The sequence below is a fragment of the Pangasianodon hypophthalmus genome, chromosome 25 (assembly GCF_027358585.1).
Source record: "Pangasianodon hypophthalmus isolate fPanHyp1 chromosome 25, fPanHyp1.pri, whole genome shotgun sequence".
Classification (NCBI taxonomy): Eukaryota; Metazoa; Chordata; class Actinopteri; order Siluriformes; family Pangasiidae; genus Pangasianodon; species Pangasianodon hypophthalmus.
The window spans coordinates 7008186-7080274 of NC_069734.1; the positions used below are offsets into that span (position 1 = coordinate 7008186).

General features: G+C 37.7%; 2 protein-coding genes across 5 annotated transcripts; one reads left to right on the forward strand and one right to left on the reverse strand.

The window, feature by feature from the left end:
* Positions 1-8332: 8332 nt before the first annotated feature.
* On the forward strand, positions 8333-59497 carry coro2ba (coronin, actin binding protein, 2Ba). 2 transcript variants are annotated; one of them, XM_026937442.3, is made up of 12 exons: positions 8333-8540; positions 36827-37027; positions 49856-49972; positions 50987-51136; positions 51578-51742; positions 52407-52523; positions 52946-53050; positions 53266-53362; positions 53540-53652; positions 56012-56102; positions 57213-57352; positions 58667-59497. In XM_026937442.3, the coding sequence occupies exons 1-12, from the start codon at positions 8526-8528 to the stop codon at positions 58835-58837; spliced, it is 1482 nt and encodes a 493-aa protein (XP_026793243.1). In that variant the 5' UTR covers positions 8333-8525; the 3' UTR covers positions 58838-59497. The 2 variants fall into 2 exon arrangements, with proteins under 2 accessions (XP_026793243.1, XP_026793244.1); XM_026937443.3 differs by lacking the exon at positions 8333-8540 and adding an exon at positions 34563-34713.
* A 3729-nt stretch (positions 59498-63226) lies between these two features.
* anp32a (acidic (leucine-rich) nuclear phosphoprotein 32 family, member A) lies at positions 63227-69037 on the reverse strand. Of its 3 annotated transcripts, none has more exons than XM_026937447.3 (7): positions 68862-69037; positions 66178-66327; positions 65952-66074; positions 65108-65306; positions 64841-64956; positions 64661-64715; positions 63227-64137 (listed from the first exon to the last, which is right to left on the reverse strand). In XM_026937447.3, the coding sequence occupies exons 1-7, from the start codon at positions 68913-68915 to the stop codon at positions 64073-64075; spliced, it is 762 nt and encodes a 253-aa protein (XP_026793248.1). In that variant the 5' UTR covers positions 68916-69037; the 3' UTR covers positions 63227-64072. The 3 variants fall into 3 exon arrangements, with proteins under 3 accessions (XP_026793248.1, XP_026793247.1, XP_034155649.1); XM_026937446.3 differs by having other exon boundaries at positions 64841-64959; positions 68862-69029; XM_034299758.2 differs by lacking the exon at positions 68862-69037 and adding an exon at positions 67800-67850 and having other exon boundaries at positions 64841-64959.
* Between the last annotated feature and the right edge of the window lie 3052 nt (positions 69038-72089).

Below are 72089 nucleotides of genomic sequence, written 5' to 3' on the forward strand. Positions count from 1 at the left end.
AAGAACTTTGAGTTCAACATTTCTAATCTCCATTACTTTTACACTGGATTTTTCATTAATGACACTGAACATGACCATTTTCCCTGATATTTGAGATTGCTGAATGTTTTTTAATCCTATTAAACACTATTTTGACTGCATTAGCAATGTCCCCTGCGACAGACAACCAATAATGTCCAACTTGCTCTTGTGATAGCTCAGTGAATGCAGTCTTGAATTAAAAAGGATTTTAGCGTGAATGTTTTGTGCTGCACACACTTGTACAACCTGATTTTAATAATGCGTCATCCAGCTGTTACAATCTGTTATGTCATTTTCCCCCAGTTTCCCCATGGGATGTTACATGAGCTCAGAAAAAACAGATGATTTAACCCCCTTCAGCCAAATATTTCAGTATTTATACTCAACAATTAATAGCAGCTTCCCCTTTGTGGACTCAACCAGACATACCTCATGTGTGACATACTGTACAGACTATAAACAGTGGCAATTCTCCTTAAAGGTATTTCAGTGTATCATTGCAGCTAGGGCACTTACTCCGAAATAATTTGTTTTACATCAAAGCATTGGTATTTTATAGTGCACAGCTTTAATAATGCTCGTAAGGACTTGGCGGGTATAATTTAGCTTGATGTAGCTGCTTACTGCAGTTAATGTAATAATTCAGCTAAAATGATAGACTTTCTAAGCTCTGTAACTAACATGCAGTATATCTTTTTGTCATATTTAAGTATTGCATTATAAAGGCTCTTAACTGCTTCCACATGTGTATTTAAACATTTGTTTAATCTGAGAATTTTCTCACTGTACAAGCAATACACAATATGCACACTCAATTTTAAGTCAGTATATTTTTATCATTTTTTTGTAATATATTTAGTCTCTGTTAAAAGTAGCACTGTGTTGATGTAGCCATCTTTTATTCCCCTCCTTCATCTGGATGTAGTAACTCATCGGGACAGCCAATGAGGATGTGCTGGGGTTTAAAGGTTAATTATTTTCTTACGGTAACAGTTTTATTTGAGGAATGCTACTCTGCGAGTCTTGCTCTGAGGAGGGAGAGAAGACAAAATGAGCAAAAGAAGGCGTGTGATATATATATAGTTCTTTCCTACTCGTTCTGGCATAAATCAGTCCAATTGCAGGTGTAATAATAAAACAGTAACAGAGTCTGTCCCAGCAGTGGAATGCTGGGAAAAGAGCTACTTGTGGGACTCGTACAGTCAAGCGTATAAATTTGCACCCATCATTGTGTTCGAATGGAATAAAGGAAGGTGTATCTCTATTTTACAATTTTATCTGCAAATAAAAAGGATTCCAAGACGTTATAAATGGGTGTATCTTTTGGCAAGACAGCAATCTAAAACATAATTTAATGGGGAAAAAATAAAGAATTTGTCACAACCCTCTCGCTTATAACAAATATTTCAAGAAGATGTTTTTCCAATCTTCATCTGTCCAGTTTTGGCTCACTGTAGCTTCAGATTCCTGTTCTTGGCTGACAGGAGAGGAACCTGATGTGGTCTTCTGCTTTTGTAGCTCACCCATCTCAAGGTTGTGTGATCTGAGATGCTTTTCTATTCACCACATTGATAAAGAGTGATTATTTGAGTTACTGTAGCCTTCCTGTCAGCTTAAACCAGTATGGCCATTTTCCTTTGACCTCTCTCATCAACCAGGCATGTATGCCTGCAGAACTGCCACTCACTGGATGGTTTTTGTTTTTCACACCATTCTGTTTAAACTCTAGAGACTGTTGTGTGTGAAAATCCCAGGAGATTTCCGGTGTGAATGTTGACTTAAGGGCTTCTGGAAAGTTGAGATACTTCACTGACACAAACTTACTGACAAACTGGAAACACCATTTTTTAATGATAGAGATGGAGAGATGATGTACAGTACTGTGCAAAAATCTTAGGCACCCTATTTTTTTAGTACAAACTTTGTTATAGATTTTTATTTTATGATTTCTACATTATTGATTCAGTAAAAAAAACATTTTAGAATTCCAAACATTAGTTTTTCAGCACTAAATTAAATGTTACAGAAAAATGTTTGTATGTCAGTAAAAACGCAGCATATTACATAAGAGACCATTTTTCAGACAAAAAAAAAACATAATGAAGGCTGCTGGGTTTTGCGAAGCAAGTGTGACAGTCAAAGTCTCCAGAAGAACTGTGGCTGGTTCTGTAATATGCTCCGTAAAACTTACCAGCTAATTTCATTATAAAACTCCACAAATTGTACCTGAGACTACTATTTAAAAAAAAAACAAAAAAAAAGCGAAGGATCGTCATACCAAATATTGACTTTGTTTCATTTATTACTGTTTACTGCTATTTATACTATTTTTTTAATGTAGAAACATTTAGTTTCATTATTTTGAAGGCATCTTTGCTCTACAGCATTTCTTTGCATGTGCTTAAGACTTTTGCACAGTACTGTATATAATAAAGAAATGAATAATAATAAGAAGAAGCTATGAAAATCATTTGAGAACTACAAACTCTGACAGCAAAAAGAGATATTTAGAGAGATTTAGATCCTACATCCATCTGAATGAATCATTCATTTTCTATTCCACTATATCTCTTTCTCTTTCCCTCCATCATGCACCTCACTTCATCTATTCCTCTCTTCTGTGCCAAACCCCCCCAACAGCTCCTTCTTTTCCCCGGCTGTTGAAGGAAGTGGTTTGTGTGCAGACAGTGTTTGGCTGGGACAGCGTCTTGCACACGGGAAACCGGAGAGCAGCACATTAAAAGTTCCATCAGAGTAACGCTTTCCGTGAGGAGGGATTTAGTGGTCGGTTGGTGCATGAATAGGAGGATTGCAGTGTGTATTGATGGAAGATGCTGACGGAAAGAGGTACAGGGATACAATGTGTTTTCTTTCTAATCATGCTCCAACAGCTAGAGATTACGACACTGACCCCTATTGGTGGAGGCCTATCCGTACAGGTGCTACAAGGGCTGACCTTTAATGTTCCTGGATGCTTGTATCTGAATCTCCAAAATGGCCTCATCATTTTTGATAAGCATTGTTAATTTGTTTCGAAATTTTACCCAGACACAGCTGTTTAAATGAGAACCATATAATTGGGCTGATAAAATGCCCGATGCAGAACGGATTGCTATCTATAATGATTTCTATAAAAACAATGTGCTTTTTTTCAGTAATGAGGCCTTTCAACTTCAAAAGTCTTTATCTCACATGTCAAAGTCTACTTTTTTTTTTAAAAATATACCAAAATTGTGTTCAAGCTTTTAACACTGAATGGACTATACAGAATTAATCTAAACACTCCAAGTACACTCCAAGTGCACATAAGATCAGGTAAAATTTCCTCAAATGCTGTGCGCAAGAGCCAGTCAGGCACCAAAAGTCAGAACAAGAATTCTCATCTTATCAATAAATTAATGATTCATAATATCTCAAAATACTTTCACTTTTATATTAAACCCTGTTTCAAACTCTTAGTTCCACTCTCTGCCAGTCAAACAGACCTGTAATGATTTCTAAGGCTTACATAACTTATTAATTTTTCAGTAATATTCAATAATGTGACTCCAGATTTCTAAACATGAAAGGTTGTGGCTTCTGTAGGAGATCCTCTGTTGTGGCTTATCAAGTCACATGGATTTATGTAAATTTTTCAGCTGAAGGCAGCTCATTGGGCCAGAGACTAGCTACAGGGCTAGACATTATGTCAGAAAGAGGGCATTTTATTTACCCTCTCCAGTCTAGTTGGTGAACTGATGACATGGCTTGTAAAGATGAATGAACAGTGCAATATTTTCAGAGCAATGGACAGAGCAATGAGTTTCAAAACCAAGGTGTCTCATCTATTCTGAGTCTATGGCGTTAGTCAAAATGTCAGAACGGGGTAACATGAAACACTGTTATAAAACAAAACGCATTTACTCCCAATTGTCTTATTTATAGTCATAAAATAATCAGAAATGGTTAAGTATTAAAATATAACTTAAGTCACCATTCAGTCATGTTAGTTGCTTATCAGGACCTTTGTAAGCAGGGAATTTTGATGAAACTGGACCTTCATGAATTTTATTCGAATACCCTGACTTATATTACAGCTCACAGGAAGATGGCGCCCTTCCTTTCTTTCATCTCCAGTTAAAGCAGATAATGCAGTATGTGTGCCTTGTTATTTAGGAGGTTATACTGTATGTCAACTCATAAGGTAAATACATTACACACGAGTTTGATATCAGTTGATAATCCTGTTGAGAGTTTATTACATTTATGTTTTTTTTTCTTTAATTTCTCATGGCATAGCCAAAATGAACCCTGAGCCACCCTGAATCCTGTAAAAGGTGCTCTCTCTGTTTGGAATGTTATACCACGGTTGAATTCTCAATTCTCAATTGGGTCAAAAAGTGTTGATTAATTTTCATTAATTTTTTAATGATAGCCTTGACAATAGTTCTGACTGCTAGGTTTACATTAACATGGTTGTTGTGATATCCACTATATGGCCAAAAGTATGTTGGAAAACCTGACCATCACACCCATATATCAGCCGTCTCCAAACTGTTGCCACAAAGATGGAAGCACACAATTGTCTAGAATGTCTTTGTACACTGTAGCATTAAGATTTCCCTTCAATGGAACTAACGTGCCTACGCCAAACCTGTTCCAGCATGGCAACACCCCTGTGCACAAAGCGAGGTGCATGAAAACATGGTTTGCTAAGGTTGAAGTGAAAGAACTCAAGTGTCCTGCACAGAGCCCTGACCTCAACCCCACTGAACACCTTTGGGATGAACTGGAACACTGACTGCACCCCAGGCCTCCTTGCCCAGTACCTGACCTCACTAATGCTCTTGTGGCTGAATGGACAAATCCCCACAGCCATGCTCCAAAATCTGGTGGAAAGCCTTCCTAAAAGTGTGGAGGTTATTATAACAACAAAGGGAGGACTAAATCTGGAATGGGATGTTTAACAAGAACATATGGGTGTGATTGGTCTCCACATACTTTTGGCCATATAGTGTTATGTTATTGTTTCTATGGTACAATACACAGATACTTGTATGGTGTCAAAAAATATGTGTAATTGGTGATATGGCTGAAGTTTAATGTAAGGAGACGTTTATTTAGCATTTTTCTAAGGACTCTACAGTGTCATTGCTTCGTAACACTTATAGGTAAATAGATACGTTTTCAGTCACAGGCCACGTCACAAAACTCAGCCGTTAATTATTTTCCTAACCCTGTTGTGTTTTATTCCTTCCAAAAATATGGGACTATCATGTTTCAATATACAAATACAGGCAGTATAACACCTGAGGAAAGGGGTGGGCTGTGTGTAGGTTTGGGGCTGTATCCAGTTTGGATATTCAATTACTCAGGATCTTGTGATGAGGGCAAAAGTGTAGACACATCAAACTATTTCTAATTAAACATAATAAAAACACAGCTTTTGAAATAAGGATTGGGTGCCTTTAAGGTTCCTTTACAATAATTACTACTACAGTACTAAAGAAGACCACTAGAGGGGGATGTATACTCATGCATATTTTCAGCACCACCATCAGTTGTCTGGCAAAACTCATTTTGGTATCAGTCATAACATATACAATAGAAAACAGTCTACATAACATAACATAAAAAGTTATCACTTGCATTATAAAACTAAGCATTTCTTTTTTCTCATTCTTGAATTAAAAAAATGCAGTGTGTCATGTTACTAAGTGTTACTATGCAGTGTGTCATGTAACTTCTATCCTGAAGACTTTCCTGGGTCAGAAAAAAATTACAGCTTTACCTCTGACTATTACAAAGCACTGACACTGGAGACTCCTTCCAAAAATGCTAAATAAACTTCTTCTCACAGAAAACAATACATCATATTAATGATGGCTCACACTTTAAATGTGTTTGTGTGGAGTCTTTATACAAGTCCTTGTATAAATTGTTTCTGTTACAAAGGTAATGTATTAGAATGAGAGCAATAATATAAACCTGTGATTTGCAGCTGCTCTACTGCCAGAGCTGCTGTTATAAAAATGAATCACCAGCTTCTGACCAACCTGGCACAGTGGTATATTTTTATACATTTACTACTCTCATCTAGCTTATATATCTCTGTGGAATTATGGTGAAGAACTCACTTCAATCCAGCTGCCTGACCACGGCTCAATCTTGATTAAAAGCCACATCTCAAGCATGATATGAGCCAAAGAGTAGAGTTTGTTCACTTTTGGATGAAAATTGAAATGCTGCAAAGTATTACATTTTTACTTGGTTGCATTGTGGGAATCTTTGGCACAGATTCCAAATACCCTGAAAGCCTTAAAGAAGCAATTTGTAATTTGTAGCTGCTTGTGCTGCCTGCTAGGCGATTTGGGAGTGCATTGAAAAAGTTGAATGATCAATCATTTGGAATATAACTGGAATAGAAGTCAGAATAGAAATTGTTCATGCAAATACTTCAATCAGAACACTGTCTGAGGCCAATGCGAACGAAATGTCTATCTGAATGAATGAAGTAGGTAATCCTTTTAATAATCCAAGCCATGTAAAGGTTTGTGTCCGATTACTTTCACTAACAGAATGAGCATGTGTGTTCTGTACATACGTGTTTGAGTCATGATATGCTCCTTGTGCGATAAAACAGTCCTGTAAGAAAACACAGGTCATTTTACACATTTTCATGTGTAAAAAATAAAAATTGCATATAAATTGTTATACAATTGTTATACAAGTAGATAATGTGCAATTTTTATTTTCCACATGAAATGAAGATTGTCTTCAGACTGCCCAGACTGTTAAAGATTCATATAAACACTTCATTCTGAATCTGCACGGAATGAAATCATTAAATTGGCGAAAATCTTTGCATGTAAACACAGCCAATGACAAACGTCTGACTTTCCCCCAACCAACCCCACCCTCTATGTTGAATCTATTGCTGCATTTGACTTAACTCAGAAGTCAGAACTTGGAATTTTTTGTCATTTTTGACCTCATTGTGTCCAAGCTACAAAGTGGGAAAAAAAACATTGACTCCTCCATGTTCAACTTTTGTTAGCATCAATCGAGCCAGCTGAGATGAGTGACATATATTTACCTCCTCAAGTCAACTGTATAGTCAGTGTTATAGATTTAACAAACTAATATGTCTTTATGTTGAATAATCTGAAGAATATACTAGTAAAGTAAAGGAGTGCTACTTTGTTTACAGTTTATGATATGAGAAGCCATGTTGATTTGACATCACATGCTTGGGCTTGAGGAGCTCGTCCTGCGTTTCTGTGTTGACGAGGCATTTAGTCTGAAGTCTGAAATTCAGAGTTATGAGTTTTAGCTGTATGCAGCATATTTCTGCCTCATGAAGGAAAATGAGTGGAGCTGTGCAGCTCTGTTCCACCTAAACTTGAGCTAATGCTGCATTCGACTAGAGGTCGTAACTCATAATTCCTGACATCCGACCAGGAAAAAACAAAACTTTCCTTAACTTGGAACTCATGATAGCCTCCTCAACTCCTCCGAGTCTGTACAAATTGCAAGTGACATTAATTCAACATGGCTGTGCAGAGCACCAGCAGTAAACGAAGTAGCACTTCTTAACTTATAATGAGTAATGCTTTATATACAACATACAGACATATTAGCTTGTTAAACCTATAATGCTAATTATACAGTTGGCTGTTTTGAGGAGGTAAATATACGTCACTCACCACAGTTAGCTGGCTAGCTTGTTGCTAATAAAAGATGAACATGGAGTCCTCCAAGTTTTTTTTATCCCACTTTGTATGTGGAATGCATGGAGATTGAAAATGACATCATTCCAACAGCAAAGAAACTAGCAAAGAAACTAGTCAGAGCCTTTGCAGGATGATATTTAAGGTATTCTTTAAATTTTATGATTATTATAGGCCTAGGGGATAGGAAAATATGACGTTTATAGTCACTTTTGTCTAACATTAAATTTGCAGTATATATAATTGACTATTATTTTATTGCCGTCGTTCTAAAGTGAAGAATAGACTTTGTGTTATACCATAGTGTACTGCAAAAGAATATTTTCATGCCAAAGTGAAAATGGAGACAGAGAGAAAAAGTGTGTGTGTGTGTGTGTGTATGTGTGTGTGTGTGTGTGTGTGAGAAAGAGAGGGAGAGAGAGAGAGTGTCTGGGTTTATCTCTCAGCCATAGCCGACTCATCAGTAAGCTTTACTACAGAGCTCACTAATCAGGCGGTACAGTGCAGGGGTGGAGAGAGAAGTCAGGAGAGAGAGGGTGAGATAGTGAGAGAGTGAGAGACAATGGGAGGAGGAGAAGGAGGAGGAGGAGGAGGAGGATGTTTTTCTGTAGTAGGAAGCAGGCAGGCTGAGCGTACTTCACTGCAGTGCCCTACAGAAGCAGCAGCACTGCTTCATCCTGCTCTCTCTGCCAGTCTGCTGCTGCTGCTCACTCGGCTGTAGAGCACACACACACACACACACACACACTCTGGTCTTCCTGGGATAGACACCGGCTACTCTCACCCTCTCTCTGCATGACTGTCACAAAGGTAAGAGTGGTGCAGAGGGGCGGGGAGCACTTTCGGACTGTGCTGCAGTGGGGTGATGCTGTCAGTGAGCTAATCTGTGTGTGTGTGTGTGTGTGTGTGTGTGTGTGTGTGTGTGGAAAGAGGAAGAGAGAGAGAGTGTGAGACTGTGTTTGGTGCACCATTTGAGTTGTCATAGGTGGAGCTGCTGATAGAGAGGCTGTGTGTCTGTCTATAGGAGCAGGTGTGTGTGTGTGTGTGTGTTACTACTTGTGTGACTATCTTACCTGCAGTCTGGGCTAATGTTTGTGCCATCAGTGTGTAGTTGGATTGTCTGTCTGTGACCTTTACACACACTGATTATGACAGAAGCACTTAATCCAGCACCATCCTGCATACTGACGTGTGTGTGTGTGTGTGTGTGTGTGTGTGTGTTCAAAATAAAGGGAAGGAATTGACAGGATGCAGGGCGCATCATTGTACATGTGGCACATTCTGAGACCAGATGGAGAGTTTCACTAGATCAAACTCAATTGTGCAATAGTGTGTGTGTGTGTGTGTGTGTGTATGTGTGTGTGTGTGTGTTGGGTGGGTGTGTATAAATTATGTGATGAAACTTACTTAATTTATGGAAAATTCTAATGTAGTAGGGCTGTGTGACAACAACTAAAATAATCATTACTAAAATCACAATAATTTAGTCAATTTAAAAATATAATATATTTATTGCAATTCATTACTTTATCATCTTAAATCAAAACAAAACAGCTGTTTCTTTTGCGATTTATATTGTAAGCCCGTATTCTTTCACAAGTAAAGGTCACATTATTAATTATAGTGTTAATCTTTTAAATACTGAAGACAAACATGATTAAAGTCCAAGCACACAATGAAATCCATATACAACTGTTATACAACCATATACAACTCACAGTATACAGTCAATATACAGTTAAATTAGATGAGTGTTAATGTACTTTATAACATACTATATAACGTATAGTACATTAACTCACATGTACTATAGGTATATGTGAGTTAATGTACTATATAACATATAAATATATTATATAAATGAACTAGCTCATTTTAGCTATGCTCACCAATATCACACTCAAGTATGTTTAATTAATTAAGGCAAAAATTATGATCATGATTAAACTGTGATTAATTGTCCAGCTGGTCAGCTGGTGTGGTCATGTTATCACAACTTCTAACCCTCTCTGATCCATAACATCATAACATATGCATCTGCACACAACATACCCATCATAACATACACATCTGCACACAACATACACATCATAACATACACATCTGCACACAACATACCCATCATAACATATACATCTGCACACAACATACTCATCATAACATACACATCTGCACACAACATACTCATCATAATATACACATCTGCACAGAACATACCCATCATAACATATATATCTGCACACAACATACTCATCATAACATATACATCTGCACATAACATACCCATCATAACATATACATCTGCACACAACATACTCATCATAACATATACATCTGCACACAACATACCCATCATAACATATACATCTGCACACAACATACTCATCATAACATACACATCTGCACACAACATACTCATCATAATATACACATCTGCACACAACATACCCATCATAACATACACATCTGCACACAACATACCCATCATAACATATACATCTGCACATAACATACCCATCATAACATATACATCTGCACACAACATACTCATCATAACATACACATCTGCACACAACATACCCATCATAACATATACATCTGCACACAACATACTCATCATAACATACACATCTGCACACAACATACTCATCATAATATACACATCTGCACACAACATACCCATCATAACATATACATCTGCACACAACATACTCATCATAACATATACATCTGCACATAACATACCCATCATAACATACACATCTGCACACAACATACCCATCATAATATACACATCTGCACATAACATACCCATCATAACATGCTCATCATAACACACATCTGCACACAACATACCCATCATAACATATACATCTGCACACAACATACTCATCATAACATACACATCTGCACACAACATACTCATCATAATATACACATCTGCACATAACATACCCATCATAACATGCTCATCATAACACACATCTGCACACAACATACCCATCATGACATATACATCTGCACACAACATACCCATCATAACACACACATCTGCACACAACATACTCATCATAACATACTCATCTGCACACAATATACTCATCATATCATATACATCTGCACACAACATACTCATCATAACATACACATCTGCACACAACATACTCATCATAACATACACATCTGCACACAACATACTCATCATAACATACTCATCTGCACACAACATACCCATCATAACATACACATCTGCACACAACATACTCATCATAACATACACATCTGCACACAACATACTCATCATAACACACACATCTGCACACAACATACCCATCATAACATACACATCTGCACACAACATACTCATCATAACATACACATCTGCACACAACATACCCATCATAACATACACATCTGCACACAACATGCCCATCATAATATACACATCTGCACATAACATACTCATCATAACATACGCATCTGCACACAACATACCCATCATAACATATACATCTGCACATAACATACTCATCATAACATATACATCTGCACATAACATACTCATCATAACATACACATCTGCACACAACATACTCATCATAATATACACATCTGCACATAACATACCCATCATAACATGCTCATCATAACACACATCTGCACACAACATACCCATCATAACATATACATCTGCACACAACATACCCATCATAACATACACATCTGCACACAACATACTCATCATAATATACACATCTGCACATAACATACCCATCATAACATGCTCATCATAACACACATCTGCACAGAACATACCCATCATAACATATACATCTGCACACAACATACCCATCATAACATACACATCTGCACATAACATACCCATCATAACATATACATCTGCACACAACATGCTCATCATAACATACGCATCTGCACACAACATACCCATCATAACATACACATCTGCACATAACATACCCATCATAACATATACATCTGCACACAACATGCTCATCATAACATACGCATCTGCACACAACATACTCATCATAACACACACATCTGCGCACAACATACCCATCATAACATACACATCTGCACAAAACATATACAACATAGCATACACATTATAACATAACATATACATCTACACAAAGTGTAATGAGTGGAACGATAAATGATAAATGATAAACTTTACTGTTACCGTGTTTTATAAACAGTGTGTGTGTGTCTGTGTGTGTGTGCCTGTCTATAATCCTGCATGTTCTGTAAATGAAAAGCATTTTGATTATTGTATAATATATAGCAGTGCAGTAGAGCCTCTGTGTGTGCGTGCGTGTGTGCATGCACACTGTTCTGCAGTGGATGTAGAGGACAGTATAACTGTGGGTGGTGCCACTAAATGATTTGGCACTGAAAAACACTATGACCTTGAAAAGTGTGCGTGTGTGTGTGTGTGTGTGTGTGTGTGTATGTGTGTGTTGCTGGTTGCTGACAAGGCTGAAACGCAGTGGGAGGCAGACTGAGATTGCATAGTAATGAGCAATAACTGGCTTAGCTTACTGTCTATCTGCAGACACACACACACACACACACACACACAAAGCAATGTTTGTCATCTCCTTGCTTTTTTTAGCATTGTTACTATTACTACTGTTTATTGTTGTTAATAACTGTGCTACTATTTCCTTTGATGCTTTTCCAAAACAGTAACTACATCTGGTCATGTTAATAAGGCTCATTAACTTTCAGTTGAATTGTACTGAATCGAATTGAAGTGAACTGAAGAGACAGGATATCTCTGACACTGGGGCAGAAACAGTCTGTGGTCCAGATGGTTGTGTGTGGAACAGGCTGCATCTCTCAGTCTCTCACAGTACACAGTTTATAACTCTCCAGCTTTCTATAGCAGACAACAAAGCTTGGGCCTGCAGCATCTTTAGCCATTAAGTTAAAGGGACACTCTGGCCAAAATAAAAAATGTAACCGTCGTTAACTCACGGCTTACAGTGATGATGCAGCAGGACTGTAGCAAGATTTCCAGGTTTGAATATGGAGGAAACCCCCTTTTGATTACATATCTTGGAGGTGAATGCAAAATTTGAAAAACTACCATGGTTATGGTGGATATTTGGGTGGAAGGGGTATAGTGAGAGAAGGGGGAATGAGGGGCAGTGCTCACATGTTAATAATATGTTCAGGGAAGCCGCATAGCTAGCTGGCTCCTGCTAATAAACAATCACTTGCTCTGTAAGTAAATTATTGTGAAGGAGTGAGACAGAGTTACTGTTACACAATGACATCTAACCATAGACTACATGTTCGAACCAGAATATACAGAAGAAGAGCAACAGGAGGCAAGGAGAGAGCAACTGTATGTCTTTCAAAAGTACGCTGAGCCAAATAACTGAAGTTAGCAACAGCACAAGTAGCTAATATAATGTTAGCTAGCAATGTTACATAATTATTTACCTTTGTGATAACTAACTTACTAGCCATCTTACTAGTTACACGGGTAAAGACAACCATTCGCTAGCAGATATTAGCCAGTTCTTCTACCTCAGTTTAGCTTATTTTGCACTGGGCATGGAGCTTCTCTGCCCTCTGTTTTGTACAAAATACTGATAGAATTGTTGTTTTTTTTAGCAGATTTTTTCAGAAGACCCGGTGACTCTGCTTTCAAGTCTCTTTTATAGTCCCCCAGCTGGAAGTGCTTCCTGCATGGCAGTGTAGAGACCTGCAATGACTGGACATAAATGTATATACATATCTCATAGAAACTCTAAGTGTTTATACTAGAGAGAAATGAACGAAAGTTGCTTGATGCTTACAACTTTGTTGTTTTTGTATGTGTTACGGTTGTTTTATGATCACACCATCAGGGACATTGTTACACTGAAAGCCATGGTGCTGCCCAAACAGATGCTACACATTCTTTGGTAAGCTGAATAAAGTTAGATAGCTAAATGTCCATTATAGGCAACTCCTCAGTAAGAACATGGTTGATGTAGAGCTACATAGGTTTAATGAAGCAATAAAACTAGGTAGTTAGTTAACTAGCAAGCTATGCTAGTTAAATTCTTAGTTAGCAAGCCAATTTTACTGATGGTTAGCTACTTATTTGAGATGAAATTGGTGCTGCAAAGACAGCGCAGAATTGTTCCTCCAAACTGCTTGTAAAAACAAGAATCTTCTGCTGGCTTGGAAGGGTGTCTGCTTCGATAATGTGCACTATGCGACATTTCAGGAAACAAATGCATGCAAGTGCAAAGTTCCAGAAAACTGTAAAATAAATAAATAAATAAACATGAAGCTTGATGTTAAATGATATTTAACATAAAATATTTAATGAAGACATTAAGGAAAGAATGACCAGTTGTTTGATACTCTCATAAAAATGAGACAGATCGAGAGAGAGAGAAAAAGAGAGAGAGGTATAAAGGGTACTTGTTTGCCTTTAGCACAAGGTCAACTTTTTTCCCCTTATGCTCCTATTAATAGACTGGGTCAATAAAACTGAACAGTAGCACACACATTCTTCAGATACAACTACAACTAGTCATTACATCATTCAAGCCACATGACATGTACATGTACATGAATGAATGAATCAGGATATCTGTTGTTTATAGCACTGGATGTTGAGTTAAGCTTTTGTTAAACTGATTCCCACAATTCCTACAGAAATAGAGAGGCACTATGTTAAAGGGATACTCTTCAACCTGACCTCAATCTATCACATCTGTATGTGTGATTACCATGAAAAAGAATTGTGATGTACTGTGTACAGTACTAAGAACAAAAAAAAAAAATATATATATATATATACTGTATATATATCAAACCACAAATCTTTAAGGAAAGTGAAGATAACCAGACTTACCTTTTACTTTGTTATACAGTATTTAAAACTCCATAAAAAGAGCTTTGGTACAACGTTATCATTAAAGACTAATGACCAGAGTTCTGAATGTTGTCAGTGCAGGGGTTTGGAGGCAGATGCTAGTGCAGGTGGTTTTTTTAAAGCATACACAAATGAAACAAACTAAATCAAAGCAAGAATCATAAGCAAGAGCTAGGAAACGGTGGCATGAAACACACAAAAATACAAATGGGCTTGGCTTGGGAGGCCTCCTTGTTGGCCATGGGCTTAAGGTTGGCTTTGGAGGCCGCCTTGTCAGCCTCTAGCTTGAATGTGGCTTGGGAGGCTGCCTGGTAGGCCTCAAGCATGGGCTTAGCTTGAGAGGCCACCTTGTTGACCTAGAGCTTGAGAATGGCATTGGAAGCTGCTCTGTCTGCCTCTGGCTTGAGCTTGACTATCGAGGCTGCCCCACAGCCTCTGGCTTGGGCTCTTGCTGAAGCCTTCATTTCCCCTTTATCTCCTTTATCTCCATCCTCCCATCAGTGCAGCAGGCTATTTTAGTATGACTGGTTTCAGCCAACTACCTGATCACACCTACACCCCCTCCCCCAAAAAAGTTTTTTAAGGAAGGCTCATGCCTGGCAGGGGGAACACCTATCTCAGGAGGATGGAGAATTCGGACATGTTTACCAGGCTTGGGTGTCCTTGGGCGACCGGGTTTTCGACCAGGTTTTTATTGATGTGCTCTGCCTGTAAGCAGTGACAGCAAAAACTTCACCCACATACTCTCATCAGGCTTAGTGTCCACCAGGCTTTCTGAAATAAAATTCACACTGCAGCATGAATCCTTCTGGGGAGACATTCACTGCCTTCATAAGGAGCTGGAATACCCATCTGCTTTGCTTGGGGATATTCCATAGAATCAAAAGCTGGCATCTCGAGAGGCAGGGAGATCAGCTTACTGGACGCCAGTTCAGTGGCATGAGAGCTCTCGCATCATGCATGCTGAGTAGCTATGTCAATCTTAGGTGAAGTCTTTAGCACCTTCACTTCCTGATAAAATTTCTGGAAACCTGCTGCATCCATTTTTGGGTCAAGCTTTGTGTCAGAGAAGGGGTTTGGAGGCAGATGCAAGTGCATGTGGTTTAATAAAGCATTCACAAATGAAACAAACTAAATCAAAGCAAGAATCATAAGCAAGAGCTAGGAAACTGTGCCAAAACCTCACTAGTGACACCATTTAGGGAAACACAAGACAGGTGATTGTAATCAATGAGACATGTGACCAGGTCATGTGACTTGAAGAGCTGCTGGGATCTGGCGTCCTTGTCAGCCATTTTGTGGCTGAAATCAGCGCTGACGTGACAAATGTGTGTTATATACTGTAATCAAGCCTTTTAAACATTTATTGGCAGAATTTGTTTTACATTTTCATTATAAGTGAATTTTGAATAAGCAGATTTTCCGTTCTTTTCTCAGTACAGGGACACGTCAGAATCTTGTCTGTGGTAATCACACATAGAGATTAAGTTGAAAAACACTGAAATATTCCTTTAACTGAGATGCTTCTCTTATTGAGTTACTCTCTGTTTAAGAAAAACACGAGCTAGTGTGGATTCTAGTTAGCTGTGAGTGGGGTCTTTGTGTGTGTGTGTGTGTGTGTGTGTGTGTGTGTGTGTGCAGTGACTCCTGATATTGCCTCCAGCTTTCAGCTGCTCCCATCTAAACATCTTTGATGTTTAGTCAGGCAAGAGGTTAAAACTGTTTCTCCGGGAGATAATATCAGCTTTGTTTTATTGTGCCTGAGGCTGAATACCTCCCCATGGTACAACATAACACACAAATTAACAACACGCTAAAATCATTCCCATCAGCACTGTACACATTCAGGCTTCAGAGCTTGATCTGACCCTGGCCATATCTACATACTGCGCTAACAACCACTGCCTACAAGTTACCTCAGGTCATACCCACTTGGCTCAGCATGTGTGTGTGTGTGTGTGTGTGTGTGTTTGGACTAGAGAGAAACAGGGAAAGACAGAAAAAGATAGGGAGAGCATTTAAGAAAAGTGTCCACCATTCTACTGAGCTTGTTTTTGTTAGCAAGTGCTTTGCTAAAGTCAAAATCACCAGCACTTTTTTTAAAAATACAATTACTGAAATGACACTCAAAGGGCTTATCTTTTTTCCTTACCATGGCTACATCAGGATTGCTCATTAGTTAAGTAAATCTAAACTCTGTACGCAAACTGTAACTCTTGAAAAATTGAATTAATTGCATATTTTATTGCGTAAGCTCAACTTCTAAAGGTTAAACCCCAACCATTGATTAAAATCATATGAAAAGTACTTTGAGACTTTGGCCTCAAAATGAAAAGTGCTATATAAATAAAGCTCATTGTTATTATTATTATTATTAGTAGTAGTAGTAGTAGCAGTAGTAGTAGTAGCAGTAGTGGCAGCAGCAGCAGTATTAGCAGTAGTAGCAATAGTAATAGCAGCAGTAATAGAAGTAGTAGTAATAGGAGCAGTATTAATAGCAGCAGCAGTAGTAGTAGTAGTAACCATAGTAATAGCAGCAGTAATAGAAGAAGTAGTAGTAGTAATAATAGGAGCATTATTAATAGCAATAGTAATAGATGCAGCAGTAGCAGTAGTAGTGGTAGTAGTAGCAGTAGTGGTAGTAGTAGTAGCAGTTGTAGTAGTTGTAGTAGTTGTAGTGGTGGTGTACCAGTGACTTTTTTTCTCTTTAGCCCTTCAGAATGGAGACTGAAATGAGATAAGGACAACATGGAGTCACTGCAGCTTCATTCATACTGAAGGGAAGACATTCTGATTCTGTGAGCTCACAGCTTTGCATATGGGTGTGTATGTGTGTGTGTGTGTGTGTGTGAATGGGAGCATTTTCCAAGTCGTATTTTACTCTACATGGATGTTTCAGAGGGACAGAGCATAAAAAAGGAAAGGAGAGTGTGTCATTTATAAATATCCTCCTAATAGAGCACAGAGAATGAGAATGAGAGGATTTTACCTAACCTCCCTCAGAGGCTCTACATTCATTCATTAAAGATATTGAGATAAATTTAGTGGTGAAGTTAAGACATTGAGGACAGTTATAAAGAGGTGAGGGGCTGAAGGAGGAGAGGACGTGTTTCATGTTGGCAAGGCTTGTGCTGGTGAATGAATACAGTGAGACTCAGCAGCTGTGAATCAATCAGCCTGTGTGTCTGTGTGTGTGTGTGTGTGTGTGTTTTGCTTGTGTTTATTTGTCTTTGACATCCCATACCTAGCGAAGCTCTGGTAACACAAGGGTCAGCATATATGACGCTAACAGCAATACTTGTATATACACAACAAAAATTACATTTCTGCAATTGTAAGTGAATAGATAAATAATATTAGAATAATAAATAATCTTAGTCATTGTCAAATTAAAATAAAAAATAAAAAGGAGCTGTTTAGACTGCTTTACACATCCAATAAAACTACCAATATAGGTAATGTGTGTGACTAATGTGTGTAAAGTCACTCAAGTCAACTTATGGAAGACCGACATACACACAGCAGTGTCTCATAGGCATATATTTTAGTGGGGTAGGACAACATTAATAACAACACAGCCTCAAACAAAAATAAGTTGGGAGACTATCACACTTGTCTTATGCTACAGGCTAATATTTAGTGTATTTTTAGAGTAACCCTGTAACAGGCAGTTGAAAGGTTGAAAGTCGACAGCATACAGTCACCCAGCATACAGTCTAGCAGCTTGTTTTGACCAGTTTTAGACGTACCTTTGTTCAACTCTGTTAGATATAGCAGGTGTGTTTCCTGAGGTAATATTATTACCAAGGGTTGCCAGGTTTCAGCAAAAAGTCCAGCCAAACTACATCTGAATCCACAGAAAAGACTAGCTCAACAAGAAAATCAGGCATTGGAAAATGTATTTATTTTTTTTATTTCACAGTCTTTCTGTAGGGGAAAGTGTACACACATTTCTACTAGGTGAAATAATAACTCTGTGGAAGCTGAGAAAGGTGAGCAAATCAACACAACACTAGAATTAACTAAAGGCCTTGACTTTTAGCACACCATTTTTTAAAAAATTAGATTGTATCACACTTTTTAGGTTTCATTTTTGAATTATAATTTAGTTTTAATGCATTTTTAAAATATATTAGTTAGTTGTTATATTTTAGTTTCAGTTTTAGCAAGTTTAGTAGGGAACTGTTCTTGTGTCTGAGCTTTAGAAATACAAACATTGCACATTGTGTAACATCCTATTGGGTTAAAGGTGCTGAAGCTATCATTAATGGTTAGACAAAAATTAAGCAATTTGTCTGGCTGAGAAAGACAGAAAAGTAGATTAACATTATATTTAAGTAGGCTGTTGTGCTTTGTTTTTTTTTTTTTTTTAAATGTTATTTTATTTCTGTTTTAACTAACTTTATAATAACTTTCACAGACAGACACACAGACACAATTCCTTATACAGAATTTTGTACGGTCAAGGCCAAAAAAATCACATTCTACCCTCTTTAGTCATGGATACAGCACACTCACACACAGAGTAAATCTCGTTTCCACTTTTCTGAATCTGCCATTTGCTGACTAGCACTGGAAAAATCGTCAAACTTTAACTGTGCTCTATAGAGATTATCTTCTTCCTTAAGGCAACTGTGAACTTGACTCACTTTTCTCTGTGTGGATTTTGATATGAGCCTGTTGGGACTTTACCAGTTCTGGAGTCATGATGGATTTCTCTCGCTGTAGATCATCGCAGTCCTTGATAGGGCTCAATGGAAAAATAGAGTTGTCATATTCTGTGAGGCGGCCAGAACAGGAAAGAGGGAGGAACATCCAGAGACACAGTTAATGAGAGAGAGGAGATGAAATGCACAGGAGAGATCTGAGATTTAAGCATGAAAAAGAAGTAGGGAGATGGAGAACACAGTCGCTGATAAGCAGGAGAAATGGTTTTATATGTCTGCTTGGCCTGTTAAAGTCATTAAGATCTGTATTTATAGATAACAATGGATCAATTGGATGCACATGTAGGTCATTACAACAGTATAGGAGAGCAGGAAAAGAATTATGGTGTGTGACACTAACAGGAAAGATGAGTCTCTTTTACAGGATTATGGCTCTAGAGCATTTGTGTGTGTGGTTCATGGTGGCGTACATCACCAGAAGAGGAAGCATTTCCATCTACACTGCACTTCACAGCTACTGAGACAGACAGGAAGAGAAAATGTGGGAGAGTGATAACTGAGTCACTCATTATGTAGAGAGCTTTTACTCTCTACAGACAACGTCTAACACCTAGTGTCTGGCATAAAGCAATGTGACAAATAAGGCATAAAGCAATGTGACATTGGCACTTGTCATTTATACATAAACAAAATTGGCACCCAGATATACAGTCAGGGTTGGATAGAATAGTCAGCAATGTACTAATACATAAAGTTGTTCAGAACAAAGTTGTTTAGTATACATCCTAAAAAGACACATGGGAATCACTGGTCAAACCCTGTTCCTTTCTTGATAAATATCATCATTATCACTCTATTTGGGATTATTCAGGAAAGTTAGCCTACTATAAGACTGTTGCCTCACCAGATACTTTATAAATCTTTTTTTCATTTGATCAGACAAGTGTGAAATCCAATCTACTGAGTGCAAACATTCACTGATAAGGCATTATCGAACGCTCATGGCAGTGACCTGATGTTAACCTGAACCAACCAAGCGTATAAACCATCAAGGCAGGTTAACTCACTTCCATCAATATATTCTAAAAAAATGAAACTATTAATAACTCATAATTTTTTCCCTGCATTAGATAACAGAATACACAACATTTTTGCCTAGTTATTAACCTTGACTCAGTTTGCATTTAATTCCTTAACTAGAATGTCAGCAAGTTTTTTGATCTAGCTGGTTAAGATCAAACCTAATCACATTATTTACTTCAAGATGTTTCATTCAGTTGGCAGTTGAGTTCTTCAATGCAGAATGTTTTCCCAGTGCCAGTTTGATAATTAGAAAAACGCAGCCATGCATATACACTCAGTGCATTTCACCTGTGATTTAAACAAAAAAATCCTTAAACCTCATGAGTTTGCTTCCTCACAAAAAGTTTAACTAAACAAACCCAGCCAAGTTTAGTTAACTACATTTATTATTCAGTGGCAATGGGCTGGAGGTGAAAACAAAGACAAACCCCCTACACCCAAACATATCTGACTACACAGCACACTGACATTCACAGGAATACAGCGTAGCAGAATTTATTGTTCCAACATAATTTAATTTGCTTGAATATCATTTTTCTATGTTGAAGAAAATGGTAATTAGGCTAAAATATCCATTGGCAATTCCACTAGCCGCTGGATTTCACAAAATGTTCCCATTATCTCTGAGTATCACTCACTGTTTCCTCATCCTAACCACAGTAAAACAGAGAGTACAGTGCCAATCTGGTTGTCATTACCATGAGCATTATCATTATCACTCTCAGTATGATCAGTTAAGCATATAAATAGACAAACTGATCACATGACAAGGATGAAATCCATTACAGAGGCACTTCTACAGCACAGGTCATGACTGTAATTCAATTCTCGACTTTGAATGAGCTAAGGATAACCACAGCTGATGAACCAGCAATGAGGCCATGTGGAAGTACTGCAGTATAGCCAGACTCATTTTGTTATGCCAGTTACGTATGAGAGCACTGTCCTCACTGCCATCACTGTAAAGCTTTTGTTTCAATTTGACATGGTTCAGCTCCTCTGTTCGCATTGTGATCCATCTATTGAGTCATTTGAGTGTTTTCCGTTGAATTTGGTCATCAGGATTCCCTTCATAGTTCCTATGGAAACCCAGTGGGGATGTTGGTTAGTCTCAAAAAAAAAAAAAAAACTCAGACACAAAGAGCTCTGTATTTAACTAAAGATCTTTTTCCAAATCAAAGTTCATTAGAATGCACTGCACTGATGGCTACGTGAGAAGACTGGCTTTGTTCATGCATGTTATATAGGTGCTGTATCTACTGTATTCTCAAATCAATTACAAATGCCTGATGACTATCCAATGACGGGACAAATTATTATAGAAATAAATGCATATTTCATTTTCTTGAATCTAGAATATTTTTCTCTTCTCATAATAAATAATAAATACAATATCTGACCCTGAAGCAGACAAATGCTGATCTTTTTTGTCACAGTGGAACCTGGATTTTTTTTTTAATTACAGTTTGGATCAGGAGTTCAAAGAAAGGGGATTCATCAATTTAATAAATTGGCAGTTCAATGTCTTGTGAAAATGAAGCTTTTTAAAATAGCTTTTTAAAATAGTGTGGTCTGTCAACTTGTCCTTAGAGGTATGTAGTGTTTTTCTGGCCTCATGCTTATATACATGATCATTAGAGGATGGGTCCCTTTCTGGTTCCTGTCAAGTTTTCTTCCTCACGTCATCTCAGTGAGTTTTGCTGCCACTGGCTTGCTCAGTTGGGACCTAATTCTACATCCAGATTTCTGTAAAACTGCTTTGTGAAGTATCATTTCAGTGTTTAAAACTATAGACCAACTATGAAGCAAATAAAATAATGTAATTATGTGTGCATTAATTTTTGCAAGGAGCAAATCAGATATTCTGAATTCTATGCAGAATGCAGAATTCAGTGCTGTCACCCCATAGTGTATTCTTGCCATGCCTTGTCACCCCATGCCACTGTTCTCTAGGTGCAGTGTTTCATTGCTTTAAGGGCAGTCATGCAGTATCAGTATTTGTAATAAATGCTCATGCTCATTAGTATTCCTATAAATTAGGCCTGAAATCATGTTGGCACCGTATGCAGTGTGTGTACTGTGTGTGCGTGGGTGTGAGAGTGAACGAGTAAGAGAGAGCAGTAGGAGTTCACATTCCTTCCCGACATTCCCTGGCTCTCAGTGCTGTTTTTGAAGTGTCCTGCATCTCTTCTCTCTGCCAAGCCATTTCTTTTCTCAGAGAATTGCACTGGTGAGAAAGAGAGGGGGAAAAGCAAGAAGTGTGTGTTTGTGAGTGTGTGAAAAAAGTGCAAAAAGGAAAGCAATGTTAGAAAGTCCACAGAGATTTCAATGCGGTGAAAAACACATTCTCACTTTCTTCACATTCAGTAGAGTAGGGGTTGCATTGCATAGACTAGTCAACTAGTTGTCTAATATACTCACTAGTCACTGCTGTGTGTGTGTGTGCATATATATATATATATATATATATATATATATATATATATATATATATATATATATATAGTCTTTCTGTATTTTCTTTTGCTTTTAACTTAATTATTTTAAATGTTAAAACAAGTTAAAATAATATCCTTGTATTGTGGCATAGTAAATTCTGTGTGAAAGAGTGCATTCACTGCCACGGGTTGCACATCACTATCCAAGACCACTCATGGTAGCTGACAGATGATGATCCAGAATCCTTTTCAGCAATTCCTGAGTCCCTCCCAGCCACTGCAGCAGACACAGCATCCAAGGAAGGCGACTCATTACCCTATAATGAGGGCTCTGCTGATGGACATGAGCTTCAATGCTGCACGCTCTCAGTTCCAGAGTCTGGAGTTTGGCCACATGAGTGCATTTAAAGAATTGGTACATCCTTAAATAATGTGATTGCAGTTTTATTACACAGGTTTATTTATTTTCATTTGCAAAATAAATAGTGTGTCCTAAAAAGCATGGAAACTCTAACTGTAATTTGTAGCCTGTGCATGGCTTTTAATTAAAGTGCAGTTTGACACATTCTTCACTGTTGTTTATCAATACAAATAAACTAGCCTAAAAATAATGATTTTGTATCAGCCTTTGCTTTATCTATGAAAAATATGACTAGTCAGCTTCTTTATTTTGAAATGCTGGTCGAGCCTTACTGTAGATTAAATGCAATAAGCAGAAATCAATGTGTATATCAGACAGGTGAATACAGAAATGACATGCCTAAGGAGTTCAGGAAGCACAGTGGTTTATTAGGATAGAGTTTGCGCTAAACAAGCAAGGTTTCTATTTCCCTGAACACAGGACTGGCTGGTGTAGGTGAAACCGAATGTTATTGAGACTCTAGCAGCTTTTTCAGTACAAGGACTACACTTAGAAAACAGCAAAAAAAAATTCAAACCTTAAAATATTTTGTGTATATCCACCGGTATTTTTTATATCCTCCTTCTCTCTTTTATTGTCTCTTTGCCTTCCAGCTTGTTTGGTGAGTTAATATTATTCTGTCTGACAGCCCATGCATCTGTACTGAATACAGAAGGTGAGAACAAAGGAATAATTCTGTACATGATGGAAACACTGAGCCCACAGGCAGACTTGATAATTCATATGATAAATCAGTTTTGTTCTGTGCTTGTGGGGGAAAACAAGCTGTCAGCTTATAGGCTTGTAGAGTTTAAAAATTATATATAAGTATATTTCTCCCTATAGCACAAGATAATCCCGACTGAGTAATATCAGTTGTTAAACTAATAACCAGTAACCCTGGGATATCCAAAGCCATGGACACAAAATGAATATAAAAAAAAAAAGACAAAAGCCAAGATTTGGTGGTGTGGTGGCTTAACTATTACAGCAAGGAAAGACACGATTAAATGACACAATCTTTGAATAGCTTTAGTACTCTCAATAATATAGATCTAAGAAAGATAAACAACCAAGGTATGCTAATGCAGAGGCCAGAGGCAAGACATGGAATTGCTTGGACCTTGAGTATTGATTACTTTTTAGTCAAAAGAAAAGTCAAATGTCTAAATGACATCTTAGCATGACAGTGAAAGCTACAGGGTTAGCTAATGTGCTATTTAGAGCATAGGATGTAATGAGATGATGAGAGATGTGACCAGCACAAATATATCATAGAACACAATATAGTTTTTGCATTATTTATCCTAAATGGATAATTAGCATGTCATTTTGGAGCCTAATGTTCTGTTTTTTTCCTTTTTTTTTTGGCCTGGGACACACATTCTTTCTAGAATCGCCTGTGGTTATGGCATCATCATTCCATCAGGGAACTGCAGGATTACTAGACATTGACAGAAAGTAAGACTGAGTCACATGACACTAGGGCACATAAGCATTCTGCAAAGACAAGATCAGTTCCAGCCAATTATACCCAGGTGAAATATTGTGAGTCAAACTGAATGTCACACATTGAGTGCCACTCATAAATATGGAAAATGTATCACTTTTTAAAACTTCAGGATATGATTGAAATGTTATTTTTCAATTTTCTGTTTCACCCAGGGCAGTCAACTACACAGTGCACTAACCTACAAGGCCGCTCTGGGAATAGTTATGATTAAAATGATGCACAGTAGCCTCATGATACGCATCTGTGTCCTTGTCTTTGTAAAGTCTGGAAGTCCTTACATTTTATAATCTGGTAAAAGTGCAGAGCTGCACTATAGCAACACGGTGTAAACAGGGCATCAGCAAACTCATCTCACTGGGGTAGGCCCTGCGGTTTCACAGTTACAGCGGCGTCAGCAAATCCTCGACAGTGAAGAGAAATCAATTATCTCCTCTCCTCCTCTTCCAGCACCAAGTAAACACAACCATATGGGGTTCAAAGAAATACAGCAGCTGATGGTGTTAATTGAGTCTGGTTAAAAGGCAATGGGTGCCTCCGCCCTACCTTTAAACTCTCTACTCTTGACTCTATGTCTGAATGAGTGCATAGTGCATAGTGCCATGCGATCGACCGGCATCCCATTCAAGGTCAATTCCCACCTCACATGCAATATTTCTAGGATACAGTGCATAGGAATATCTCACAAAAATTTAATATAAAAATTACTCACACTAATTCATTGCACCTGAAAGAAGTACAGCCAAAGACGCCAGTCCAACTATTTTTTTACTCATTACAGGAAACAGTGTCAGTTTTTGTTAATGGTTATCACACATACGCTACACAGATGTGGTCAATAAAGATTAGATTTAAATACTGGGGTATTCCTTTAGTAGATTTGATCATTGTTGTCAAATCCACTCAATAAAGTAGGATGCAAATTTCCTTATGATCCATTATTAGGCCTCCCAAGGATCTAAACCTTGTGTTGTACTATTGAACATTAGCTTGTGCTTTGCTGTAAGTGCACTGAGGTGCAGCATGCTGTGCTGGCAGTAATACTGAAACACTGATAGCCTTGAAAAATAGCCAAGAAGGAAGACAACAGGCTAATATGACATTGAGGAAGGTGTTATCGCTGTGCTTATTCATATCTGGCTCCAGATTTCACAGTTGCCTTCATAGCTCACTGTTTATGGCTGACTTTTAACTGTGATTTGTTTTTATAATTCCTGCAACAAGATGAAATCATGAAAGCATTTTTTTACCACAAGATCATCTACATGATCACCAGTTCAAGATGCTAACCAACTTTGAGCCACCACTGCAACCTTGTGTAATAGAAAAGGTGTGTTTGGAGAACAGATGTGGTCTTTGGCTTGATGTCCCAGGACAGATGGTGTGTATCAGGGATAGACGAAGCCCTGAAGCTTCTTTCCTCAGTCCGGCATGAAGAACCAGCCTGTTCTCATATACAGAGAGCCAGAAACAGCAGGCAGAGAACTCACAAATTCGGGCCGAAATCCGTTTTGGAAAGGAATTTCTCCAAAACGGAACAAAAGAGAGAAAGGTCGAGTTGCGCTGGCTTTTAAATTTCATTTTTCAACATATATCAACATATAAAATAGCCGTGTTATAAAGCACTTCATATTATTTTATGTGAGTAATTGCAAAAGATTAGCAGTCGTTGAATAAAAATGTCCATTTGTCTATCTTTATGCAACTTCCCTCAGCAATGCCCGAGGTTAAAGAAAAAAAAAAAAAAAAAAAAAAAAAAAAGCAGATTGGTTTAGAGGTAGTTTTGCATGCTGCAGCTACATTTTCTGATGCTTTCAGGCTGATGAAGAGAGTACAAAGAGAATTAGCGAATTAATTGAGTCCATTTGCATACTAGTAGAAAATTGAACCTAAACATTTTCAGTAGGACAGGAAATCACAGATAGCATATCTAAGAATAATTCTGGTCTTATAACGGCCCATTTCTGCAGAGTGCTCTGTGTGTGTGTGTGTGTGTGGGTGGGTGTTTTCAGGCAAATTGCCACGTCTGAGCTTTCCTCTTGAGCTGTCGCCCAGATGGTCCTCATTCCGAGTGGTGCTCGTCTTTTGTTGCTTGTGGTGTACCGTTGGCAGCTCAAACTGTGCTAAGCTGTCAAGACTTTAATAACTAATAAAAACAGCAATGGACTGCTGATCTATACCTGATCATAGCACACAGAGAAACGTGTTCATGCATATGTACAATTAAGTCATATAGATTAGAGAGATTAGCATACAATTATTCCATTAATACATATAAAATGATAATTAAGTACATATTGGACATTTTCAGAATAATGACAGGTTAGTGACTATAACATGAATTAAATTGTCTAGTCAAATTATTAATATGGCCGTATTAACTTTAAATTCTATATGACTTGATTGACTGATTGACAGGTGAGTCTCAGCATGATGCTGTTTGTCTGTCACTATGATGGCCATGATGTTCTTCCAAACACCCCACCCCTGTATCTATCACTGACAACTACCTCCACTTCCTCTCTTACTTCATATCTTTGTCCCTTCATCTCCCTCCCTCAGCCACAACACACTCACACAGACAGTAATCCCCATTAGTCCATCTGTTACCTAGCTCATTATACACACCCTTCTCACTAATGCTCACTAATATTATAGACATACAGATACAAAACACATACACATGAAAATGAAATAAAAATGATTTCTTATTTAAAGTGATCTTTATCTATAAAATCATATATTCTTCAATTATGCACACCTAGATTATATATTAGATTAGATTATACCCATTCTTTCACACTATTAAAAAAAGAATAATACAAATGATCAAGAGTGCACTGGAGTATCTGGCACTTTTGGCTAATGTGAACATCAAGCATAGCTCTGGTACTATAATATGATGGAAAATGCTAATTGTTTCTTACACAATACTTGTGAAATTCATTGAAACATTTGATGCAGTAAATCGCAATGACAGACAATGGCTACATGTGCTATTTGTACTAACCCTTGATTTTCACCACCCCAACTTTATCTGAAGTAATTTCAAAGCATTTTGTTGCATAGAAAGATGGCTAGCTTGCTAGTCTACTTTATATAGCATAGCTTATAGTGGTCACCACCATGTTTGCTAGCTAAATCACTCATGTCTTTATACTATTTCGTCTGAATTTGTTTAATCATTATACATATAACAACATATAACAACAGGCTGTGGCTAAATACATTTGCAACAGTGTAACAGTGTAAACTTGCTAACCAGATTCTTGATTCTTCATATGCGTTCATGTTGCTAGTTTAAAAGCTTTACAGTAGCACATATCTTTGCCAGAAAGAAATCAGAAGAATTGTGATGTCTCCTTGAAGCCAAAACTGACAAAAAAAAGAATGCTAAATACTCGGGCAAGCCATTGTAGTTTGTGAAATTAAGATTTAGGACAGAAACAGATATTGAAAATGTGTTTTATTTTTGGTGTCTCATTCCCATGATGCCAATATTAAGCATAGCGAATCTGAACTGTACTCTTCCCATGAATGAAATAGACTTAAATCCTAAATCTCAATTTAATGCTTAATTATGTGTCACATGCTTTGCCCATTTGTTCCATTATTTTCCAATTGTAAGGATAATAAGAGCTAATTAAGCAGACTTATTAAGGGGAACGTGAAAAAACCCCACCAGAGCATGTAGATTTATAGCTGTAGATGACTGACAGGCTGAAATGAAGCTAACGAGCAGGAGGGAGGATGCGTTTAAGTTTCAATAAGAAGGATCTCGTCCTTCAAGAGTGTGTCCTTGACCATCTGCCACACACCACCATCTACAACATTCTGCATTTTTTTTCTTCATTACTTATCTCCCAGGCTTTTGATAACTCAAGGACACCTGCTTTTCCTCCTTTGTCTGCTTGCAGATTCACAAATAGCTGAATGCATTGCAGGTTCACATGAGATGAGTTCAGGATTGTTCTCTCTCTCTGTCTCTCTCAACAGGATTAATTTCAGCTTGCTATGCTTGTTACTTAAAATACATATTTTCCAATAATTTCCTGTAGTTTCAGTGCAAATCATGTCCCCCATTGATTCTCACCTGCTAGCTATTTCTGGCCTGTCACTTAACTATCAATCAATCTAGGAGGGAAAAGCCTAACACATGGTTCATCCTTGCCACTGAATTTTCAACATTGTAGTGCAGCTGACCTGAATGAGAAAGTGCTAACTGCTTTACTGTGTTTACAGGGATTATATAGTGTCACTCTGAACAATAGGGAGGAGGATAATGCCATCCTTCTCACCTAGATAGCACAGCTATTATTCAGTCCTGGACTCCAGGCCTGGCTGTGTCATCATTGTCACTTTTTATTAATTTTCTTGTGATCAATGTAATGACTTTTCAGTTTTCAGTCATCCAAAATTGAAGGTTGAGTAACCACTGATTGTACAAATCGTGTTTTAGCTGTATCTAAAAAGAATAATAATTCATTCATTCATTCATTCATATATCTTTAGTAATGGCTTTATCTGTGAGTCTGTCATGGATCTGTAGTCTATCTTGTGAACACTGGTTATGGGGTGACACTGAATGGGACGACAGTCCACTGTATGGCATAATAATAAATGTGGAATAATAAATTGTTTCATTCATGGCTAAGGAATATCTCTGTTTCATTCATGGCTAAGGAATATCTCTACACATTTCCCCTCACTGAAAATTCCAGGATTTGTGAATATACCTGAATATGTGATTTGGAACCATTGCCATGTCCTCCTGCTATCTAAAATGGCTAACTAGCCAGATAGCAAACTACACCGCAGTCTCACAGTTAGACACAAGCGGGTTTTAAGTATGTGTCTTGATTTGCATCATGATATAAATGTGCCAGAATACAAAAACTCTTTTGTTCATCCTTGACATTAGCTAAATTAAGTAACTAGGTACCTTTAGCATGCAGGTTCTGTGGTTAAAGGTTCCTGGGTATTTAATCTCAGATGTGACTGATCTTAAGTTCTTAATAGGAGTACTGAGAAAGTCTCTTTTTCACAATATACAGTATACTTAGCACTGTGTTAACAACGTTGACCCAAATATTCTATGTAAACTCAATTATCCTTTCAACAGGAGCATGAGGTAGATGAATTAATAATTTCCCTCTCATCTGCTTCAGCACTATTTGAAACAGTCATTTCTAAACAATTTTATGTCATATACCATTTTGCTATAGCTCATCTCATGCGCAGGAAAATTTATCATCTTTAGCCATGATTTAGATATCGATAGTCTGATTTCATACTCTCTTGTTTAAAAGACTTGATATAATTGCTAATGTCCTTTATTATTCATCATACTTTATGCTAGCAGGCAAAGCTGCTATGATCTTGCAGATATGTTAAACTCTTTCCAATGCATCATAGAAAGCTATAACAGCTGGTTAAATTACATCCTGCAGTAATACTTAGTATAATTAATTAGCCTGTTCTGATTTAGTGGAGGCCACTAGTCTCACTTCTGAAGAATACTGAACGTTAGTGTTAGCTATCATTGACCAGAATGCTAACATTACTATTATAACTGATTTTGTTAAAAAAATACTCTCATTCATTTTTCAGTTGCAGTAGTTTATTTTGAAGCATTTATATTTTTTGCCCATCCCTGCATGTCCATGGCTTTGACTGGTGTTCTTACATATTTGCTATCACATATTAAACCATTTCACGCCCAGGAATATACTGTATCGTTACACAATGTACTCCACTCATCCTGGAAGCATGTCTCAGTTTATTGAGATCAATCTCCAAGTACCAACGGTCTTCAACATCAACATAAGAGTTGGAGAGTGAGAGAGGAATTCACACGCCTCTTGAACTTGCATTTCACTGAGACTTGTTAATCCATATCATTGCGTGTGTGTGTGTGCGCAGGATTTATTTAAACATTTACTAATAGGAGAACATTGTGGTCTTCTTTCTTTTTCTTTGGGACTTTCTTGGGTCCAGGGTTGCCAAGTCTCAGCAAAATTTGCGGCCCAACTATAAAAATCACACAAAAATTACTGAATCTAGCACAAAACATTCAGGCGTTGGAAAAGGCTGACAAATTTTTCTTCCTTTTCTCAGTCTTTGCATGGGAATCAAGTTCACTAAGGCGAATACAAAGTTTTAATATCTGCAGTACACCTTTTTATCATCTCCTGGTATGGACATCATTCACTCCATAATCACCCTTTCCCTCTCCCAGTCTTACAACAGAAATGGCTCTGTACATTAAAGACACATTGTCTGCACTTACACTTTCCCTTTGTTTGGCATTGGCTAGGTTTGTAGAAATTGACTAGATTTAATGTTGAATATCTGCATTAAAACAAGATTCTCAGGGCCATGGACTATTTTTAAATTAGCCAAAAAAAAAAACCACCATCTGTGAACTTGCTTTTTCCATCTGTAACCTTGTTCTATAACAATCCAAATTTGGTGTAAAGAAAACCAAACACTGGCAACCATGCCTGAGTCTCTAAGTGAAAGAAAATGGGAGGGGCTTCTGATTGGATAGTATGTTCTGTGCCTTTCTCTGTGTGCGTGTGTGTGTGTGTGTGTGTGTGTGTGTGTGTTTCTTCATTTTTTCTTGTTTTACTGGTGCCACTACCTTTAGTTTATCTCTGTTCTGGTTGTGGTTGAGTTTGCAGCATGGTCTTCTGGTACAACGTTTGTGGTGTCATTTCCAGTGGCATTAGAAATGCTCAAATTGTGTATGGTATGGCAGTGTCAGCCATCAGCGTCAGTGGGCAATGTGTTGTCTGGCTCTCTCCCAGCTGTAACTGAGCTTGTGAGAGTAGCTCAGGGCCACAGCTGGATCAAAAGCTGCCAAAAAAACAGCCAGAATTCTGGATCTTTGTTAGTTATCACACGCTGAGAGGGAACGCCATCTCCGGAGCCTCTCCTTCCATGAGGGGCAAAGAGGCTCCACAGCTGGGACTCTGAGGTCTTCACAAAAGCCCTGAACAGTGGCATTGCAAGGGGCCGATTGCAGCCTAATGTAGGCTTTTCAGTCCCTTTTTGTTTTCCGTTTCAAACACCCAGGACACATGCTTCCTCTCTTGAATTCAAGTGGCATTGTATGAAAGAGATTTAATTGGGGTGCTTTAAGAGATCCAGTCATTTTTATGACATGTTTATGAATGATTAAAGGGTCTGGCAGCCCGCCTGGGCAAAAGTAAATTAGCCCTGTGTTTCAAGGGTCCATTTTGTTGATTGCCAACAGAACGAGAGATTTTTGGGGTGCCCATATTGCAACCAAGTGCAGTAGGTATTTTCACAGCTTCAGGAAAGATCTGTTTGTTTATGCTTCAGTGATCAGACAGGACTTCGGGGTGACGTTTAGTTTTGAAAGTGGTTGGAGTTTTGCACGGCAGGTTTGTATAATGATGGAACCCGAGATATTAATAACACACATGGAGATTTGGTATTCTCAGAGTATTTCTTGTGAAAATGAAACCTTTGGCTGCTTTGTTTAGTGTCATTACACTGTCCAGCTGAGAGAGAGAGAGAAAGAGAGAGAGAGGGAGAGAGAGAGAAGACAGAAAACAGCATAGGAGCACTGACTGCAGGCGAAATGTGGAAAAATCAATAAACCAAGTGAATTCTCTGGAATGCTTTGGCCCTCAGCTAGCACACATGTGGAGTCAAACATTTTTCTCATCCTTGAAGACGGTGCATGTGCTTCGCACAATAATGTACCCACCTGTGCATACACACCTGCTTAATCATACTGTATATATGTATGTACATGTGCACTGATCAGCATAACCCAATCCAGTGCACACTGCATACAGAATGGAAGCATATATTATTCCAACTCTATGCTGTGAATACTTAATCAATACTGCAGAGATGTTTGTCTGGAGGCCTGAATGATCCCGGTGGAGCAGAAAGGATCAGTGAGTTCACTCTCATTCGGAGAACTGAGGCATCACAAGCCTGCAGGAAGAAATGGTCACTGAGAAGGATCAAATCAAATCAGCGCAAAAAAATCTGGGACTAGCAAATCAAATATATACTCGAGATACTTGAGCTACTTCAGACCACATTCTTACATCGTTGTAGTCATTTCTGTAAATGATCACATGGTAAAAGCAAATTCAGGTAAGCATCTGATTAAGGGAAACTCTATAATGATAACATACATTTGAATCTTAGTTGTGTCTTGTATTGGAAAAGCACTTTTAAGCTTCCTCAAAAATAAAGCTCAAAAACATGACACACTTTGCATTATACAGTGATTCAGGAGCTGTATGCTGGTTATGTGACAGAACATCACTAGCTGAATTGAGGCATTGATGGTTTTGGGGGTTTGGGGTATGGCAGACAGGGAGAGCTACAGTAGAAGAAGACAGACAGATAGGATTGAGCTAGGAATGTTCCGGATATCTCTATTAATGTCTTGCTGTTAGAAGAGCATTGTTACAACTGACAAATAGTAAGAAAATCCATTATATTTATACCCCCCTTTTAATACACTCAGAAATAGTATGTTTGTATGAGATTAGAAAAGCCCCTAGAGAATAGAATAGTACATGAATAAGGGAGGAGATTAATGTTTTGTGGAACCAATACTGGCCTTATGGCAATGAGCAAAAAGGTAAATTAATAAAACAGGATTTTAGTTTGTTTTGGTCAAGGGCCAAGTTACATTTTAACCTCTTGAACTCGTCTTATTATTCAGTTAGTCATCTTAAAGCACAACTAATAGAAAAAACTGAATAATACTGAAACTGAAACATATGCATTTAGGAGGGTGAGGAAGTCTGGAGTCGACAGTTTCTGAGAGTTTAAGAGGTTATGTTGATTTTTCCCTTAAGTATTCTGTAAAATAGGTTTAGTCCATTTAAAAAAACAAAAAAACGTGGGTTTGCTAAGTGAAATTATCATACCTTCGTTATACACTTAAGTATTGAATTTCCCTTTTCCTAAAAAAATTATGTTGCATAAAGTGATTTAACTGCCTTAATTTCCCATAGGATGAAGCAGGAAAACTAGGAGAACTTTACCTTAAGATTAGTGGGCAGACTGAAAAGCTGAAAATATTGCCAACTTGTATTCCTTTATTACTTCTTGTACTGTCCCTTTGACAGCAAAATCTCAAGCACTGATTTTCTGTTATTTCCTCTTTTTTTCTTTGCTGCAGTTATTGCAGGATTAGCTTTGCTCTTCAGAATGAGTTTTCTTTTGTTGTGCTGTTCCAACAGAATGAGTTTTTCTTCTGTATCCCATATCTTTTTTTCCAATGTTTTCCATGCTGTCACTTTCTAACATAATATTGCTAAACTTGCCAAACTCTTAAGAATATGTTGATAACTAGTATTAGTAATAATAATAACTTTATTTTATGAGAAAAATATGTGATGTTTAACCTGGAATTGAACATCAACATTACTTCAGTCACTCTACTAATACAGTAAACATCAGAGAAACGTTTGAGCCAACATCTTGGCTAAGTGAAAATCATATCTTAAATGAGACTCTTAAGGAGAACCAGTAAGGTGTTTTCTCAATATCAAGGACTCTGGAAATGCTTAGCATGAAATATTAAAGAAATCACATCAGATAAAAGTCGATGAGACAAAAGTGCCCCATTGAGCCTCTTATTGAAATCCAGACTTGAAAAAAATGGAGTTCTTGTAGTGCAGAGCAATACTCAATAAAGTGTAGAGATGGAGATTCTGCAATATTTAGCCTGTACAGTAGGACTGCAGCTGGAGCTGGGGCTGTGACAAGGGGAGGGAGGAAAAGAGAGAGGATGGGAGGGATAGAGGGTGGGTGCAGGAGGAGAAGCCTGGGAGGAAAAAGGAAGACGGAAACCAGTGAGAAGCAATAGGCCAACTAACTGGATGGTCTTGAAGAGCTGGAGGGGATACAGGCTAGTGTTCCTTCTGTGAGGCATAGCTTAAAGATTGTAGACAAGCAAATTAAAGCAGCTGAAAGGTAAGATACTGGCACAATGATACATTTAGCAATCAGGAAATGTTTAATGTATACTTATGCAGTGGTTTATTTATGGAGACCTGATATTGTGATTGGGGTTACAAGGAAGTAACTGATCATGAGAAGGATATTTGACTGCTGGGAATAGTGTGTGTGTGTGTGTGTGTGAGGGGACTGTTTGAGTGAATGTCTGTGATAACACATGAATGGATATCTTTGTGAGCAGGATGCTTCTCTACAGCTCAAGGCCATTTTTGGATGTTGATCATTTACTAATAGATAGGAAGACATTATGCTGTATCTTTAGGTCAGTTCATGTGGACACACACACACACACACATTAGTCTTACTATCCTGGTGAAGACCTTCCACTGACATAATTATTATTGCAGCTACCTCAGTAACCAAAAGAAAACCAAAAGGTTTTTTTTTTTTTAATTAAAAAAGTAATTTTCCTCATGGAGTCCAGCCAAATGTCCCCACAAGGTCAAAACTGTCAGATATTCAATCAGTGTGGTCCCCACCAATATATGCACACACACACACATACGCATACACACACACACACACACGCATACACTAAGAGAAAGGGAGAAGGAGAGCCCAAATGTCTTGTTCTTTGCAGATTAATGTGTCTGCCTCTTCTGTCTCCTCTGCAGAGAACAAAATAATTAGCCACCCCCTCTTTAGCATGCTAACTCACATATTACTGCCAGATTAATAGCAGGGCTCGAATGTGTGTGGCCCACACACACACACGCCCACCCACCCACACACACATGTGACATTTCTACCTGTAATCATGAGTGATTTCATCCTTGTGAAGGCAAACAGGGACAAACTGAGATGATAAATCATTCTGGGTTGCCACTTCCTCTTGTTCTGTTCTTGAGTCTGGGCCAATTCTGTGTGGTTTCAAGCAGCACAGTCTCAGTCTCCCTCATTAGTGCAGGAATCCCGCTTACACATCCGTTTTCTGGCACTGGATATGTTTTGGGAGCCTTTATAAGTGTCCTGTACGAGTGGCAGTGGGCTTTACCACCTTTTTTAGTATCACAGGCTGGAAAAAGATGGATCCAAATCACCAGCCTGAGACCAATATGGAATTAATGTAACACTTTGTGCATGAAATTGGCTGATTTGGCTGATCCTGGGATGCCATGCAACACTTATCTCACAGCAATGGTTTAGGCAGCATTAAAAACAGCATTACATTGTTAAATATTCAAATAGTAGTATGAATGTGATTATATAACATGGATCAGGCAAATATTTAATTGATAAATATGAAGTGATCCTTCAGGCGTTTTGGGGGGATTTTGTATTTAAATAATGATTTAGATTTTGGGCGCAGGTTTAGTTTAAACAGTAGTGTAATGGAAGTTCCACATTTTTTCACTTAAAAGCTTGTTAATAATGCAAGCAAATGGTTTGTATTGACCTTGCTTTTAGGCATGCTGTTTAAACATTTAGATACTGTATACTAATCAATAGAAGTCTTGTGTCTTATACTTTTCACACACACACACACACACACACACACACACAAACCATTGCTGAAACACTCCTATATAGTAAAACCTTTGGCCTGTTTTTTTCTAAATCCAATATTTTTTAAGGCACCCATACAGTATATTAAACAATATTCTTGCACTAAAAAAACAGATTGTTTGTCTACTCATTTATTAAAAACATCATTCAACACCGCTGTTTATGCATGTGCATCTATGTCTCTTGATTGACTCCATGCACTGCCTATTTTTGGTTTTCCCTGCTTTATACACTTGGCTCAGCTTATAAAGGGTTTAATGATTACTTGGTTTAATAAGCTAAATAATAATCATTAAACCCTTTATAATATGAACCAAATGTATGTATGCAGTATGTTCTATTGCTAGGACTAGACTATTAAATTAAACAGATTTTATATTATTTTTATAAAATACTACTTTTTGATTTATGAAAAAAAAAAATTACACAGTTCCAGAGCTGTGAGTTTCTAACCAAAAGTAACCAGGCAAGCTATAAAAAAAGCCCCAAACTCAAATAAGTCAGCATTTATGAGTGCTCTAACCCCTTTCTGATCTCCTCCTTTCCTGTCTGTGTTCTTCAGATGTCATGGCGCCCGACCTACCGAAGCTCCAAGTTTCGAAACGTCTACGGCAAAGTTGCCAACAGGGAGCACTGCTTCGAAGGCATCCCCATCACCAAGAACGTCCATGACAACCACTTCTGCGCCGTCAACAGCAAGTTCCTGGCCATAGTGACAGAGAGCGCCGGAGGAGGGGCTTTCATCGTTATCCCAGTCACTCAGGTAACCTCAGACACCAACAGCTAACTCTGAGCTGGCATCAGCATCCTGCCTGAGCATTTGTTTTCTAGTCAAGAGTGAATGAAAATCAGCACAATGGGAGAATTAAATCACACCACAGAGGCACACTGAACTGGTGGCACACTTAAGTGTAAGAGCTACAGCACCAGAAGTTTTATAGGTCCAGGCACAATTGTGTGGGTTGTGCTTGTATCCAAATAACAGCCAAGTGTCTGTAGAACTGAAACACATGGATGCGTGTGTTTGGAACAGAAATGGTTTCCTACCTCTGTCAGATCCAGGATTTAGTTTGGTGCCACATTCCACTTTATGGAAAATGTCCTGTATACATATAGTGCATACATAAAGTATAGATTCCACTTTATGGAAAATGTCCTGTATACATATAGTGCATACATAAAGTATATATTCCAGTTTTTGGAAAATGTCCCGTACACATGAAGTGTATATTCCACTTTATGAAAAATGTCCTATATACACCATATATTCTGTGGATGGTTAAGTGTTCTTAGCTTCCCAAAGGGATTTTATTTGGAACCCTCTCTGATAGCATTCTAGATAGAACCTTTAAGATATGACTCTCTAGAATGATGCCATAGAAGAACCATACTTTCCTAAGAATCATTTGACTAAATGGATTTTTAGCAATTTTGTTTCATACCACAGAGAACTAAACAAATCTTGCCATAAATGTTACCATTATTGTGGAAGGACATTATTGTGGTGGAAAATGAGTCAACAACAAAAACATGTAAAGAACTCTGGACCAAAATGGAAATTTTTGACAGAAATTTTTTGCTGGTTCAAAAAAAAGGAAGAGTCTGAACTTAAAGAACCTGGACTGGTATCTTTATTGTGTACAGAGTTTTGGGAATTTCTATCCTTTTATAAAGACTTGTATACACTCAAATACAAGTTCCGCATGGGTTCTAGACAGAATCTTTAAGCCCCCACCCCATACACTCTTATAAATATAAGGGTGCCAGAAATGTTTCTTTTGAATGATGCCATAGAAAAGTACTATTTGGCTTACTGATCTTTTGGGTGCCACATAGCACCATTAAGTAGAAGGATATTTGGTGGTAGAAAAAGACTGTTCAGTTTATTATTCAGGCAAAAACATTTAAAGACTAATGGGGGAAAAAAAGCTTCTCTAGGGAACATAAAATAGTTCCAGTAATGGTTTCTCTATATAACCTGTCCTGGCACCTTTATTGAGTAGGGACTTTCAGGAATTTCTGACCTTTAATAAAAAAGTCCTGTATTATACTCTTTAAAAAGGGTCTATAGATAGTAAATGGTTCTCATTTTTCTAAGGGAGTTCTAAGTGAAATCCTCTATAAAAGGGAAAATCCTATTGTATGGTTCTGTGCAAAATCTTTAAGTATTCCCCAGGGACAAACCAAAAAAATCCTTAAGGGACCTAGATTTAACCCCAAGGAACAACCAGTGTAATTATCTGAGTATCGTTATTAGGGCCAACATTGGCCTGAAAAACTGTGTTAGTATTAACCGAAGTACTTTATGCTGAGAATATTTGTTATTTTGACTAACACAACACGGAGCTTGCAAGTGAATAGAAAACACAGTCAAACTACTCTAGCATCATGCCTCTGGGGTTTCGCATAACTAGGAGACAAAGAGTGTTGTGGAGAGTCAGCATGGTTGCTGTGAGGATGTAACAGATGAGATGGCTCTGATCTCACTTTAATACTAAAAATGAAAATGGTGCACCTCTAAAGGCAAATGTCCCTTCAACACTACAACAGTGGTATTTTATGGTGATTTTAAAAAAAAAAATAAAGTAGAAAAGTTCTACCTTTGAGGGTACCACCATGGTGACAAAAACATGAAACAGCAGGTAGCACTGGTGCCTTACATCTCCACAGTCCCCATTTTGATCCTGAACTTGGATTACTGTCTATGTGGAGCTCCACATGTCCTCCCTCTATTTGCATGGGTTCTCTGGTTTCCTCCCACCTCCCAAAAATGTGTGAATGAATGTGAATGAGAGTGTGTATGTGTGCATGTGCCTGGTGCCCCACGATGGACTGGCATCCCATTAAAGGTGTATTTCAGGATCACGCCCATTGTTGCTGGGATAGGCTCCATATCTGCTACAACCCTGACCAAAATAAAGTGCTTATTGAAGATGAATTCATGAATATGACTCATGAGCAAACTCAGACCCAGTCTGGTGGTACATGCTTTGTCCAGATCCAGGGCTTAAATTATCCGACAGCAAATCCCTCAATCTGAGAGTCCAATACAAACTCTCACTAAAGAAAAGACTGAGACTGTCTAGTATAGTAATCTCTGGCTTTGTAATGGGGCAAATTAGACCAGTACTCAGTCCTGCATAACCTTCTGGCCTTCTCTTTGTGGCACAAAACCTGAACAGAGCACATAGATTATGGACAGAATGGGCTCTGTAATTAAGGCTGAGAGAACACAGAGCTCTGTTTAAAGAGCTTCAGAAAGCTTTGAGATGTAGCATTTATTTTAGACATGTTGCTTAGATTTTCAGACTAATTCTATAGCTGTCATGGGGACAAAAGAGAAACAACACAATCGAGTACTATTTTTATATCCTGAGCCTTGTGATCAACCAGCGTGATCAGACTGTAAACTGAGCATAAAAATTCATGTCTTCAAAAAGACAAAGATTAATGACAGAGATGACTACAGGCCATTTACAGATGACAGTATGATCTTGATTGTGGTCTCTCTCCATCCATCTTGCACTGTTTTCTCCACAGTCCTGTATCCGGTCACGCTACGCTGGCCATTGGGTCATGCTCTCAAGCCAGGCTATCAATGGCACTTTTGTGACAAACGCTCAAAGTCACATAGCTGATGTGTGGTGCTGCGGGACGGCTCTTCTGGGGCTTTGTCCCATCAATGAGCTCATTCTGCAGGGCGTCTACCTCCGGCTGGGTTCCCAGGCCTTTAGCTAGAGGATGGCATGGTGAGAGAAGTATTGCTGTCTGATTTCCGTTTGGTTTTTATTGGGGGGCTCCACAGGAGTTGTGACTGATCTCTCGCTCACTTTTTTAATCCAGTCTCTGATTCTCTTTTTTCTCTCTCCCTTATTTCATATCTTTTTCCTTTCAGTTAATTCTCTCTCTTACTCTCTCTCTTTCTCTTTCCCTCTTTGTCTGTTATTGTCTTCTTTTGAGACTGCAGGCTTTTCTGCAGACTTTACACAACCTGAATACTGAAGAGAACTAGTATTCAACTAGAATAACTAGAAATAGAACTAGATTAGATTTTTTAAAAAAAATAGATTTTTTTGGATTACTACCATTCGTGAATGATCTTCCCATTGGCAGACTCCTTCTTGATTCACTTACAGAGCCAGGAATAAACAGTTAATGGAGTTGTTAATGGTTATGGTTACAACTTAATGGAGTATGCCAGTAGTCTTTAGATGACCATGACGCTATGTATCGGTAGTGCTCTGTTTCCTTAATGGCATAAATATTACAGTAGTTTTTTTAGGTCCATTATATTACCAAAACACAATTTATTACCACAAGGTCACAATCAGAGACCATTAGACTCCTGTAGGACAATTATAAATCCCAAGAAATCCATTAAACATGTCTAGAATCACTCAGATGTCACCCAGTATCATCATGAGAAAACACAAAATATCATCATTATTAATAATTACAAAACCAAAAGGAACTAAACATGTAATGGTTTCTAATTTTTTTAAATTATAGATTATCAACAAAAAACCGACTAGTTATTTATAAAGCTTTTAATATTCAGTTTCTTAGCATATATATTTTGCCAACGTATAAAAAGCCTAAATCTGCACGTTAATTAGTAAATCAGGCTCATATACTTGTGGTTCCATGAGCTCTGTTGGATCACATATTAATTGCATCTAAAAACCAAGGTGGATTTTGTCAACACTGCATTAACAAAATTGAATCCAAAGTCATTATCTAGTCTCAAACCATTAAATGCCTGGCATTCCTATAACGCTTATTTTCAACTCTCTGGCTGTGTATTCAAGACTGAATAGTTTCCTACAGAATTATCAGATGGCAAACAGCTCTGAAGCTAATCCTAAATTAGTGAACCAGACACATGGATTTAATATGGCTTATGAACAGAGGAGTACTGACCAGGGTCCCGTGTGTGACGGGAATAGGCCTCAGATTATGGAATGGAAAGTACATGCCCAGACTGTCATCGCACAGCCAAAAGAAGGGAAGGAAAGGGAAAAAATACCTAAAAACAGACATGTGGCATGTATGATGATGTCATTCAAAATGGTTTAACCATCAGAAATTTAGTAGTAGGCATAAACAGATCATAGACGTAATCAAAGAAAGCATAATACTGAACTACTGCAGTTAAATTAAACTGAAATAAAATCCTTGCAATGTGGCATAGTGAATGAAGGCTGAACTCCTAGGGCATTATCAGCCAGAAAAACCTCCCAGATGCTGCTGTAGACATAAAAACCTCCATCCAAGGAAGGCTGCTCATTGAGCTATAGGGAGGGTCCTTGTTGATGGACCCAAGCTTCCTTGCTGCACACTCTTAGTTCCAGAATCAACTATTTCACCTGACTCATCAGGTCATCCACACGAATACATTTTAAGAATTGGTACATCTTTAAATAGTGTAAAATGATACAAAGATTAATTGTTTTACACATTTATTGCAACTGATTTATTGTTAACTTTTATTTAAATTTATTGCAACTGGTTTGACACATTCTTTGCTTTTTATCAGCATTTAACTGCACTAATAAAACAGCTTAGAAATAGTAATGCCCTTAACAAGTTTTTGTTTTAACTATGGAGTAGTCAAACAATAGTCACGCAATGCCAAGTATGGATTTTAATAGGATAATTGTTGTTCTTGGTTAATTTATTATTTGTGTCCTGTTGACTGATTATGAGTGTTTGTCTTCAATCAAGTTAAACAGTCGTGTGATGATGCCTTTGGCTTTGTGGGATTTTTTCATATGCTGACGATGGTCCAACTGACTGAAAACATGTATTTTTGTGTCTTATTAAATTCAGCTTTATTTTGGATCTCATTCAGTTTTAGAGAGTTTTTGATACACAAAGACATGCAAAGTATTTAAAAGGGAATTCCCAAATAATACTTGATTAAAAAACATGTTAATTGTACTGTAAAAGTCTTGCACGCTTATGACACATACACACTCCATGTGAAATCCCGACAGTAAGTCCAGACCACAGAAAAGTGCCAAAGCATAATCAACCTCAACATTTTCCACCACATCAGTGTCCATTTTACTCAAAGCTTTATTGCCAAACTTTGGTCTCTTCACTTGGAGTGGATATATGGAGCAGGTTTAACCAGCCTTAAGCCATTTCCTCACACACCATGATGTCCACCATGATGTGCTACCGTGAGGTACACACCGGCTGTCCGCCTGGGAGGAATGAAGCAGAGTGTTAATTAGCAGAAAGTGTGACACACACTTTCCAGCCTCCTGCTTGCTTCCTGCTTGCAGCTCTCCTCTGCTTTGGTTACAAGAAGGCATTACATTATGGAGATGCCTGTTGTGTTCCTTGTGGAGTATTAAATCTTGTAGAACTGTAATGTCTGTAATATATATATATATATATATATATATATATATATATATATATATATATATATATATATATATTATATATTATACTGTAATACTGTGCAAAAGTCTTAGGCACCCTATATTTTTTTTTAGTAGAAACTTTGTTACAGATTTTTATTTTATGACTCCTACATTATCAAGTCAGTACTAAAACATTTTAGATTTCCACTTTTCAGACAAAGAAACATAATGAAGGCTCCTGGGTTTTGCTGCAAAAATAAGAAGCAAGTGCAACAGTCAAAGTCTCCAGAACAACTGTGGCTGCTTCTGCAAGATGCTCAGTAACACTTACCAGTTAATTTCCTTTTTGTTCCTAATTGTTCCTGAGACTACTAATTTGTTTTTAACGTAAAGAGTCATCACACCAAATATAGACTTTATTTCATTTATTGCTGTTTACTGCCCTCATGTAAAAACATTAACACATACATACATACATACATAAGAAACCACAACAATTTTAATTAACAAAGCAAAGCAAACAGTTATGACACTGTTACATATATATAACTTTACTGTAAATCAGGTACAGTCAGTCAAATACAGCAAATTTTTCTTCCTCTCCCTTTAGTGTTCCCTCAAAAGCCATGCCCCCAAAACCCCTGAATGCTAGTACATGACATGGACCTCCCCACATTGACAGGATACATGATTTACACCACATTGTCTCGATTGGTTCAAGGATAATAGTCCACAGAACATGGGGCACCACAGAGACCAGTTTCACCTCTGGGCAGATTATTGTATTGACAGCTACTAAAATTTGAAGAGAACTTGTGAATAGAAACAAGTGTTCTTCCTTAAAAGAATCAGTGACTCCATCTTTAATGAGCAAGCCAAATGAGAAGGCAAGGAAAAACTCTTAACAAATAATGTGTCATTTACATTCTACATTTATATTTAATAGACTCTTTTACAAGTGAGACTGAGTATAATCCAAGCTGCTATATGAGACGCCTGTGATAAAAGTGCTGCAAGTTTCCACAAACCGACTAGAAACAAGTGTGTAATAGTTGTGAAAACATCACCAGGGCTAGAGTGAGCATTAGTCCTTAGGAGTCCTCACATGCTGAACATGATTAACCCAAAATAATAATCATAATGGAATAATTCACTCTTGTTTCACACAAGGAAGTGACAAGTTGCTTGTGTTGCTTGTAGTTTGTCTCTTGTAGCGACTGCCACTGATGTCGCTTACTGTCCAGGGTTTTTTAGTTCTGGGAGGAAACTAGTCAGTGAGAAAATTGTGACAGTTCATACTAGCTTCATTGGTAGATTAGCAAAGCAAGCTAACTGTACTAGCTACATACACACACCAAAGGCACCAAAGATCTCTGCTACTGCTACTTCCTTCCAAGCTTTTTTTCCTTTGTAATGTCTTTATGCACATTTTATGAGAGTTCGTATATGACAGCTTAAGATGAAACCATGGTTATGCGTTTTTCTTCCACTTCCTTTTTTTTGCACATCAAACCGTAAATGTAATCTAATTGCATATAAGGTTACATTTGAGGTATTACATTACATTTGTTAAGTTGTTAAGTTAATTTGTGAATGGGGAACTGAAGAAAAGTCGGACCACATGCACCACAGGATCGGTCCGAGGAATTTTTTAACCAGGAGAAACATAGGTCATCGGTCATCATATCGCCTGTAACCAGATGGCCAAACAGAAAAAAAGAATGTCAAATCAATGAGTGTGAAAGAGCTGAAACTGTCTCTGAACTGTAAGTGCCCTCAAAAGAGTCATAAGTGTGCAGTCAAGTTTGCTATACAGCATCCATGTTGAAAACTCCAGCTTGGTCTGATGAGCTATCAGCTGTCAAAACCCAGACTGAGCTGGACAAACTGGTAGACCATCAATGCCAACAGGTACATGATTTCCCATCTTCTAGTCACCTTACTGTTTTCTTAAAAATAACTTGTCTATGATGTAGCATTATTATCAGTAATTCAAAAACTGTTTCTGTTCTACCAGCACTTACCAGCTAGCAGTGATGGTCTACCAGCTTGTCCAGCTCGCCTGTATTTTTGCAGCTAGTATGTAGTTTTTCAGCAGTGTTTGCTATTCTGAGAAGTGGATAGTTCAAACACAATGAGCATTCACAATCTGGCCTGCTAGATTAATATGAATCAGTCCAGTTTATAGGCGCTCTGTTCTTTACTGTAGTCTGGATCTCAATAAAAGCATTATATAGGCTTGGATCATGTTAGCGCATTGTATTTATCACAGATGTTACAAAGTGGGGAAAAATTTGTTCAGGCTTCATGGTCTTACATATCAGGGGCTTTCCACATAAAAAGACGGAAACGCTACATGTTGGGCCTGTATTGAAGTAATTGGTTATTACAATATTTATTATATTAAGGGAGAGGGCAGCTTTTTATAACATAACATAACAGCTGTGTGTTTCAGAAAACTAAAGTCTGACAGTAGCTTTTGTTACTTATTAAATGTAATGTTTGCAGTCTAGTGACTAGCTGGCTAGCAAGATACGTTAACGTGCTAACAATAAAATTTGTTATATATTCAAGTGTTATTTACTTGTGTAAAGCACACTTTACACAAGTTATCTAAAATACATATGTTCACCGGTGGTAAATGAATTTATAGGATTGCTAACACTGTGGCATTTACATTTCAAGATTATGCTAGCTTGCTAATGCATTAAAATGTAAAATGTTTTTCTTAGATATTTACAGATTTGTGTCCACAATGAATAAATTTATAAAGAGAAAGTCATGCAGTGATAACTGTTAAGAAATGCTATGGCCTGCTGTAGGGAGGTGTGAAAGTGTAAATTGTAAATTGAGGTTTGAAAGTGTAAAGTGTAACCATGAACTCCATTTCCCAGAATCCTTTATCAAATAACAAACTACAAGGCTTATCACCTGAGCTGTCACGTGACATGTTACCACACTCTCTCTCTCCCCAGCTGTCTTCAATCACTAGATCACTACAAATACACCCCACAAACCTCAGTAAAGCATCGCTCCTAGCTACTCACTAGAAATCTTACCGAGCCTTTATTATTTGTATGCACTGACCAATAAAAGAAAAAAAAAAGCATTTGAATAATGTTACACCAGTTCATTTTCTTAAGCACACAACATTTATTTTAAACCCATCATGTGGTGTTTTTCTTGTTGACTAAAAGCACAACTCACACAAAGTAAGTGGCTGCTAATAAGTTTTTTTTGGTTTACTGGTAAATATTTATTTGGGAATGTTTATGGTTGGTTATTACACAAAATGTTGCCCTTTGTTAAGACAGATGCAAGCTTTTTTCTCTCCGCATTTGTTTGTGCATATGTGCACTTGTAGAAAAGTGGTAAATTGTTGGTGAATATCAGCTAAAGGGTATATATGTGCTGAATAACCAGATTTTTGGGGAAAATCCAGGTGTACATTGAAATTCTTGAAATCTGATAACAGCCTTAATCTGATTTAAGATCACAGAATACTGTTCAAATGACCATTTGACCATTTAATGATTAGATTACTAGTATGCATGTAAACATACTCACTAATTGATGAGTGAACAATTTATATATGTAGATACAAATATTATCAGAACTTACTTTACATAACAGCATAACATTTACTGTATCTAATTGTGTTAGAGTGCTTTAAATCAGAGAAAACTCTTTGTTTAATAAAATCAGTAGCAGCTTTGTTGTTGGCAAAGCTCATGAACTAAAAGTCTAGACTCATTGTACTACTGTAATTACAGTAATCATGCAGATTTTCCTTGCAGTCTTTAGTACGACTCTTAGTAAGGGGTGTTGACTGAAATCATTAGCATCCATTTCCATGTGTGTGTGACTACAAGTCCCAGACAGCTGTGAGGGTAAAGTGTGTGGGGAGGAAAAGCTGGTCTCCGGCCAACACATCTGTGACTCTGTCTCTGTCACTGTGTGTCTTTTCTCTGTGTGTCTCTTTCTTCCTCTTTTCTCAATCCATAATGAATAAATTTTGGGGCAAATTGAGACAAAGAAAGAAAAGGAGGGATGTGATGGATGGAACGCCCTCTATTCATGATATGGGTGAGGATTAAGAAAGAAAATGTAATTGTAATGTAAAATGTAAATGTAGTTTTTCCAGTGCATGAAAACTTCATCTCTGTGGATAAACGAATGTATGAAGGAAAGAAAGAAAGAAACCCATGTTGTCCATCAGTCTGAACAGTATTCCTTGAACATTATTTTAAAAATAACTTGAATTGTCTTTTTTAATGTGTATGAAATACTCAGCAGATACATTTGTATTATCATTAATGTAACTGAATAATAAGAAAATGGCTGTTCTGTAGTAATCCTGTTATTTAAGGCACAAAAGTGAGAACTGAAAACAACACAGACACATTTAGGATGTTGGTGTTCTCTCTCCCAGGCCCTTTGTCTTCACCCTGTAACTGGGTGTCTCACAGGAAATCCCAGCATCCTCTTAGACGGTCCCATCCTGTCTGTCCCCCCAGTCATCCTGCTAACGTCCATCCCCCATATCAGCTCAGTGGACCCCCTGATGTGCTGTATGGTGTGTCAGCCTTTAGTAAACTGGGAAATCTGGTAGAAAGAAAGGATTGATAAGTATGGAATAACATACAATGGAGCATGCTGTAATAGGAAAATAATCCACGCCGGAGTGTATTATATCACAGTGATTCGCCAATGATTACTATTTTTAGCTATTAGCGAATGACATGTCACACTTTTTAACAGTTTATAGTTACATTGAATGCTATGGAACGTCCAAGAATTAAGTTAGTTCCTGTTATCACTTACATTAGAGCAGCTGTAAACAGTTGTTCCATCACCAGCCTCTTTTCTGTCTCTCTTGAAAACATTAAAACAAAAAAGCACAGCTTGTCATGTTATTAAGAATCCGCAAAGCGTAAACTCCTGTCCTGAAAATTCTCCCATGCTGACGGTTGCAGCGCTTTACCAGATCAATGTTTATACGCTTTTCTTTAAAAAAAAAAAAGTTTTATTAGCAGTAGATTATGTGGAGCATCCGCCATACAAGACTATGTGAATTAGCTGTTGCTATAGGAACAGTAATATATTAGAACGAGTGCATTAATATAAACCTTTAATCATTTATGTTAAAACTAGTACTATTGTGCTGTTATAGAAAATTAATCAGCACCTTCTGATTCGAGAATTCAACAGAGCTGTGGTATAAAGGATCAAAAATTGATCTGTTTTATACTATCTATCTATTTATATTTATTTATATTATGTATTATTTATATATTATCTATCTATTTATATATCTATTTATACTATCTATCTGTCTGTCTGTTTTATAAAACTAGTCCAAGCCCTGTTTGTAAGATACACTGAGTAGTGAGTCTTTGGTTCTGTTTGGTGTCTGCATTCACTATCACTCAAAAAGTAGAATAAGATATAAAATACAGTATAGTCTACCTCAGAATACACAATTACTACAGCATTTCATTTAAGATAATAGCATTTACGTTATATTAGAACATTATATTACAACCAACAGAGTGATAAAATCATATTTTCAAATTATATTTTCATATTTCAGATAGTTGTTGTGTTCTGACTGGTTTCATCTCAGTAGGGGAATCATTTCCCCTGTGGCTCCATTGTTGCTGCTGTGAGGTGACATCATTAGCCATAGATAAGAGTTTATTGTCTTACAGCTATGAATAGAAAATCTTAGCAATAAGCCATGATAGAAAACACTTTTGTGTCATGGATGGCCATTAGATTTTTTTTCCATTTCAATTTCAATTCAATTCTTTTATACAAGAGAATAGAAGAGCTGCCAAATGTGTAATGTACTGTATAATAAAATCAAGGCACAAATATTAAAAGGGAGCCTTTTAAATAAAAATCCAGATTTGACCTGTTATAATCTATTATTCTTTCAATTATTCTTTTTTGTCTAATTTGTCTGTCCCGTTGGGTTCTGAGCCCCTGTGGGAAATCAGTGAAAATCTTAATGTTATTACTCATACTTATTACAAATGAAAGTGCCCTTGAGCAGTGCTTGTGCTAATTTTATGAGATAATGAAAAAAGGGAAAAAATTACTGACAATTTGTGTCTTGTGAATATGACAAGATGGTGTGATCTGAGAATAATTAGAACAATAGCAGAGGTTGCTTTTTGTGAGCTTCTTTTTTGAGCTTCTATTTTTAGTTTAATGAAAACATAATGAGACACAGGTTTCACTTCCTACAAATCTATGCAGAAGGTACAGGTTTAAGACAAAAGGATCATATACATGAATATTAATGTATAGTAATGTAATAGTTCCATTATGGCTCCTTTCGCAAGCTAATGCAAACTACTAGGTTCTCGGCTGGTTATATCTGGTTATAATCGGTCCTGTGATACACACACCTTAGTGTGTACAACCTAACACCCAAATCCTACAGGACCTACAGAAGGAGGTCAACGAACATAAGTGCCATTAAATATTCATGACGTCATGATCATGGTGAGCTCTGAGTGCTGTGAAGCAGCTCCACACCGTGGATGTTAGTATGCATTGCAGAAGAAAAATGAACTGTAAAGGCTTTAAGCTTCAAAATATCTCCTCCACACATACACAACAATAGTGTGTTATGACATAAAACAACATGTAGATGTGTTATTAAAGACATGAATTATGAATGAATTACGATGGTTTAAAAAACTAGGAATTACATGACATTAAAGTTAATGATAAGCATTAGATTAGAAGGGGAAATGGAATTAAAATATTAAAAGTAACACAGATGAGGAATGTTTCTGAAAATTCAGCATAATGAAATAATTTTTGAAATAAATTACAAAATAGACTTATTAGAGGCATCCAGCAATTCTTGCTGTAAAAAATAGTTTAATATGCCACTGAAAGAGGGTGGGTGACAAACTCCTTAATCTGACCACACCTATCAGCTTCATATCAGCCCTGGCCATATGGACATATGGACAGAGTTCAATTATATCATGCTGTTTGCCTCTTTTTCCTCCTTCCCTTGCTGTTATTATTATTATTATTATTATTATTATTATTATTATTAGTTTCTTTACTATGCTGTTGTTATACTGCTTTTGATACACTACTGCCATTAAAGTTATGTCGAATTAAACTAAGAATTGAATTTGGAACAGACGCAAAACTATGAGTGGGTGTGTTTTTGTTTTTCTCTTGCGCAGTCCGGCCGTATCGACCCTCACCACCCAAAGGTCTGCGGTCACCAAGGCAACGTGCTGGATATCAAGTGGAACCCTTTCCATGAGAACATCATTGCTTCCTGCTCAGAAGACTCTTCTGTTAGTGAAATTACAGCAAACTTACACACAAACCCATTTGCTGAGCACCACTGATCAGATTCAAGGTCCACTTCTATGAACTTAAATAATCATTTCCATTCATTATCCAAAAAAGAATGGTAATAAAATCAATTTGGAACATCAGTGCATAAAGGAAACTTAAGCAAAAGTACTGAATGTTCAGTTGCAATTAAAGGGTTTGCCGTCAAACATTATTAGATGAAACATTTCAACTTAAAACACTGACACACACCAGTAGACAAACCAGCATGTTATTAAACTTTCCTACAAGCCAAAATTGTTGTCACAAAGCCTCAGTGCATGTATTAGTCAGTCATTTTGGGTCAGTAGCTCTAATAAAAGAAAATCTCTCCATAATAACACTAATCCCTTCAAATCCCAGTACATCAGCCAGCAGGAGATTATTTGATATTTTCCTGTGGCATTCACGAAATAGCAGCTCTGAACCAAAACAGTGTCGAGTAAACTACAGTCTCAGAAAAAAGGGTTTTCAAGTGTTCTGTGGAAATTTATTTTATATAGAACCTTGAAAGAGACAAACCTAAAAACCCTCAATGGTTTTGCTTAAACCTCTGTTTTTCAGAGTGTACAGTATGTAGAGCAAAACAGAGTCAATGTCTGTTCAAATTTGATCTTTACTTGTTTGGGACAAATATGAAAGCAAATAATTTTTTTATTTTATGACTCATTTGCTGGATAAATTCTAAAATAATACTTCACTGCAAATAAATCTGATGGATAATTTTGCTTAAAATACGTTTAATTATCTATCAAAAAAAAAAATAGAACAGTTTAAAGCTTAAAATTTGCAGAGAAATATCTGGAAATCTGCTATTTGTTTTGTAATAATCTCATAATGAAAATTCATTAATGGAAAGTTGCCTAGATTCAAGATATTTCCACTTGCTAAAATAAAACCCTAAAGTGCTAAGAAACAATCTAAATGATGTTGCCTTACTATTACTACATTTTGTGTGTGTGTGTGTGTGTTAGGTGCGGATATGGGAGATTCCAGATGGTGGCCTGAGGAGGAACATGACTGAAGCCATATTGGAGTTGTATGGTCACAGTAGACGAGTGGGTCTTATAGAATGGCACCCGACCAGCAGTGGCATCCTGTTTAGTGCAGGATATGACTACAAGGTATACTGAGACACTATGCAATACATATTGGCCCTTATACAGAAACGAGCACAAATTTGAGTGAGGGTGTACGAAGAAGTCTGCATCTGATTTATTAAATTGTCCTATGACATATGAAATCGAGTGTTGATTTGAGCAGAACTGATGAATCAGCTTCAGCTGCGTGGAAACAAACTCCCTCCTACTAGTCTTGTATTCATTAATTCTTAATTACTCTAACCGTAATGAAATAGTTCAGCTTAAAATAAAACTAAAGAAGCAAATCTATCTTGGCTGATTCGTTACGTTAGAGGTACATTGTGTAAATTTAGCTAGTTTTTCTTTAACCATTCATACACAAAATGTCTCATGGGAATACATTAAAATTTTGTAATAGTGAAATTATGTCAAAGACATAAGTTATTTATTAAATCCGAAACTCAGCCTTCAAATAACTCATAGATCCTGATCTGGAACCTGGAGATTGGCGAGCCTGTGAAGATGATCGACTGCCACACAGATGTGATCCTCTGCATGTCCTTCAACACTGATGGAAGCCTGTTGGCCACCAGCTGCAAGGACAAGAAGCTGCGCGTCATCGAACCCCGCTCAGGCCAGGTGCTACAGGTGAGTCCCTTAATAACCATTAAGATATTTAATAGCACACTCACACAGACTCCAAAAGACAAAGAAGCTTGACACCTTTACTTAGTGTCTAAAGATCTCACCTCAATAGAGCTTATAATAGTTTTGACTCAAAATATGGCAATATCTATGCAGGAAAATTTGCAAGTATTCAATATAAGTATTCAAAACTAATATATGATTGGGACATTGACAGGGTTTGAAATAAATGTCTAATAGTAGTCTAGAAATATTGCTAATATTTTGCCGCATGAATGGTTCTAGTTGCAATTATCATATTAGTTAATCTAGATTTAACAATATGGCTTCCATCTTTATTATTCAGCAGCTTATGAAATAGCACTTGATCCAGCTTATCCTATTATTTTGCAATTTGTTTTTTTTATATATTGTGAACAGAACTTAGGACACAGAAATCCTTTAGTAGTATGACCTTTGTTTTCATCCATCTGTTTATTATCTGTACTTCCTTGAACAGAAGTCTGATTTCATTGTTTACTTTCTTTTAACAACACTATACACAGTGATGATTCAGGATATAGGCAGCATTGAGGGGACCAGAATCTATATGCATTCATTTTATTGTTCCTTTTAATTATTTAAAATTTGTGTTTGTGTGTGTGTGTGGTGTGTATTCTCTGAGCAGGAGGCGAGCTGCAAGAACCACAAAGTAAACCGTGTTGTGTTCCTGGGCAACATGAAACGACTCCTAACAACGGGGGTGTCCCGCTGGAACACACGACAGATTGCACTCTGGGATCAGGTGAAGAGACAATCCACTGTTTGTAGAGGGTGTGTTTTTATGTAAGTGTGTGTGTGTGTGTGTGTGTGTGTGTGTGTGTGTGGGCTGAGTCAATGCACAAAACCAGACCTTCCATAAATATACGTTCCCTGGTGTCTAGGGCCCTCTGAAATTCTCACACCAATGGAAATCATTATGGTTTCTACTTAAAGGTTTAATGCAATAACAGAGTGGAGGGTTGGACAATAAATAAAAGATTACAAGACTAATGATGGTGTTTTTTAAAATTACTGGAGTGTTTATAGTGCACATGTATCAATTATATTCATTCAGGAGTGATTATTGAATGAATTATTTCATTTAGTAGTATTCCATTTAGTCCTCTTTTTTTTTTTGTATGATGTTTTAAAGTCTAGTGAAACCGTTATATCTCTGACCCTCAGGAGGATCTGTCCATGCCAATAATAGAGGAGGAGATAGATGGCCTCTCTGGGTTGCTCTTCCCTTTCTATGATGCAGACACACATATGCTGTATCTGGCGGGCAAGGTAAGGAGATTATCACTACTGAGGTGCCATGTTTATAATTCTTCACTGTAGTGAAATTCCAGGTTTGTACATTGTTTAGAACTGGTGTAAAGGTAAGGGAGTCGGTCTAGACATTTACATCTGATCTGAATAATGAATGGATGTTTTCAGTTTATATTTGCATGCTTTCATTTTATGTTAAGTCTCAACTAAATGACATATGGGGGTTATTTTAGGGTGACGGTAACATTCGCTACTATGAAGTGACTACAGAGAAGCCTTACCTGCAGTACCTCATGGAGTTCAGGTCCGCTGCACCTCAGAAAGGACTCGGTAATTTCAGGTTTTGTGGATCTAAAAAAAAAAATCACTTACTCACTTCTGTACATGCTAATATTTATTTTTTTACTTTATTATTCTTACTGTCATTCAGCTATCACACTTAATTTTCCCCAAGCAGGATTAATAAGGCTTTATCTTATCTCATAAGTGTCCACTATTGTCTGTTAGGTATAATGCCTAAACATGGCTTGGATGTGGCATCCTGTGAAGTCTTTAGGTTCTATAAGCTGGTGACACTGAAGGGATTGATCGAGCCCATCTCCATGATCGTGCCTAGAAGGGTGAGCAAAAACAAAAAAAAAAGGGAAAAAAAAAAAAGCCAATTTTTGCTAAATATAATAGAGAATTTAGCTATATATGCTGGACAAAAATTTTGTGTTGTGATATTTTAGTTGACATTTGGTTAATAAAAGCATGCCCATCTTTCCAACACAGTAACAAAGTTAATATTGTGTGTGTGTGTGTGTGTGTGTGAGTGTTTATTGCCTGAATTTGCATTTAACTAACTCGGTCTCACAACTGAAAAATTCACATGATTTCACATGGACAATTCCTATGAAAAAATTAAAAATGGTTTCCAAAATGTTTACTAGGCTTGACTTAAAATAACATGAAATTCAACAAATTTGCATAAATTACATAAATACATAAATTACATAAATCTTTAGCTGATTTAGTACATAGCACTTTCCTTAATGCCAGATTTTATATGGCTACATGAAATCTACCTAAGCCCTTTATTCATAAACCTACATTAACACTACAAATGTAAATCCTTAATTTATTGTACACCAGCTGTCATAAAGACTTATGTGGCTCTTACTTTTGTTCATTTTTCCAATGAACCTCATGTAACAAGGTGACACATCATCACCATTATGTACTCTGACATACCAAAATGACACTGAGCTACAAAGTCAGTTGTCATAAGATTTTAATGCAAATCAGCCTGGAAAGTGATATAACACAACCTTTAAAAGAAAAATGCATGTCAACAGAACCATCCTGAGAGATAACTGACATCTGTTGGAATAAGCCTTTATAGGTATTGGGCTTACGTAATTGTTATGTAGCTCTATGAACACTACCCTTCAGTTGTGTTAGAACGTAATAAAAAAATTCAATAAATAAATAAATAAATAAATAATAATAATAACAATAAATAAAAAGATGAAGACTAGTACATGCTTCTTCTGATGAATATGCTGCATGTTGTTGTATGTTACTGATCTACAGACCATTTGCATAAATCAGCCACGTGGCTTATTCTGTGATGGTGTAAAAGGTTTCTAGACATTACCCACATATGACAGGGATTCAAACCCAGATGTTAAATCCCATCAGTAAGCATCAAATCCACAGTGCCAGGCAGTACATTTCTCAGCTACATCACTGAAGGGTATTTCATTTTTCAATGTAGACCTCTTCTACAATAAAACAATAGTAACCCTGCTCCTCTGAAAATAAGTCTGTAATTGTCTGCCATCGTGGGGTAACAGGCAGTGGATTGGGCGGGCCTCATGTGAAGACTACAGTGTCTGTCTACATGTTTATCAGTGCAATGAACAAACTGCTAGCATGTAATTATACTGACTCACAGAGCCTGTCTCACTTTCTGATCATTACACACGCAGTGATGTTAATGTTAGGGTAAAGCTCAACACACACACATAAACACACACATACACACAAAACACATTGAAAGTCATCTGGGAATGGTAAACCCAAAAGTCTCAGTACCCGAAAGCTTTGAAAAGTGGATAGGAGTAAATATAGATATATCTTCCCATCTGTGCTGAAATATCTCCTCTAAGCTCACTACTCTGAAAATCAGCAGTACTGTATCCAGCATAAGGCTTTTTCCTATAGAGCAGTATGCAATTTCACCTTATTCAACAGACTGTCGAACCCCTGAATCCTTGAATCTGATTGGTCATTAGGTGTTGATTAATTTTCTATAATAGCGGATTGACAGTGGTGCCAGCTATAATACAAATGATAGGTTTATATTAATGTGCTAGCATTAACTTTGCTTTATTTTGGGCCACTTCACACCACCCCAGTGTTGATTATTTTCCTATAACAGCAAGCCCTGAAGCTTACAAATCTGACATGGTGGTAAAGCAATCATTTAGAGGTGGAATAATTTATCCTTTAACCTGACATTCTTTTACATTTCACAGCCTTACATTCCTCATTCTTAGAACTACATACATTACCTGTTATACGCTGTAGTGACAAAATAATATTATATTTTGTATTAGTCATGGAGTGAGTGATTTTTAAGTTTGGCAAAAGTTATCCTAGTGTCTGTGCCATGCCAAAAAAGAGAGAGAAAAAAAACAAGTGATGTGGACCACCATAATCAGTCCAATCAGAACAAGGAAGCCTCACAGGGAGACTTGTCAATTCAGAAATCTCTGCCTTGGCTTTGGTGTGTGCCTGTGTGAGCAGTGAATTTGTTTAAGTTTTGAGTTTCAAATAGCTTTAGATAATTTATGTCAAAGTCACTGACTGCACCTTCAATCTATCAGCTAAACTGAGCACCCTGTGTGAAAGCCTTTGAAATGTACACTAAGTAATAGTGAATTCACAATATGCATGATCAGTGTGTTTTAAGTGAGCGTGTGCTGTTTGCAGTCAGAGACGTATCAGGAGGACATCTACCCCATGACTCCAGGAACAGAACCTGCTCTCTCTGCTGATGAGTGGCTCAGTGGTGTTAATCGAGGTAAAGTTCAACTCACTAGCATTTACAACTGCAAATATGTCTTAGTGCTCGCTGCGCCACGCTGCACAGCTTCTGCTTAGTACCTGAGAACACTATAAAGCTGTAAAAGTCAGTCCGACAATTTAGATTCATTCTCATTGTGTTTAACCTTTTTGTGGAAAATTTGATCTGTTAATATTAGCAGCAGATAATATTTATAATAGACCAATTTGTCCAAAATACCTATATTTATATATAGGTATTCAGGTATATATATATTTATATATACAGTTGTGTGCAAGATATGGTATTATATGGCCAAAAGTATGTGGACACCTGGCCATCACACCCATATGTGCTTGCCGAACATTCCATTCCAGATTTAGTCTCCCTTTGCTGTTATAATAACCTGCTCTCTTCTGGGAAGGCTTTAAACTAGATTTGTGCTCATTCAGCCACTAGAGCATGAGTGAGGTCTTCCACTCCAATCTTAGCAAACTATGTCTTCATGGATCTCGCTCTGTGCACAGGGGCATCGTCGTGCCTCTTAGTTCCAGTGAAGGGAAATTGTAATGTTGCAGCATACCAAAACATCCTATACAACTGTGTGCTTCCAACTTCGTGGCAACAGTTTGGGGAAGAACCACATACTGTATGGGTGTGATGATCAGGTGTCCACATACTTTTGGCAATATAGTGTATGTTAGAAACAAACGCTAAAATAATGAAGGAGGTTGGAAGCATTTATAAAGGCTAGGCGTATGCATATAGGTTATTAGAAAATGTTTATATTGCTTTTAGAAAAGGAAATGCAAATAATTGAATTGTCCACTCAAAATATTATAGCATACTGTACATCATTTAACCATTCAGGAACATGTGAAAATCAATTGTATATTTTGTCCTGAGGGTATACAAACCTGTCTCTATGATGATCTCGAAGTATGAGAAGGGATTTTGAGTATCTGTTTTCACAAATGGTGATTAAATGACTAATAACTGTTATAAAATCAATACAGATAGCCTGGGTTTATGGGATATCTATTGACGAGTAGTGAACAGAACATAAGGGTTAAATATGATGAGAAATGGTGTGTGTGTGTGTGTGTGTGTGTGTGTGTGGGACTGCAGGGCCAGTGTTAATATCTCTGAAGGAGGGCTACAGCAGACCCAGTAAGCTGGTGTTCAAGGCCCCAGTGAAGGAAAAGAAGAGTGTGGTGGTGAACGGGATTGACCTGCTGGAAAATGTGCCTCCCCGCACAGAGAACGAGGTGCCTGTGCTCTGCATGCATGAAATAATAAAAAAGAAGCATTTAAATGCACTAAATCCCAGCATGTAAATACACGTTATATGTTAAATAGACTCAGGCTTAAGCTGTGCAGCTCCTACAGGTGTTCATTATCCCATCTACTTAATGTACTTAGTGTAATTGAATATCAAGCCTTCAGAACCACAGTGTAAACACTATACCTTAAGCAGAGTAACAGGTGCAGCTCAATACAATTAATACACAGAACAGTACGGGTTAAAGTGTCAAGCAGACGTAAGGTTTGATCCTGAGCTCCAGTTGTTGTCTATGCAGCCTGTTATACATTCTCTAATTGTCCACTTGGGTTTTTTCTGGCTATTCCAGATTCCTCTTGGAATATGGATTATGGATAAAAATCATAGTTCCTAATATCATCAAAGTGGTGTTACCTTTAAGTCTTTTGTATCTTTAGTGTACATCTTTCCACTGGGAAAACAAATTTAATGTATACAATTAGACCTTACAGACCACTGTTTATACAATTTCATATCTAGTATTCACATTTTCATATTTATCTTTATTATTCAGATAAAACATGAAAAACAATGGTACCAAGTACATACCCTTGAGGGATACCACTCTAGATACAAGCAAGCAATGCGACTATTTAGTACTTTTTTTCTGAGAGTTTATATTTGAGAATGTATTTTTAAATTGAGTAAATTAAGGCAAATTTACTGCTGCTCTTTTATGTGTTATTTTTAATGGGATCTGTGATGACAGCAACAGGCGCAGCTCAAAATGGGGATGCGCACATGCAGAGAGCCAGTTCAAACATGAATTTTTACACAGTTATACAAGCAAAGTTATACAAGCAAAATTCAACATTGTCATTAGGAAAGCAGTATGCAGGTTGGTAGTTTTAATCATGAAGATTTTTTTTTTTTTACTTTAATGCCTCAACATGCCTTTAGGTGGATTATCTGTCCTGAGTTGCCCTTCATTGGGAGTAAGTGTATGCAATTGTTTGGTGTATCTTCTTATGCCCATTGTATCTGGGATAGACTCTGGGTAAACCAGAACTCTGAAATGGATAAGCGGTTCTTGACAATTTATAACGGATGCCATACCCCCTACAACCCCCACCATCCTCCTCCCAACCACCCACCAACCCCCACCACCCATCCTGGGATTTTAACTCATAAACTTCCAGTCACTGAGATGTTCATCTCTGAGCTAGAAAGTTAGAATATAAGGTAATTGTTCTATGTCTGTTGCAGGATTGGGTCATTATTTGGGCATGTGTGCACTCATCATTTATATTCCTATCTACAGCTCTTGCGGATGTTCTTCAGGCAGCAGGATGAGTTGAGGCGGCTGAAAGACGAGCTAGCGCAGAAGGACGTTAAAATACGACAACTGGAGCTGGAGCTGAACAACCTGAGAAACAGTCCGAACATCAACAACCGCAACAACAATAACAATAGCAGTGACAACAGCATGTGACCAGGGTCAAGCCCTTGTAAAATAACTCCCAGTACTGCTGAACAACTTCCTGGATACCCCTCTCTTATATACCACAAGGCCAAGCATTTGTCCCCACCAAGCAGTGTCTCACTCTGATCCTAACTATTGATGCCTTTAATGCTGTCAGACTCTACTGGGGCGTAAGTCGACCCCTTTATCACTAAAACCTCTCACACCTTATGGCCTGTGTTTACTGCTGCTTTCCCAGCAGTATTAGTATACCTAAGGCTCACATTCACAAACAAACACAAAGATTTGGGGAGGAAAAGTAGTTCAAAGGGACAAAACATTCTTTAAGATTTCTTTCTTGCTATTTAACTCTATTAATTGTATTTTACTCATTTTTACACATACTCTCTCTGTCTTTCACTTTTATCCATATTTCTCCTCTGTTGTGGATATGTGGGCTGCCAAATTTGCAGTATTGGATTGGAATGGCTTTGAAGGTTATTTGATACAAGCCATTAATTGTATTATGTTTTTTTGTGTGTTTTCTTGATAATTGTAATTATTTATTTTGTTATATAAGTTTTCCCCAATTATGCATTGTTTTAAATAATTAAGCTCATCTCATCTTTAACCATGGATGTAGAGACAGAGATCATTAGCTGGTCAACCAAATATGTCTTCTAGAACTCATTTCTCTTGTCTTGTCATTTTTTTGTCTTACAGTCTTAAAGATGCAATAAGTATGATTTACTTGGGAAGGGATTTTGAATTAAAGGTGCCATTTGTAATTTAATTTAATTTAGTTATATCTTTGCCATGCAATTGGCCATGCAATTGTTTTTCTGGCCCAGAAATAGGCTCCAGCTCCAAACAAAACAGAGTTCCTCAGCTCTGCACCTTTTCCTTAGAATCTCTTAAAATGCAGCTCACACAGCCTACATAATTTTAACAGAGGGTGCTGTGGTTAGTTGTTAATCGCAATTCAGCTTGCAGGCAGCAGAGGGATCTAAAAATTACAAACTGCTCCTTTAAAATCTAAAGATTGCTGATGCATTGGCTGAGAAAATCTCTCTTATGTAGTGTTCAAGCTTTCATTCTGAGGTTGCAACAAGCCAAAGTGAAACACAAAACAGTACTTATTGTATCTTTAACGTAATTGGATTGTTCAGAGGCTCGGATCTGACTGTATGCACAATGCCAAGCTGAATGAATGTAGAAAGCATTCACAACACAGTACAACTAATACCTAATGTAGTAACACCATATACACCTAGAATGTAACCTAACATGAGTGTGTTGTCACTAAAATAACCTTCAAGAAGTGTGTTCATGTTCTACTGCAAACGAAAAGGGTACTAAACTGTACCTTTCCTTGTCACTGGGGTGATAGTTTTAATATTTTATCTAGAAGGTTTTATCTTTAAAGCTTTACTAAAAGTTAAAAATGAATTACGGCATCATTTTGTTATATCCATGTTTCCAGATGAAATTGGAAACACCCTTGAGGGTACCACCCCAGCGACGAGAAAAGATACCGTTTAGAAGCTAGAAAAGATACCGATAGAGAAGCAGTACATGGATTTAGGCACTGTTTGATGCGAAGAAATGTGAAAATGGTGAGTGAATAGTAAGTAAGAATGGCCAAATTCTTATAGTAGAGGCAACAGTAAGTGGAAGTAAATGTGAGACTTTTATTTTAAGACTTTTATTTTTAGCTGGAAGTGTTTATTGTGTGTAGGCGGTTAATAATTGTACTTTTTAACCAATCTGTCTGGGCTTTTTTTGTGAAAGGATGAAGGGACTCTGTTAGTAGTTCATTCTTTCCTGACGCTCTCATAATTGAATGATTAATTGCATTATAACATGTAAATCACCCAAGAATATAAGTAGTATATATACACATTTCTACTAATGTCATATTTAATATTCAGACCAAATTCGGAACTAATGTGATATACTAAAATTGTTCGCATTGTTATAAGGAGAGAGCAGGAATCCTGCCAGACTGATCCCAGATTCATGCAAACCTCTCCTTTGTCACTTTTGAACTCACTGATAGAAGTATGAACATACTTTCTGATGATATATCATTTGTTGTGCTCATCAGACAATATGTGATTTGTGTACGAGTGATTGAAATGAGGCCTTACTTCATTCATAATCGGCAGGCTGATGTTTGGATATGGACCATGTAGGGAACATTTTTGCTCATAAAATAATGTCTCATAAAATAATCTCACCACCTTTAAAGGCTTGACTTGTTCCTGCTTTAAGCATAGTAAACGGGAGAACATGAAAACATTCCCATCCTGTTGAGTTTCTCAGCTCCAGACCTGGAGGCCCACTGTTCTACAGAGTCTCAAGTTGTCCCTGCTCTAAACACGCCTGATCCAGTGGGCCACCTCTTGAGAAACGCTGTGCTGAACAACCCCAGAGGCATGTATTATTATTATTATTATTAGTGTTTATACCAGTGCACTTTTGAATCCTCAAATTGGATTGGTCAGAAAGTGTTGATTAATTTTCTATAACAGCAGCTCTAACAGCTGTGCCAGCTGCAAAGCAAATCATCGGGTTATATTAATGTGCACATTCTAATATACTATTGTTTCTATAGTAACAGCTAATACAATGGGGACTTGTAGAGTGGATGCCATATAATCTACGCCAAATAATAAGCAGGTTAAAACTGTTATTTAACAAAGAATAATGTATAATTTGTGATATGGTGAAGTCTTCTGTAAGGAGAAGTTTATTTAACATCTATGGAAGGAGTCTTCAGAGTCAGTACTTTTTCTGCCAGTCTTCAGGATGGAGGAATTTTGCGGTTTCTGGTTTCTTGAAAACCTGACAAAGTGCATATTTTTCTATGTCTCATTAACTTAACATGCGAGAGCAAAAGGAGAGGCTGGTGAGGGAACTGTTTACATCTGATAAAACATGAGATAAGAATGAACCAACTTGTCTTGCGGATGTTCCACAACATTAAATGTATAAAATGATAGATAAATAGATCAAAAGTACCACGTCATTCATTACTAAATTAAAAAAATTGTAATTGTTCAAACTTTTATGGGGTATGAGAGGAACAAAAAACTTCAGTACAAACTAGAGGAACAAAAAACTTCAGTACAAGCTGTTATTGGAAAATAATCAACTTGGCAAACCCCATTGTGTTTCATTCCTTGTGTAACTGTACCACAGCTGACTTGCAATTTTATACAAAAGGCAATGTAATGCTGGCGTTTGAGGAACTTCAAGCCCAAAGTAAGATTAACATCTAGTGTTAGATCTGTCCCTTAAACAATAGCCTTGCTGTTCTGTTCAGATGAAAAATTTCCATCAATACACACATGTAGGATCCCTGTATTCCTTTCAAAGTGGTGAATATAAAAAGGAAATTGGGGGTAGGGGGTATATCAACCTATATCAAAGCCTCACTAATTCATCAAGTGTTATAGTTAAGGGTTATAGTTAAGTTACCAGTTTAAATTTTGAGTGCCCAGTACTAGACAGTTTTCATCACGTTGCTGGACAAGCTTTGTTCTGTATAATGCCTTTTGGGCCCTGTCTACTCAGGGCCCTTGGAGTCGTCCCTGTGCAATGCCCATTTTCTCCACTAGGTGACATCAGCATGAGCCAGGCCAAAGTCGGACAGAGTCCACCTGTACCACGCAGCAGACAAAATTATACAGGGAGGAGGATATTGACCTTCTATGATCTTTGATATTTTACCCTTCAAATTGTGTGAAGCCTCACAATTAATTGGTTTATAAATAGAAATGACATTGTATATCATTGTGACTTAACCTGAATAGTAACAGTCTGAATTTTTTTTTAATACCGCCTTCATAAACAACTCCAATTCATTCCTTATCAACAAGAACGCTGACTTCTTTCTCAGTCACGTCTAAACTTTTTTTTTTTTCCATTTTAATAATAAAAACAAAAAGGTATAATTTAGAGCCACCAAATACAGATCAGAATGTCTTCGCTTTAAATAATTTCAGTATCATCTCTGAATATTTACAAAATATCCAGATTGAGGAAAAAAAAAAATAAAAAAATCACAAAAATGTAGAATTTAGAACCATCTAACAGCTCAGAATTCCTTCGCTTAAAATAACCCAAAAGTATCTCTGAATATTCACACAAATATCCAGACAAAAAGAACACACACAAAAAATACAAGCTAATATCCTTTCCCTGAGCTTACAATTACAATTTCGTCGAGAGGCTGATTTTGATGGAACTTTCTAAAACTTATATGTAGTGAGACTAAACACAGCTGTGTAAGTTTCATACATTAATGTAGTAACTAATGACCTGGATGGAGAAATCAAAGTGGTTTCAATGTGATCATGAGCTCAGTACATTCTGCTGGATCACTGCTTGCCAAAATTACTTTACAGCTGCATGTGTTTTCATTCGTTTTATTACAGTTAACTGTTACAACTGAGATTAATGGTGAAAAATGTCTGCCGTTATCAAAGGGAATAGAAAAAAATATATTTGGTCATTATTTACAAAGAACACGAGACCTCTGAACTAGCCACGCAAGAAGGAGAAAGGGTTTCTAGGAGTCATTTGACAAGGGCAGACATTCAGTTCTAAACATTAAAAAAATAATAATAATAAAATAAAATAATCACATTGAGAGGTTGTACTGTGCAGGTTCCGATGCCTCCTCTGTGCCTGAACAGCACGTCACATGATGACGAGAACACGAAAGAGACGCAATGTACACAAACAAAAAGGTGTGATTTTAAAAAAAGGTGGGTAAGAAAACCCTCTTGAAATCCAGTAGTCAAATTTAAAATAGAGCCAGACATGCTGTTTTTAAAAGGTTTTTGGTATTTTTTTGTCATTTAAATACATAAGTCATACCCAGCAATCTGTATAAGCAATCTGTATAGGCATCAACAGTAAAGAGAAAATAAAAATTACAAAGAGCAAACTGAGTTTTGTTTCGGACAATAGGAAATTTCTACTACTGTGTTGCCAGCCGTCTGTAGAGGTTTAAGAGAAAAAGAATGGGGTCAAACAAAGTTAAAAAAAAAAAACAAAAAACAAAAAAACAATCAAAAAATAAAACAAAACAAAACAAAACAAAAAAAACTAATATTTAAACTGTGTCCTCGTATATCTACTAACCCACCCCTTACACCATTTGCATACCTCCCCAAACCACCGCAAAATTACATTAGGACATAGAAACAGAGGGTTAAAACAGTCAGATCACAAAGGGAACCCGAGAGTGCATGTTCAGTCATCATCCTCCTCTCCTTCTTCATCCACCTCCCTTTTCCTCTTCCGTCCCCTATCCTCCTCTGCAACAAATAAATAAAAAGCACATTTTATTACACTGAACATTCCTGAGATTTTAACCATGTATGTATTTTAAATAATGGCACATTACAAGTGCATCTTAAAGGAGAATTCCACCAATGTTAATATTTTTTCAGTGTGAGAAAAAAAAAAAAATCACTTCATTGCATTTTTAGATGTAGATATAAAAGGCTGTTCACCTTTTAACAAGTGTTAATATTTGTTTTGGGAAACAAATTTAATAGGATCACTCTCAGACCTTCAGTAATAAAACCAAATGCCAATACACCTCAAATGGAAATAATGGGTTTTAAGTGCCATAATTGATATTGTTAACAATATAAGGAAATGTGAATATTACATATAGCCCTATTTTCATTAGGATTCTCCTTTAATAACATACTGCAACTGAAAATCTTACGACACTCTCTGAGGTATATTAACGCTGAGCGCTAATCCTTAAAATTTATGTCCGTTCTGTAGCCAAATTCAAAATGGCTAAATAAAAACAGCTCAATTGCTTACCGGAGTCGTCCTCGTCATCAACTTCCCCATCATTTAAGTCTTCTTCCTCCTCCTCCTAACAAGGAAATGTGTGTCAAAAAAGAAATACTTCAGACTCAAAAATGTTTCTTTCCTTGTTAAAGACATCATTGTATGTCAGAGGAGTAAATATTGTAAATATACAAGTGCTGCAGCATTCACCTCTCCACTGACATCTTCCTCCTCCTCTTCTTCCCCTTCCTCCTCATCTTCCTCATCTCCTTCTTCTTCATCTTCATCACCTGGCGCTGCATCCTCATCATACTCCTCCTCATCTACTTCTGTCAAATGCAAAAACTTTCCTCAATTAACTTGAAAATATACTGAGAAATTATATATATATATATACACACACACACAGGTTATATCATGCATCCATATGGTGTATGTGGTTAATGGGAACACAATGACCCAAACAGTAATGAATACCATCATCTTCGTCTTCATCGTCATCCAATCCCTCAACGTAGGCCTCTGCGTCAGAGTCAGGAGCCTCTTTATCCTCTTTGTCATAGCCATCGAGATATGTCAACTGAGGCAGCAGCTTAAAGACGTTTTCTCTGTAGTCGTTTAAGTTTGTCACCTCACAGTTGAACAGGTCTAAACTTTTGAGGCTTTCCAATTTTTTCTGTTGAAACAGGAAACATTTTATAGTTAAATAAAATGCAGTATTTATATTATACCCATAAAGAATGAAATATATTTCCATAATTCATTTAGTATAGCCTAAAACTGTTCAAAAAAACCCTCTAAAATGCTAAATGTACAATTTCTTTGGCTCGCCACAGGCACATTACAACACAAACTAATCGTAAATTGCTCATATATTTAAGGCCCAAACTATTACATTATGCCAACAATGTAAACTGTAGTCTTTAAGTATTTTACTAATACTATTTTAACCACCAGCTTCTCCAGTGTATTAGATAAGCTATGTTTAATGTCAGCCTTGTGTTAAACCATTCACCTTGTAATAAATAAATAAATAAATAATTTAAAAAAGTAAACAAAAAAGAGAGCAAGAAATAGTTCTAGCAGGCCAAACATAAAACCAGACTGGGAACATTGATGTTATATGACTGCTTCATTACAACACTGGCACATGGGTTTAATGACAAAGTGTAAAGGATGGGTACACAAGAACCTGCAGGTCTACAACAGTAAATTTTTATTCTGTGGTGCAGCACAGACGCATATTACAACTCAAGAAATCACGAAAGAATTCTCACTAACTTCCACAAAGGTGTATGGCCTCTGTGGCCTTAAAACTCACCAGGGGTTCGATGGTGCTGAGATCTTTGATCTTGTTGCCGCTGAGGTTGAGATGGGTGAGATTGGGACATTTCTCTGCCAGTACCTCCAAACCACCCGAGATTCTGTTATCGCTAAGCTCGAGCTATTGCATACAAAACACAATCATCTTTATTAAGGCTGCAAATACAATGTGAGATATAAAGAAGAGTCATTTGTTTTATGCAATAAGAGCAACACGTTTGTACCTTTTTGAGTTTGTTAAGCTTGGGCAAGTTGGCGACTGAAGTTAAGCCGACGTTGATTGTGCTTAGAAACTCCAGCTCCTCAAACTCGTCTGTAAGGCCTTCGATTTTGCCTTCATTTGACCGACAGTTGTCGAGCACAAGTTCTTTCACCTGATAAAAGACAAAGGATGTTAATGTGCGAATAAAACTGACAAACTGGAAATAAAACCAAGCTGAAGATGTGTACAAGTGCCCAGCTCTGCAGCTCAGTCAAGACGCTTGGTATTGGACTGGCTTCTGGTTCATGTTGCAAGCTTAAATTGAGTCACATCACTGCTGTTGCCAGCTTTTGACTCAGAGTGTAGCTCGCTTGGATTACAGGGGATGTTTTCTCTTACAACCCCTAATGAACAAGTCACATCTTCATATAGCTCAGACAATGATTAATAGACGTTTTGCACAATTTGGATAGAATGAGGCCTGTTTGTCATTTTTGATCATTCTGAGCCTACAATCTGAGGAAAAACACTCCTCAAAGGTCCCTTTATTTGACAGGAAAACATACATGTGTTTTTCACACATGAGACGGTATGTGTTTTCACATATTCAGATAAAAGTACATGTTTTTAAAATTACAGCTGTTCCAGTATTACACATATGTGAAAATATGTCACGATTCAACATGTGGAAGATCACAATCCCATTTTTTCTGGATAGTTAATGAACCTTTTTGCTGTGGTGTGAACCCTTTATGCCTCTAATGAAAGAGGCTTGAAGGTGCCAGACACAACCACCTTTTCTCTACTGTAGTTACTTAAAGTGCACCTTTATCCTGTGAAAATGTCTAGCCAATTAGATTAATTAGGGTAAATAGTCAGACTCAACATATAACATTAATACAGTGGGGGAAGAAATGGGGATCTGTTGCCTCAGTGAAGCCATTACATCGTGTCGATTAGAGTAATCAGCAGGCTACAGCAATGAGCGATTATTCGGAGCAGCTCTACTCGCTGCTTTGACTCGCCGCGTTTTTTTCTCCTCACACAACAAAATGGCTGTCTCCGCAACGAGCCGCGTCTATTCGCTTTCCAGCACTTAAAACGTTTTAAACCGACGCCTGCTTTTTCAAAAGGACAAACAAAAGCCAGAATATGGTGCAGAACAAGCCAGTTTTTTGATGAAATCGCCTTAAATTGTCCCAGGAGTCCAGACACGGGCTAAAGAATTCAGGAGTAGGAGGGGCAGGTAACACGACATAGCCGAAATGCTACCAAGTCCGTGTGTAAAACAAACGGATTTTTTTACATTTAATTATTTATTTTTTTACAAACTGATAAAGCGAATTTCGAAAACAGGACCCGTTTTGGTGTTTTACTCGACTGTGGACTGTAGTAAGGGACTGCTCGGACTGCAGGAACGGTACGTTTAGTCGATTAAACGCCGTGTGTCTTTGTTGCTGGTTAAAATGGCGGCTTGTCCTACATGTCGGAACTGGAGCAGCGCCGCTCCGAGTTGCGTAGCGCTCCTCACACAAACACAGAAATACCGAGCACAGCCATGCGCCTCTAAACATCCCCAGCACATTAGTTCCAGCAGCAGATCGGAGACAGGCTCGGAAAGGACCGCTATTAGAGTCTAATTACATTTACAAGACGAGTAAACGCCGTATTTGGACGCATAATATAAAGAGACGTCAGACGCTATCGGAGACTTGGGAAACGTTGCACTGGACTAATCTGTAGCCAAACGTAGCTCCCACTTCGGAAAGCACCGCCAGCTTGTGTGTAATTTAGCGAGCACGTCGGGGTTATTACAAGCGCTTCTTCTCGCTTTACATCTTCAGTACCGACATAATGCAGTTTTAATGGGCTTTCGCGCGCCTTCACGCAACTCGATGTAAAGATGAGACCGAAAATCGAACAGCAATCGCGTGCTTGTGTTCCACACGGCATGTACTCGCGCGCGCACATACACATATAACACATACATATCCACATACACTAATAACGTGGGAGGGGGGGTATCTAACGTGCACATCTGTCTGGTCAGATCATTTCGACCCATTAGAGCTGTATACATATATACATATATATTCTAAAAAAATATATAATAGTAATAATAATAATAATAATAATAATAGTAATTCCACCAACACAGTAAACTGATCAGCTCGTTACCAGTCAATCACCTGCACAGCGATTTAAATTTCTCCTACAAGTTGCTCAACTCGCCACCTAAACACAGAGGACTGCTATTAATCTGGAAACGAACAGCATAAAAAAGGTTTGAATGGTAAGGATCTTTTTTTTTTTGCAGCCCCAGGGATGCAAAGGAAAAGGGCGCGATCAGGGCTACAAAGTTACAAATATGGCTTCTCATGCCGCTTCCCTTGTTTATACGCTGGCTACACAATGCGCGTTAGTGTTCCACTTTCCCAGCAAGCCGATCGATCAGAAGCCTTGAAAAGTTGAGAAAAGCGAGCAAACTGCGAAAGCCCTGGTCCATGTGTAAACACGTCGAGTTGTTCCGAACCTGTGACCGCGGCCCCGCGTTAACAAAGTCACCTCAAACTTTTCATTCAACACATCAAGTTGACGGCGTGCAACATCTACCACTGTCCATCTACCTTCCAGCACACAGCTTATTCTAGCAGCGATTTTAGCCCCCAAAAATCTCCCAAGTCGGGAAATCGGAAAGCCGCTTACGTCCGACGGCGTTCGGTTACGCAATTCCAGATGAATCCTCTTCTTCATATCCATCCTGAGGGTCTGTGAGTGACGGATTTAATAAAAGAGCGCAGTTAAGACTTGGGAGTCTTCGCTGCACATTCAGCTATAGCCCCTTTACAAACTAGAGCTTGCCCGTCTGCCAAACTTGACGCCTGCAGGAGGCGGGAGTTGGGTGTGGGATTGTCGTCACCGCGGACCAATCAGAGACGCGCGATCCAGTCTGAAAGGCCCTAGCACGAGCCGCGCGACCAATGAACGCCTGCCCTGAAATCGGGTGGGGTTTACAGGGGGGAGGGTTTGGTTGATCCAGTAAAGTCTGTTTTAGGGTGACGGGTGACATCTATGCGTTAAAATCACCCAAAGTGGCGAAGGCGCCAAAGATTAAAACTAAACGGATACAGGGTCAGGTTGCTGTTTAAGCAGCACGCCGTGGATCAGATTATGAAGACAACACTTTACAGTAGTTATTGTTTTAAAAATTTATATATATATATATATCCAGTGAAGTGAATCAACGCAGCATGATGTGGAGAGAAACAGTGAAGAATCGCATTACTCTGGACAAGCAAGCAGAAGTGTAGCTGCTAATGCTTCACCACGAGTGTATTTTGGAAATAAATGATTTATTACAGCAATCAATTTAGGATGTTATATGGCACACTGTCATGAGAAATGGACCCCTCCCCCTTTGAAAGTCGATTCTGGAGGGAGTGCACAATGGCAACCACCAGTTTAACTTGAATCACTCTTGTTGTTATTGTTGTTGTTTTCTAATCAGTTATGCTACAAACAGATCTGCTCTTTTAAGCCGCATAAAACAGGCAAACACAGATCAGTAATATCAGATTTCCATTTAGTAAGAAATATAACAGGCTGATGCGTCTGTTGCAAAGAAACCATGTCGGCTAGGCTGCATCGAATTGCAAATTTCATAACCTTGAAACCTCTAAGCGCCTGTTTACACTGTGACTTAACAGCAGTCGCGTGCTCATTAGATCCCTGCTCTTTATCACTGGTGCCCTCAGTGGCACTACAGATCCAACAAGATTTCCGTCTCCCCCCTTTCGTCTTTATAAACACTTTTGTCACATGCATTTGACTGCCACATGGCACACTCCAACCACGAACCCATTCTCATCACTACAGAGTTCAAACCAGCCAATAGCATTGTAGGGGGGGAATTCACTTCCGCATCAGCCAGGAGGAAAAAAAAAAAACACAAGGTCACCTGACTGTGCTCGGCGCCATCTTGCCCGCAAAACACAACGCATTCCAAATAATGAGAATACCATTTATTGACGGTTAAAACGGACAAAAAGTATAATAATAGACGTTACCTATTATTGTGGTGATTTCTGTGTGTCGCTCCGCTACCCCTTAGAAAAAAAAACAAAAAAAAAAATCAGTAGAGCAATTGCCTGGCGCATGATTGTTTTCACAAACGCGCCGGCTCGAGAGAGCGCACTGCACAGACGACTCTCGCTTTTTATCATGATTCTTTTTTTTTTTTCTTTTTTTTTTCGAATTCGGTTCATAGCAGGGATGTTTTGCCATTGAAGGAAATAAAAAAAATCTTCTTCTCTCGATCTGCCTACTTATTCCGACTCGCGCAAGCAAGGCTCATCTCCAGCTCTTTGGAGTGTACTTGCGCATTAGTGGAGAGCATTTTCTCCTCTGGGTGTGTCTGCCGCGTGCTCGGAGCGCCCTTTGCTGCAGCGCGCGTGCTGTTCACACACACTGCGTGCGCGAGGTGCGCAAAGCCACGGCGCTCTCACACGCAGCCCGGTCTGGGCACGCGACACTCTCCACGCACCACTATCGCTTGCGTGAACGGCTCGTAACGTCACAGGAATGGACATGGTGAACTGTGCAAACATGAACATTGCCTTGATGGACGTCTGAAGAAAATGGCATCACTGCCCTTTGCGGATAAACAGATAAGAAGGAAGAATTAGGCTGTGAATGTCACCAAGGGCACATCTGTGGTTTAACAGTACACAAAGCACTTTTGGTCCGTTTGCATAAGCTGCGAATGCAAAAGGCTGCTCTGAGAAGCAACCCTGGGATGCACAGGATGCACCTACGCAAAAAAATGTGCATCTGCAAAAGCGCTGAGAGTGATGCAAAGGAGATTTTAATGACGTGTCACCATAAACCAAGACGGTGATTCACCCAGTGCAATCTAAGGACCAACACCCTCTGCTGCTATGTTATATAATACAGTTAGTTTATGTGGTTTCTTTGAAATTGAAGTCTATACAATCAAATCAATGTCTGAAAAAAATTATGAAGCCAGGATAATCCCATAGCCATTATATAGGCATATAAGATGCTGCATTTGTATGTATGATGTTATACACTTTATATTCATATATGTATAGAGTTTTTTTTTTTTTTACATAGTTATAAGATTAAATCTATATATGTGCGCCTATAGGTTACTCCTAACATGCATGGAAATGTATAAATGTATATTGTGTATGCTCATTTCTGCATGCTCCTGTGGTAAGTTGGCATTTTGCTTTCTTGATTTTTTTTGTAGTTTCATAAACACTTTGTCACACTGAGCACTGCTGAGCGAAACCACCAGATGGCGCTACTTTACACTGCAAGAATTTGTGGAGTTAAATAGAAATACAGTTATCTGTAAAACTTGGCATCTCAGATGGTTTGTGAATAACAGAAAGGAAAATGTACATCCATTTCAATTATAGTTTATCTACAAATCAAACTAATTCATAGAAATTTTAACGAAATGTTGCTATATGCTGCAACGAAACAGCAATACAACATTCATTCAATTATTTGTTCTTTTATTCAAGATGAATCCAGAGCCAAGAATACGGGGAGTGAGACAGGAATTGACCCTGAATGAGACACCGGTCCCATACTCCTGTACTCACACCTAGCTAGTCAACCTACCTGCATATGCTTGGGAGGAAAACCCGGAGAACCCAGAGGAAACCCCGCATGGACACGAGTGGGACATGCACACAGACAGTAACGCAAGCTCAGGATTGCAGGAATCTGGGACCCCAGAGCTGTGAGGCAGCAACACTACCTGCTGCATCACCCACAACACAACATACAAGGTGAAATCAACAGAAAAGTAGATTGAGCCAAAAGTAAGAAATCGGAAGTTTGTCATGAACCGCTTAGTTCAACTTAGGTAGTTTCCAGACCTGGTTTAAAAAAGGCAGGGTA

Excerpts from the sequence above, each read along its gene's own strand:
- coro2ba (XM_026937442.3), top strand. Across the intron at positions 49,973-50,986 it reads CCTGCTCAGAAGACTCTTCT|GTGCGGATATGGGAGATTCC; the intron begins GTTAGTGAAATT and ends TGTGTGTGTTAG. Across the intron at positions 51,137-51,577 it reads GTGCAGGATATGACTACAAG|ATCCTGATCTGGAACCTGGA; the intron begins GTATACTGAGAC and ends AATAACTCATAG.
- anp32a (XM_026937446.3), bottom strand. The coding sequence starts at position 68,915 with ATGGATATGAAGAAGAGGATTCATCTGGAATTGCGTAACCGAACGCCG. Across the intron at positions 65,307-65,951 it reads TCAGCACCATCGAACCCCTG|AAAAAATTGGAAAGCCTCAA; the intron begins GTGAGTTTTAAG and ends CTGTTTCAACAG. Across the intron at positions 64,138-64,660 it reads TGATGACGAGGACGACTCCG|AGGAGGATAGGGGACGGAAG; the intron begins GTAAGCAATTGA and ends TATTTGTTGCAG.